Source organism: Brassica napus, chromosome A4 (assembly GCF_020379485.1).
Source record: "Brassica napus cultivar Da-Ae chromosome A4, Da-Ae, whole genome shotgun sequence".
NCBI lineage: Eukaryota > Viridiplantae > Streptophyta > Magnoliopsida > Brassicales > Brassicaceae > Brassica > Brassica napus.
In genome coordinates this window covers 12,659,641-12,731,320 of record NC_063437.1, presented here as the reverse complement: position 1 = coordinate 12,731,320, position 71,680 = coordinate 12,659,641, and the positions used below count along the sequence as shown (strand labels likewise).

General features: G+C 31.8%; 6 protein-coding genes and 2 long non-coding RNA genes across 22 annotated transcripts; 2 read left to right on the top strand and 6 right to left on the bottom strand.

Moving 5' to 3' along the window:
* The first annotated feature begins 9,867 nt into the window (after positions 1-9,867).
* On the top strand, positions 9,868-12,395 carry LOC106446450 (dentin sialophosphoprotein-like). Of its 3 annotated transcripts, none has more exons than XM_048777649.1 (3): positions 9,868-10,159; positions 10,351-11,713; positions 11,891-12,395. In XM_048777649.1, exons 2-3 carry the CDS (start codon positions 10,382-10,384, stop codon positions 12,176-12,178), a joined length of 1,620 nt encoding a protein of 539 aa, XP_048633606.1. In that variant the 5' UTR covers positions 9,868-10,159; positions 10,351-10,381; the 3' UTR covers positions 12,179-12,395. The 3 variants fall into 3 exon arrangements, with proteins under 3 accessions (XP_048633606.1, XP_048633604.1, XP_048633605.1); XM_048777648.1 differs by having other exon boundaries at positions 9,908-10,159; positions 10,351-10,771; positions 10,844-12,395; XM_048777647.1 differs by having other exon boundaries at positions 10,351-12,395.
* Positions 12,396-13,215: 820 nt separating this feature from the next.
* Positions 13,216-19,363, bottom strand: LOC106392238. Its single transcript, XM_048777650.1, has 2 exons — positions 18,115-19,363; positions 13,216-13,248 (listed from the first exon to the last, which is right to left on the bottom strand). The coding sequence occupies exon 1, from the start codon at positions 19,165-19,167 to the stop codon at positions 18,193-18,195; it is 975 nt and encodes a 324-aa protein (XP_048633607.1). The 5' UTR covers positions 19,168-19,363; the 3' UTR covers positions 13,216-13,248; positions 18,115-18,192.
* A 12,051-nt stretch (positions 19,364-31,414) lies between these two features.
* On the top strand, positions 31,415-34,671 carry LOC106446447 (malate dehydrogenase 1, peroxisomal-like). Its single transcript, XM_013888180.3, has 9 exons — positions 31,415-31,776; positions 31,893-32,108; positions 33,244-33,558; positions 33,632-33,721; positions 33,803-33,886; positions 33,958-33,993; positions 34,074-34,163; positions 34,252-34,346; positions 34,430-34,671. The coding sequence occupies exons 1-9, from the start codon at positions 31,714-31,716 to the stop codon at positions 34,500-34,502; spliced, it is 1,062 nt and encodes a 353-aa protein (XP_013743634.2). The 5' UTR covers positions 31,415-31,713; the 3' UTR covers positions 34,503-34,671.
* Positions 34,672-35,669: 998 nt separating this feature from the next.
* On the bottom strand, positions 35,670-39,075 carry LOC106416037. Of its 13 annotated transcripts, XR_007339037.1 has the most exons (7): positions 38,699-39,017; positions 38,352-38,618; positions 38,161-38,246; positions 37,924-38,048; positions 36,632-36,715; positions 36,368-36,487; positions 35,670-36,281 (listed from the first exon to the last, which is right to left on the bottom strand). XR_007339037.1 is itself a non-coding variant. In XM_048777640.1 (6 exons), exons 2-6 carry the CDS (start codon positions 38,370-38,372, stop codon positions 36,144-36,146), a joined length of 471 nt encoding a protein of 156 aa, XP_048633597.1. In that variant the 5' UTR covers positions 38,373-38,618; positions 38,695-39,018; the 3' UTR covers positions 35,670-36,143. The 13 variants fall into 13 exon arrangements, 8 of the variants coding, with proteins under 8 accessions (XP_048633597.1, XP_048633599.1, XP_048633598.1 ...); XR_007339035.1 differs by having other exon boundaries at positions 38,335-39,032; XR_007339036.1 differs by having other exon boundaries at positions 38,352-39,010.
* A 1,125-nt stretch (positions 39,076-40,200) lies between these two features.
* Positions 40,201-42,288, bottom strand: LOC106449804 (transcription factor NAI1). The gene is made up of 4 exons (XM_013891500.3): positions 42,136-42,288; positions 41,483-41,981; positions 40,626-41,042; positions 40,201-40,531 (listed from the first exon to the last, which is right to left on the bottom strand). Exons 2-4 carry the CDS (start codon positions 41,975-41,977, stop codon positions 40,463-40,465), a joined length of 981 nt encoding a protein of 326 aa, XP_013746954.2. The 5' UTR covers positions 41,978-41,981; positions 42,136-42,288; the 3' UTR covers positions 40,201-40,462.
* Positions 42,289-57,650: 15,362 nt separating this feature from the next.
* Positions 57,651-59,577, bottom strand: LOC125607992. Its single transcript, XR_007339032.1, has 5 exons — positions 59,334-59,577; positions 59,114-59,230; positions 58,609-59,016; positions 58,394-58,508; positions 57,651-58,291 (listed from the first exon to the last, which is right to left on the bottom strand). It is a non-coding gene; the product is annotated as an uncharacterized LOC125607992 (long non-coding RNA).
* Positions 59,578-65,898: 6,321 nt separating this feature from the next.
* LOC106449803 (transcription factor bHLH19) lies at positions 65,899-67,389 on the bottom strand. The gene is made up of 3 exons (XM_013891499.3): positions 66,853-67,389; positions 66,319-66,708; positions 65,899-66,180 (listed from the first exon to the last, which is right to left on the bottom strand). The coding sequence occupies exons 1-3, from the start codon at positions 67,291-67,293 to the stop codon at positions 66,112-66,114; spliced, it is 900 nt and encodes a 299-aa protein (XP_013746953.2). The 5' UTR covers positions 67,294-67,389; the 3' UTR covers positions 65,899-66,111.
* Positions 67,390-68,198: 809 nt separating this feature from the next.
* Positions 68,199-70,521, bottom strand: LOC125607991. The gene is made up of 3 exons (XR_007339031.1): positions 70,059-70,521; positions 69,430-69,775; positions 68,199-68,524 (listed from the first exon to the last, which is right to left on the bottom strand). It is a non-coding gene; the product is annotated as an uncharacterized LOC125607991 (long non-coding RNA).
* Positions 70,522-71,680: the final 1,159 nt, after the last annotated feature.

The window sequence follows — 71,680 nt, the reverse complement described above, 5'->3', positions numbered from 1 at the left end:
TACTCAGAACAAAAACATATTTTAAGATAATTTAGATAGGAAGTTACCAGTAGAATGTTCATCAATAGAAGCATAAACCCTGAAAATATAATTTACTAACCCCAAATCATATAATTAATACAAAACAATTAAAAAATACTACACATATAACGGTATCTAAAAACACCAATTTTTAAAACAATATTTTTATTTTTATATGTTATTTTTAAATTTAAGCATCTTAACTTTAATTTTGTATATTTAACCGGATCAATAAAGAAGTTGGCTATGATATAAACCGTTAAAATCACAAAAGAGAAGTTAACTATAATACAAACCATTAAATCATAAAATAAGTCTAAGATAAAGATACTATGATATTATCGCTGCATTTTTCTATTTTAATTAACATTTTTTTTTCAATTAATAGACCTGTTCTTCTTTCAGGTGTGTACTTGAATGAATCCTTACTTTTACTTGTTTAATAAAGTTATAAATATTAAAATAGATTATTCAAACTAATGATTTAGCTAAAAGTAATTAAAAATATGACAAAGAAGAAAACTGTTAATTAAAATTGATGAAAAACTTGATTAAAAAATATTGAGAACATGAAAAATAATCAAATTATCTAAAATCATGGAGAACATGACAAATAATCAAAAGTAACTAAATTATGACAAATAAAAAAATTATTAATTAAAATTATTGACAACATGACAAAAAAAAATTAACCTAAAATCATGGAGAACATGCCAAATAAGAATAATTAATTTCAAATAATACTTTAGATCTGTGATTTTTTTAAACTAATGTTCAAGAAATCGTTATATAGTAATTAAGCGATTTATATGGACTAATCCATACGAAGATTTTTTTTGCTAAAATCCATATGCAGATTATAGGGCCCCAAGATTATATGGGTTAATGGAACCAGAATTTGAAAAGAGTTCAGTGATTTCAAAAGGTGGCATATTTTTAAAAGTTCAACAGATTAAACAAATATTTTCTAAATTTCTATCTATTATTTTGTATTGATTTCTATAGAATGGTATTGATTATTATGGATCTGCACAGTAGAACTTTTCAATAAAATTCTCCTTATAAGGTAATATACAAAAATCTTTCTAGAAATTTTCCAAAAAGAATCTCGATGAGACACAATTTTTATCGTCCATATATATATAACATCACCCTAATTGATACATTGAGAAACAATTCTTCTCGTCTAGCTACATACAAGTTCTCTACTTCTTCTTACAATTATTTTATAGTATTTTTGTACATTCAGTTGCATAAGATTGTTTTATCAGTCTTGTTTTCTTTAACTTTTTGTTTTTTTTAAACACCACCCACTATTTCAAAAATCGTAATGGATTTTTTGAATCAGGAGCTGAACCTTAAATGTCTCATCTTATTATGAAAAATCGCAAAGGATTTCACCATCCACTATTTCAAAGACCTTTATTGCCAAAGAAGCTAGAAATGGACATGTTATGGAGAAGCGGGATAGGGCCAGTCAAGTTGTATGAGAAATTGTAACCAAACAAACTGGAGAGATTAGCAAAAGAGATTGGTATTTCACCAGACAAATCGTTGCTGTTAAGGAGGAGAAACTCAAGCATAACAACATTACTGAGCTGAGAAGGTATCTCTCCGGTAAGCTTGTTGAAACTGAGGTTCAATGCTATCTGCAAATCGGTCAGACTTCCCAACTCTCTAGGAATACTACCATAGAACAAATTACGGCCCATTTGTAGCTCAGTTAAACGAGACAAATTCCCAAGAGCCAAAGGTATAGTACCCGAAAGTTGGTTATTGACAGCTTCAGAAGCGCAAATTGATAAAGAGACCTACATCGCTTGGTAAAGTTTCCAGAGGAATTAATGCAGCACATGTCAAGTCGTTGAAGCATCTTGCATTCAAAGATTTCAGAAGGGATCTCTCCAGTATGAGACATTCAAGGTTCCAAGCTATGAAAGTGTGACAATCACTCTATAATCCTATTGCGTGATTAAAAAATCTTACAGGATTTTTATCATGGGGTATGTGTATGTTTTTATTATTACACAAATTTCAAAAATCTTAAGAGTTAATTTTCAAAGTTTAGTTTTATGAGTAAAATGCAAAGAATTTACATTCTAATAATTATAGAATCTAACAGAATAGCAAAATCAAAAATAATTGGCTTAGTTACAAAAAAAATCAAAAATAACTACCCCTCCGTATTATAACGATTTAAATTTTAAACTGAATTATATTTCATAAATCCGATTAATAAATCATTTTATAATGACTAATTTACCATCTAGACGGGTGCTTAGAGAATAGAGTCTTTGACACAGTGAATAGATAGGTTTTGCAAACTTGGTTGGAGACCGAGACTTCTCCTTTTTCTCTCTTCGTTTCTTAACGGAGATGAGATGAGACGAAGCTTTCTCTGGTGCTCTACCAGGTTGTTTGATTCCGGGAGGCGGAGGCTATTTCAGCTTCGTCGTCGTCGGCTTTTGATCTCGGGGAGGTAGAGGCTTCCGAAGCTCTACGCAGCCGACAATAAAAATTTATTTTCCTTTGTGATGCGATCGATGGGTCTATAGCTTTGATTCTCTGGGAGTCGGAGGAGATCTCGACTGGGACGATGACGATCTCTGTTGGTGGAGCTTAGGCATCGTTGTGTATGCTTGAAGCTAGTGGGTTTCTTTGCTTGTGGTTCTGTTTCTCGAAAGCTCCGGTGGTTGATGATTAGGATCCGTCGACGTCTTTCAGTTTGGAGAGATTGGTCGCGGTGTTTCCTTTGAATGGGTGCTTGGTGAATGTTCTCTTGTCTTCACGTTTGATGGCTTGATAATCGGATGAGATCTCGATAGGCGATGAAACTCTCCGATGATGTGCTAAAGCGATGAAGGAGGAGATGTTGTAGTCTCTGGTTTTTCTTCATCCGTTCGGTGGTTCGATGGGTTCGGTGTGCGGTGGTTACGGTGTATTCCGGTGAAACACGTGTTCGTTTCGTTTTTCTCCGGGTGATGACTCGTAGTTTGAGTCAAGATGTGGTGACCTAGTGACGCGTGTCCCTTGATGGCGAGGGGCTCAACACGTGTACGTCCAAGTGAATTTCCCGATGCGTGGTAACGTATGGCGCCGATTGGGTTTTCTTTTTTGAGCTTAATTGCCCTTGTGTTTTGGGCTTTCTGTTTAATACGTTTGGGCTTTATGCTGGGCTTAGACCTTTATGGTGTTGTATCTTATTGTTGTGATACTTTTAAGATAAATGGAAATTTCAGATGGCAAAAAAAAAAAAAAAAAAAGAGTCTTTGACACAGTGACACCTAGACTAATTTTTAGAACATTGCTTAAAACAATAAAAAGTTTTTATTCTTTTCCTCTACATATGGGAATTCTTACTCCAGATGGGCTGGAGCATGATTGTCGACGATGAGTACTTTCCAGCTCTCAAATACTATAATATATAAATATTTCCACCAATAATATATGGGGTCCTCACTAATGATTTATAGATTTCGTTACGTGTGCACGCACGTAATTAGCTTATTAAGTACATCATAAAACATGTGCCACTTGCTGGTTAATTTGTCGGTTTGTCAACTTCTTGTTTCAAACTTCTTTAATGATTTTTTTTAACATTTCTTCTTTAATGATTACAAAAATATTTCTAATCACCAAACTCAGATTTGTTACGAGATCACGGCATACATAACATAACAAACAATTAGCCCATCCTTCTATATTTAGAAAATTTTATTAGTCGTATTTAATATGGATCTTACTAGCAATTATATTTAATTCAACTAAAATGTTCCATCAATTTCATTATATTAAATGTTAATTTTTTATTTGTTTCATTATATAAGTTAGTTAATAAAAGCCTATGCAAACTTTATCTATTTAGTATTTGTGATTATTTATGTTTTATAATATATACTAGTATTACTCATGTGCTATGCACGGGCCTTATTATATTTTTAATATTTTTAATTATATAATATAATTTACAATGAAAACGAATTTTATTTTAAAGTTATTAGTAGATTTTTTAAAAATTGATATTCATATCTCTGTTCCTTTTCCGGACTTCCTTGCTTTTATACTCACTTTCTTTTCTCTTGGCACTTTCACTTCAATTTAACTGTACTTTCTTTTCTCTTGGCACTTTCACTTCAATTTAACTGTTAGAAAAGTCAGGTTGCAAGTACAGAATAAAAGACTTCAAGGTTCAGTTTTACAAAGCTGGAAGGAAGATGATATCGGGAGAGTACAGGCCCGGCTCTATGCTAAAGCCCGTGAAGCATAGGCTTCGGGCACCAAATATTATAGCCGAATTTGGGGCGCCAATATTAATAATGTCTCATTGGTGTAGTGGCTAGAGAGCCTACATGTGTCTTTGAATTGGTGGGTTCGATACTATCTAGGGGCATCATTTTTGTAATTTTGCTTTAGGCACTTTTTTACTCTGGACCGGCACTGGGAGAGTATCATGAAGGGTTCTATTACCTTCAAGGCAAGGTCACTAAGGCTGAAGCGAAAGTGCCAAGAGAATAGAAGGTGAGTATAGAAGTAAGGAAGTCCGGGAAAAGAGCAAAAAAATCGGTTAAGGGAGCTGAAAAGAAGAAGTCAAGAAATGCGACTTTCAGTAAGGATCTGATTCAAGGACCAACTCCTTATGGCTATAAGTGGCAGGGGCCATTAGCTCAAGGTGGAGGCTCTTCTATGACAAGAATGTCAGGAAAGAATGAGTCTAAGGTGAGCATAGAGGAATCAGGAGCAGAACCGAAAGTAGCTCAAGTGGACAAAGAAAGGACCAAGAAAAAGTCTTCAAGAAGGAGGAATCAAAAGCTTCATGGATTCAAGAAGGATTCCGAGTGTTGCATTAGTAGTATCTCAGGCTCAGAGAATGCAACAGGCTTAGATGAGATTGAAGCAGCCATATGATTTATGTTCAAAGTAAGTGAAGCAGAATGTGAGTCTGTCATAAAAGAAGGAGAGTCTACCCAAGATCAGAAGCATGCTAGGAGTAAGCAAGGAGGCTTATTAGATAATAAGATACCGACTCAGGAATTGCAGCAAGGCTGTATACTTCTCAACGCTCACTAAAAAAGGAAACAACCCCATGTAACTATGCTGGCTTATGGTGGATCCTATAGGATCGAATTGACATGGTAGAGTTAATTTGTCTAAAGCTTGGAGATGGAAGGTTAAGTTGCAGTGTGGAGAGTTACATGGTGGAGTTTCTGGAACTTTGTAAGTAGATTCACAGGTTCCAGGTGAAGCAGTTGAGGGAAAGCTTCAGAAGAAGTTGAAGCAAGTGGTTCGACTCAGGTGGAGTAACTGAGAAAGGAGGAGACGAGGATGATTCCGTCTCAGGAAACAGAGGACCCCCAAGAAGCAGGGCAAGTGCCTACAAGGCATGGTAGGTTAGATGTAGGTTGGAAGCGCAAGGGAGCACAAACACAAGTGACCAAACGCTCAAGGTGGAGATTGTTGGTTATGAGCATTTGGTATGTGTTTCACCTACGGCTCTAAAGTGCCTACTTCAGAAACTTGTCTTCAGCACTTTGTTGCTATAGGAAAATCGGCGAAGTTATCTAGAGCACTGAAGTGACCACTTCAACCACTTCAGTAAGGCTGCATCTTGCACATTGATGCTCTAGGAAATATGTTATGTTTGGGCCTCAGTGTTTTCGAAGCCCATTAGAGCTAGGGTTTTGGGGACACAAGATACCATTATATATATATATATATATCTTGTGCCTCCTCTAAACCTAGAAGGTAAAGCTAAGCCAGAGACCAAGAAAAGAGAAGACAAGAGGAACTCCACAAGATCTAGAGACAGAGGCAAACAAAAGGCAGTCAAGAGGGATCTGCAGCTGAGCAAAGAGCAAGAAGGAGACAAGAGAGAAGTAGTTAGAGAGTGAGAAGATACCAAAGACAAGAGAAGAACCAAAGTTCGAGTCTTTGTGTTCTTAGAGTGTTTTAGTATTGTACTCTCCTTCTGTAACCTCCTTTGTCATTCTCAAAGAAGTGAGAAGTGACTGAAACTTGTAAGCTTTGTTTGTAGTGCAAGTTGTGGGAGAGAGATCTCACTCCAGAGGTACCGCAAGGGAACTGGATGAAAATTTTTATGTCTTTGAGTTTCTGCTGTTCATCACAAAGATCCAAAACTTTAACACTCAAAGGATAAGGAAGTTAGGTGTATGGGTAAATATAACAAGTAGTATCAAAACTAGTAAGTGATAGCTGTTTGGTTGATAGAAGGTTAAATCAAATTTCCCTGACACCACCACAACAAATAGTCATGTTTCAGCAAATTGAAAACTAATATTGTTCACTTTAAAAAAAAAATTGACCTAATTCATTAGGTTTACCTTTTACTACATAGAAGTACGTAGATTTTGCCAATATCTAAAACAACAAAAAAAGGAGAAAATTATGAATAGGTTAAAGAAAAAGGTTCAAATAAAACATAAAAGCAAGCTACGATTTGAGTCATTAAGAGTGGGGTGTTTTTCATCTCACTAACCATGATTTTCCACTTTGCAGGAAGTTTTGCCATAGAAAATTTGCGCTCATCTTTTTTTCTCTCAGATACTATTGTTGTACTTGTGCTTTGCAAATGTTTAGCAAGATATATAATTGACTTCTTCTTTTTTTTGAACTTTGAATTGACTTTCAGAAAGAGAGAGAATCACTGAAGCCATTGAACTTGAATTTATAGAACGTTGAGTCAAATCTTTTTAAGAAAAGATTTGCGGTTTCAAAAAATCGTCAAGAGATCGTGGTGTAGTATGAGAAATAATAGGATTTTAATTTATATTAAAGGTAAACAGAACAAATTAATAAACGAAACTCTTTCTTACAATTAAATTTTTAATTTTTTACATTTATTTTCTTCTTTAAATAATATAATAAATTTCACGTGTCAGGATCTGATTCGCCGGATGACTTACAATTTAGTATATAAAATATATATATAACATTGATTAAAAACATTTCATTAAACTTAAAATGATGTTTCAATTTTCAGAAAGTGTAATTTTTATTTTAATTTTTTTTCACTTTTGACAAAAACCTTATATATTAAAACAAAACAATGTTAATAATAAAATATATCTAAAAATTATACGTCAAATGATATTTAGAACAAAACCATGATACGTGCTCTATTTCCAAAACTTGTACATCATGTGTGCTTTATCATATTCATGAAGAAAAATATCAATTAAACGCGCATAATTTTCATCTCATAAAGAAAAATACTAATTAAATACAATTGAATTTTAGTATTAATTCGCCAGTTGTTTTAATAAAAAAATCTTTATATTAGAGAGCCTTTCTCTCAAACTTGATGACACACCGTCACCTTTTTCTCCTTGTCTCTCCGGCATCGGCTCTCCATATGTGTCGTCAGGGAGCCCTTCTTCTCCATTTTCTTTATCTTCTTCTTTTCCTTTTGAGTCCCATTTTATATAGTTTTTTCGGTCTTTGGTGTCAGATTTAGTAGTGACGGTGGAGTAGTGGTCATGCAGCAAATGAGTCCTCCGGAAAACCGCGTCAGCTAATCTAAACGAGCACACCGTTGGATACTATTAGAGATATATATCCCACATTAGAAATTCTAAGGGACATTAAGTAATATATAAAGAGTTAGGGTCAATGCACTAATTGCCAATTGGTTTTAAGTTGAAAGCCTATAATAAACCCGAATCTAATATGGTATCAGAGCTCAGATTCTAAATACCCTAAACCCCTAATTAATATAACCCTATCCCACCAGGTATAAAGGTCGTAATTGACTCGCTCGACCGAGTATAACTGTCTTAAAAAGTCTGAGATTTCTGGTAGATAAGAGCCATCATCTCGAGGATGGGTATTAGGGATATATATCCCCATTGAAAATTCTAAGGGACATTAAGTAATATATAAAGGGTTAGGGCCAATCCACTAATTGCCAATTGGTTTTAAGTTGGAAATCCATAATAAACCCGAATCTAACAGATACCAACAACACATATACCATGCAAGACGGTCACCCCCGCCGAGAAAGAAGAGACACGAAAATGAGGAAGGAGAAGAACCTACTTCCAATAGCTAGATCTGACACCATATGTGAGCTATCACCACCGCACTTGATCAAAGAAACTGCTGAACACTTCCTCACTGTTTAGCTTCGCTGCTACGGCGGTGGCGACGAGGCACAATGCAAAACACACTGAAAGGAAAAAAGGATAAAAGAGACAAGTAATAGAAAAAAGGAAAAAAATGGAAAAGTAACCGACGACAATGGCGGAAACGACAACGGCGGAGCAAACCATTGGTCACCTAACCGAAAAACTTGTTCTAGCTTTGTTTTGAGAGAAACTTATAGAAAAGAAAAACTTAGAGAGAGAAAGGAGGCTAGGCTCGCCCTTGCCTTGATTCCAAGTTATGATCTAATGACCAAACTCGTTCCGCCAAACCATCAATTTATCCTACACAGCTTTCTCTCACATTCACCGCCATATTTATTTTTTTTCTCAAGTTTTTTTTTTTTTTGATAATTTTTTTTTCTCAAGTTATATGGTTTATTATTCAATCTCTATGCTTTTTCTGTTTTCACAAGTTTAAAACTTGTTGACAAAAAAAAAAAAAACTTGATGTTTCCTTTACAAATTTCTAAAGTATATATTTCCAAGTTCCAAATGATTAATATCGTTATGATATTTGCTCACCTGATCATGTACGTCAAGAACAAATTAAAAAACTAGTAACCATAAATACATGTTAAGTTCAAACTCTTTTTTTACTGAATATTACGTTCAAACTTAAAATAGCATTTTGTACCAAAAATGATTAAACCCTAAAAGAAAAAAAAAAGAATTAACCACAAATACCACATTCATAATACCACTTTTCATTTTTACACTAACCACTTTTACTCTCACTTTTAATAAATGGTAAAAGACATTTAACTAATCTAAACTTAGATTTTAGAGGTGAGGGGTGAGGTATGGTTTTTGGAATATAAAATTTAAAATTCTAATAAATATATAAATAAATACTTTAAAAAGTCTATTTTTTTTTAAATAGTTTCAAACATAATTTTCGATTTTCAAAAAGAAATTAAAAAAAAAACAAATTATTCAAAAAAAAAATTAGAAAAGAATTGTAAAACAGTTCGAATTTAAAAAAGTATAATTCGAAGAAAACTAAAAAAAATATTTTTAATAATTTTTTTTTTTTATTTAAATAATTATTTATTATAAAAAACAAAAGTATAAAAGTCTTTTGCCACTTATTGAAGAAAATACTTTTAAAAATGTCTGTATGGTGATAAAAATGAATAATAGTACCATGAAAGTGATAAACACATAATTCTCCAAAAAAAACTACTTCTTATACTACCACTTAATTACAAACTTACAATGGTTTGTTTTTAAGGTTTTTAATTAGTCCAAATGTTGACGACGGAAAGTTGAAGCTCGTTTATTGAAAGCTTAGCTAACGAATCATGCAAACCAATGGCTTGTTGAGATCAAAGCTAAAAGGAATTAATTCAAACTAACCAGGAAAATATTGAATATCAATGAGGGTGGGTTCAATGATCTCTCTGGTCCACTGTTCTAAAATTCGGTCAATACATACATGTTGTCCATGCGCTAAACGGTCGACCACCGTACCGTTTTTACTTGTACGGTTAAATAATACGTTTGTTCACAAAGTGACTGAATCTCATTATTATTTCAAAATTATGAGATACATATTAAAAACCTAGCTAGAGATAGTTAACATCGTTGGAGTGCTTCATTTATTAAGCTCTTGTTAAGCTTTATTTTTTTACATAAAAAATAACTCACATCTAACAAACCCACCAACCATAGTGGCCGGAGAGAGGATACGACGTCGTTAGATACTGTCGGTGTGTCAGTGAAGAACTTGAAACGACGACGTTGAACCAGCTTCACATGCTCCCTCCCTCCCAATATTTTTTTTTGTTTCCTCCTCTGTAAATTGAAGAGTCGCACGATTTTAGTGGCAATCTAACAGAAACACTACCTCTCTCTCTCTCTCTCTCTCTCTCTAGATCCAAATTAAAAAAAACAAGAAATTTGTTCATCTTTCTTCTTGCCCAGAAAAAAGAAAATTAAAATTCACATTTAAAGTTTCAATCTTTGAGTTGCCTTTTCAGGTAAAGTTTCCTCTTTTATATAGATTCTGATTGTGATATGTTTCTTAGTTTAGTGTAACGGTTTGAGATTTGTACCAATCATTACACATTTACTTAGATCCGGTCAAGATCTTGATGTTGGTTTAGTTAATAGAAACGTATCGTTGAAACACATTTGTCAAGATCTGAGATTTTGTTTATTTCTTGAATAGGGTTCTGTGGGGGGGGGAGGAAGTGAAAAAGATGTTTAGAACCTCGCCACGGAGAGGACAGAGATCAAAGGGGTTCAAGGTGAAGCATTGTATACAGCTGACTCTGTTGCTTGGCGTTGGGATATGGTTGCTTTATCTAGTGAAGCATTCTCATGAGAAGAAGGCTTTGTTTGAAGAGAGTGCAAAGGCTGTTGTTGGAGAGAGAGTTGTGAAGCTTGGGAGGAAAGATCTTCACCCTGGTGTTGTCGTTGAGGAAGAAGCTGAGAGTTTTAATGAGAAAGAGGATGAGACAAGAAATGATGAGGTTGGGGAGGATAAGGAGAAGGAGAGTGAAGGAAGTGGGAATGATGATTCTTCGAATAGTGAAGAAAGCAGTGAGGTTGAGGTGAAGGATGAGAATGGAGGTGCAGAAGAAAGCGAGGAGAGTAAAGAGAAGAATGAGACTGAGGTTGAAGAGAACAAAGAAAATAGTGGAGGTACCAAAGAAAGCGAGGAGAGTAAGACTGAGGAGAAGAAAGACAATGATGGTACAGAAGAGAGTGAGGAGAGTAAAGAGAAGAGTGATAAAGAGGAGAATATAGAGGAAGTGACTGATGAGAGTGAAGGGAAGGAGAAGAAGGATGGTGAAGGTGAAGAAGCAAGAGAGAATAATTACAAGGGAGATGATGCTTCTAGTGAGGTGGTTCATGATGAGAAGACTAGTGAGAAGTTGCAAGTGGAGGAAGACAAGTCTGGAGAACCGGAAGACACTGTTATTAAGAGTGTTTTGTCGACTGATAATGAGGGAAGCAGCAGTGATGAGAAGAACACTGGTAATGATTCGTCGAGTGAAATAAAATCTGAGGGTGAATCTATGGAGAAGAATGAGATGGGGGAGAAGGAAGGGTTCAATGATTCTAATGGTGACTTGCCTGAGTCTAATCATTCACCATCTAATGCAACAGAGACTACAGAATCTTCTGGGAATGATGAGTCTGAGTCTACCATAAAGACAGGTGAAGATGAGACCGGAAAGTCAACAGGATCTGAAGATGGAACTTCTCAAGAAAGGAAGAAAGAAGAAGAAGATGGGAAAGAGAAAGTAGAATCTTCTGAAGTCTCGTCTCAAGAAGAAAGTAAAGACAAGGAAACAGAGACAAAGGAGAAAGATGAGTCTTCGTCCCAAGAGGAGTCTAAAGGAGAAACTGGGACAAATGAGAAGGAAGAGTCTTCATCTCAAGAAGAATCTAAAGACAAAGAAACCGAGACAAAGGAGAAGGGTGAGTCTTCATCTCAAGAGGAAACTAAAGACAATGAAACTGAGACAAAGGAGAAAGAAGAGTCTTTGTCTCAAGAGAAGAATGAAGACAAGGAAACCGAGAAAGTTGTGAAAGAGGAAGAGTCTTCGTCTCAAGAGGAAGCAAAAGACAAAGAAACAGAGACAAAGGAGAAAGAAGAGTCTACTTCCCAAGAGAAACCAGAAGACAAGGAAACAGAGAAAATTGAGAAAGAGGAGTCTACTTCTAATGATTCACAAGGAAATGAAAGTAATGAGAGTGAGAAGAAGACTGAGGAAGACACAAGTGAATCTAGCAAAGAAAATGGCAATACTGATACTGAACAAAAGCAACCAGAGGATACTTCAGAAACTACGCAAGCAGAGTCAGAGAAAGAGGAAAGCAACAAGGATGGTGAGACAGAAGAGGTGGTAACTCAGAACGATCAAGAACAGTCTGACGCTTCTTCAGACAATAATCTTCCTCAAGAAGTGAAAGATGTCCGTACTGATCTTGAAACTCTGCCAGAATCTGGCAATGGAGGAAGCAGTGATAACGTTGCAGCTGAGTAGTAGATGTCCTCAGCTTGATCACATATCCTCTTGTTAATGTTGTTTAGTAGAGAGAGTTTTACGAGATTCAGTTTGTTGTCATGTAATTTGTTGTAATCTTTCTTTTACATATTGGCTCTTTATTTTTTACAATCAAGTTCTTGAAAATTTACTATATGTTGAACTAAAGATTTTCTTCTTGATGATTGTGTTATTATGACTAGCAATTCACACCCAACTATCTCATTTTTATATTATTTATATTTTTATTCTTTTGTTTTTCAACTAAAAACCAGAGGAATTCCATACAAAATCCAAACTAATACTCCAAGACCCCATAAATATTAGTGATTGCAGTCGCAATTAGGTACTGAACCATCACTACCTTTAGGAACAGAGGGAGCATAATTTATATCCAAGAAGATAATGTATATTCATGGTCACAGATTCGAACAAAAGTTAGCTTATTGCCCCTATATAATTAAATACGACTAGACACATACGTTTGTAGTAAAAAAAGCATCATATGACCAAAGTGTTTCTGCAACCAGAAAGACAATGTGCATTTTGGGTCAGAACGTCAAACAAAAATTATCATATTACCAAAATAATTATATCACTGTTTATGAGTAAATAACGGGAACTATCGTATGTTTAATGGACTCGGAAAGTTGGTTCAAACACTGGAGGAATAAGCCGACTTCAAATAAATGGACACAAGACTAGAAAGAGAGAAAGTACGGGAAGAAATAAACTTGTCTTCTTCATTGAATACGTTTTTTATGTGTGTTTTCTGGGAGTTGACATGCCTGCTTCTTTTCCATAAGCTATCGCTATGATTCATTGTAGTTATGGGAATTGGCATGGCTGCATCTAAAATTGTATGAAAATGAAGAAGACAATCTTCTCTATGTAAAGGGGGATACAAGAGAAGCTAGAATGTCGACTTCACTATATGTTATATATCAAACACATTAACTTAGAAACGCAATGTTGAGCAAATTCTTTGGTGAAACAAAGTCTCACGTCATGGTGTTTGAAATTCTTTTACACGACCAGTAACCACCTAATGTTCATCTAAAGTTCTAAACCTATTGGGATAACTACAAGTTATATGGAGATAACTCCTACTTCTAGATAGATAATGATGTTTAGTTTCCTAGTCCTTATCCTAATAGGAATCGTCTATGTATAAATACAGAACTTTAGTTGTGATAATACACAAGCTGTTTTATTCTATTCAATAATAAGTTATTTCATGGTATCAGAGCAAAAAGAACCCGAAACCTAATTTTTTTTTCTACTACTAAAACGTGTTTCTTGATACTCAAGAAACATGGGAGACACGACTTTAGCTCTGTCCTCTACGCCTATGGCAACCTTACCTTCTCCCAATGATGCTTCTAGCATATACTATCTACACCCTTCCGACAACCCTGGAGCACTGATTACCTCTGTTTTGCTTCGCGGTGATAATTATACGGAATGGGCTACAGAGTTATCAAACTCTATCCAAGCCAAGCGAAAGCTAGGTTTCATCCAGGGAACAATCCCAAAACCTGCGACAGAACCAGATCTCTCACGATGGTTAGCTACAAACTCGATGCTTGTTGGATGGATCAGAACGTCCATAGACCCTAAAATCAGATCAACCGTAACCTTTGTACCTGACGCGCATAAGCTTTGGGACAACCTCCAGCGTCGGTTCTCTGTTCGGAATGGGGTCCGAATTCATCAACTTCGTGATGAAATTAATACATGTCAACAAGATGGTCAGACTGTGATCGAGTACTATGGCCGGCTCACGAAACTATGGGAGGAACTTGATAATCTCAAGACACCTCGATCTTGCTCTTGTGATGCTTCCGCAGATATAGAAAAAGAGCGAGCGGAGATACGAGTTCACAAGTTCTTATTTGGACTGGATGAGTCTCGGTTTCGTAACATCAGATCTCAGATAATTGATGAGGACCCTCTTCCCGACATCAACAATGTGTACTCCCGCGTCATCCGTGAAGAACAACACAACAATACATCACGATCAAAGGAACACAAAACAGAGGCAGTCGGCTTCACTGCTCAAGCTGCTCAAACTGATCTTGTCAAAACCACTACGCAACAACCTATAGCAGTCTTCACACGAAGTCGGGATCCAAATCGATCATGTACTCATTGCTCTCGCAAAGGACATGATCAGAGTGAATGTTTTCTCTTGCACGGCTATCCAGAATGGTGGTATGAACAGAAGAATACCACGAATGCAGGAAATAATTCTCGTGGACGTGGTGGACGTTCTCAGAACTCAGGACGGGGTCGTGGCAGGTCTAACTCTTCGAGAGCACTAACAAACAATGTCTTTGCGGCTCCCTCTCCAACACTTAACAACGATCAGATCACTCAACTACTTCAACTTCTTCAGACCACTCAACAATCAATGTCTTCTGAAAAACTTTCGGGTAAACCTACACTTAAAGATGTTATCATAGATACAGGCGCATCACATCATATGACAGGAGACCTTTCTATCCTGAGTGATGTCGTTGATATACATTCTTCCTCGGTCAGATTTCCAAATGGCCGCTTCTCTAAAGCAACAAAGAAGGGCAAACTTGTTCTCAGCCGAGACTACTACCTAACTGATGTTTTATATGTTGAAGATTTTAACTGCACATTGATATCGGTGTCTTGTCTTCTTAAACAAACTGGCTGTATTGCTATCTTCACTGACACCTTATGTGTTTTGCAGGACCGTTTTACGAAGACCCTGATTGGAACGGGTGAAGAACGTGAGGGGGTTTATTACTTCACAGGGGTCACGGCTGCACGTGTTCATCGGACTGAGTACAAGAATTCATCTACTTCAGAACTTTGGCATAGGAGACTTGGACACCCTTCTTTTCGAGTTTTGTCATCTTTACATGTTTTAGATAAACTGGTTTTCGATTCTGAGCAAGCCTCGAGTTGTGAGATTTGTTTTCGTGCTAAACAAACGCGCCAAGTTTTTAATAATAGTTCACATAAAGCTTTTGAACCATTCTCTCTGATTCATTGTGATGTGTGGGGACCCTACAGAACAACTTCTTCGTGTGGTGCTAGATACTTCTTAACTATTGTTGACGATTACTCGCGGGCAGTTTGGACATATCTGATGTTAGAGAAGTCAGAGGTCTCGAAATTGCTCAAAGAATTCATGGCTCTGTCTGAGCGCCAGTTTGGCAAGAAAGTAAGGACAGTTCGCACAGATAATGGTTCTGAATTTCTCACCCTCTCGTCCTACTTCAAACAGAAAGGTATTGTCCATCAAACCTCATGTGTAGACACACCACAGCAGAACGCTCGAGTTGAACGGAAGCATCGCCACATCCTAAACGTAGCTCGGGCGTGTCTATTTCAAGCACATCTCCCAGTCACATTCTGGGGTGAGAGCATACTAACAGCTGCTCACTTAATAAATCGCACGCCATCTCAAGTTCTTCAAGGAAAAACACCTTATGAACTTTTATTTGGAACAAAACCAGATTATGATAAGCTCCGTGTCTTTGGGTGTTTGTGTTACTCTCATCGGAAGGCGCGTGACAAAGACAAATTTGGCGATCGCAGCAGAAAGTGTATCTTTGTTGGCTATCCTTATGGTAAGAAAGCATGGAAATTATATGATCTTGACACTCACGAGTTCTTCAGTAGCAGAGATGTTGCCTTCTCTGAATCAAAGTTCCCTGGTGTACATACTGATGCATATGTTACACCACCTATGAATCATTATGACCCTACTATAGATGATTGGTTACTACCGGACTTGGACTCAAGGGGGAGTTCGCTGCCTCTGCCACCTTCTCCTCCTACCAGTTCAGATCACACAGTCCCACCACCGGTTAGTACTAGTCTTCCGCCTACGTCTGAAACAAATCCTGTAATGCCTACAGCAGCTATTCATACTTCTCCAGCATCACCGCACCAGTCTGTAACTCCTGTGCCTCCTACTACAGATGAATTTACTACATCCCCAGACATACCAGAGATTCTTGGTCGAGGTCAAAGGCATAAAACTACATCAATTCTACTCAAAGACTATGTGACTAATTCAGCTCAACATGATAATAAACCCTCTCACGTACTCTACTCGTCTGATCTTGGTCCTCCAGAAACGGTCTCAGGTATGACCCCATACCCTATATCTAGCTATCTCACTGACAAGATATTTTCAGTTACGCATCAAGCGTTTATGGCTGCTCTTATTCATGATGATGTTCCTAAGAGCTATCGCGAGGCATCTAAACTCAAGATATGGGGCGATGCAATGCACAAGGAGGTCACGGCCTTTGAAGCCACTGATACATGGGAGGTCACTAATCTACCTCCGGGCAAAAAAGCCCTTGGCAACCAGTGGCTTTACTCTAACAAGTATAATGCGGATGGCACGTTAGAAAGACCTAAAGCACGTCTCGTTGTGCTTGGTAATCATCAAACCGAAGGTGAAGACTTCACTGACACATTTGCGCCTGTTGCTAAACTCGCCTCGGTCCGCTTCATACTCAAACTAGCTGCAGTCAAGAATTGGTTTGTCCACCAGATGGATGTTACAAACGCATTTTTACATGGTGACCTCGAAGAAGAGATATATATGAAACTCCCGCAGGGTTTTAAATGCTCCGATCCGACCAAGGTCTGTCGTCTCAAAAAGTCTCTGTACGGGCTGAGCCAAGCACCACGCTGTTGGTACTCTAAGCTTACTAAGGCGCTCCAGGACTTTGGTTTCTCTCATGACTATGCTGACCAGTCTCTTTTCTCTAAAGTACGGGGTTCCACATGTTTGCATATCTTGGTATACGTGGATGACTTCGTGATTGCCTCTAATGATGCTAAAGTTCTACAAGAATTCAAAGACTATCTTCACCGGTGCTTTAAGATGAAGGATCTTGGCACATTAAAATACTTCTTGGGTCTCGAAGTTGCTAGGAATCAGACAGGGTTTTATGTTTCTCAACGGAAGTATGCTCTTGATATTATTGCAGAGACTGGTCTTCTTGGTGCTAAACCAGCTCCTGCACCTATGGAACTCAACCACAAGCTTGCTTTGGCTACAGGACCTCTCGCTAACATACAACAATACAGACGTTTGGTAGGTCGTTTAATCTACCTCACTAATACGCGTCCTGACCTTGGATATGCTATCCATACTCTGTCCCAATTCCTACACAAGCCGCTATTACCTCACTGGGAAGCTGCGTTACGGGTAGTTCGATACCTCAAAGGAAGTCCAGGCCAGGGAATATTTCTTAAAGCCGATGATAACCTGCAACTAAGTGTCTACTGTGACTCTGATTGGTCATCTTGCCCTCTGTCTAGGCGTTCTCTGAGTGCATATATTACCTTCTTAGGTGAGTCTCCGGTTGCTTGGCAGACCAAGAAGCAAGATACAGTCTCTCTTTCGTCGGCTGAAGCTGAATATCGTGCAATGTCTGTTGCTCTCAAAGACCTAAAATGGATGAAGGGCCTTCTCGAGTCCTTTGGCATTGCGCATCCAACGCCAATGAAGCTCTACTGTGACAGTAAATCCGCTCTGTATATTGCTGCAAACCCGGTGTTTCATGAGCGTACCAAGCATATCGAGCGCGACTGTCACCATGTCCGCGATGCACTCAAGTCTAAACTCATTACTACTGAACATGTCACGTCAAAGAATCAACTCGCTGACATTCTTACAAAGTCATTACCAGGACCGGCATTTGAAAGATTTGTGTCCAAGTTGGGTGTTCGCAATCTCACACTGCCAACTTGAGGGGGAGTATTGGGATAACTACAAGTTATATGGAGATAACTCTTACTTCTAGATAGATAATGATGTTTAGTTTCCTAGTCCTTATCCTAATAGAAATCGTCTATGTATAAATACAGAACTTTAGTTGTGATAATACACAAGCTGTTTTATTCTATTCAATAATAAGTTATTTCAAAACCATATACAGTTTAGTAACTACATAATAAAAATATATATTTCTACAGATCATTTTATCTGATCCAATGGTTATCTAAACTCACGGATCGTGAGTATTAAGCAGGTGCCTCAACGTCGTTACCTCTCCGCCTTCCCGATGATTTTCATCCTCCCTACACGTGTCTCCATCTGCACCAAACGCGCACGCCACGTCACGCTTGACCGTTTCATGCACCGTCGAAGAAAACGCTTGCGTACACGTGTCCATATCTAATCCGTCCATCATCATCATCATCTCGCGAACCTCGTCCTCCTTCCACCCTGCTTCTCTCAGCTTCCAATACGCGTCGTCCAGACACGCCCTTAACCTCTCATCACAACTCAACGCGCTCCACCATCCGCACGTTGGACCACGCGCCACCCTCCCTCTCTCCGCCACGTCAGTCCAAAACTCCACTCTTCGCCGTCGTCGTAATGCACCGGACCCCCGATGATCGTCTGGTCGATTGAATCCTTGGAGAAACCCAGCGACGTCGCAATTCAGAACCCTAACTCCGTCGCCGTCTATTTGAAACACAGGATTTCCCGCCAAATTCGGCGTCGTCGAAGGGACGTAGAAGTTTTCGTAAACCGGGACGAGAACCGGAGCAAACTCCATCAATTTCTTAACCAGCGATAAAGCCTCCGCGTCGGATCCGGGTCGGGTCCCCCAAGAATCAACCCAGAATCCGTTTCTGACGACGAGTTTGGATATATGAAGAAGGGGGAGGTTGACGATAAGGAGGAGATTATTCCGGGTCGACCCGGATCGCCAATTGGGGAAATGGGTACCCACGGGAAGACCCGTCTGAAGAATCGAACGGAGGTCAATGGGGAAGGGGAAACCAAGTGAAGATTCAACGGCTGAGATCTCTTGATTGGTGAGGCCAGGTGCAACATCGAGACCGGTCAGAGATTTTAAATGGTTAATTGTGGTTTTGCAGTAAACCGGTAACGGAGGCTTGACGGAGGATCGAATAGGATCAGTGATGATGTGATCAAGTGGGCTGATTATTCCGGGAAGACGATGATTCATGTCTTTGTGAATTGTAATAGCTAAAACCAGTCAAGAGATGTTTATTTATAAGGTAGAGAGAACCAAAAGTAACTGTATGAATGATTATGGAAAGTTACGTCAATTGGGAACATTGCTATTTTTCTCTATTGCATAAAAAGGAAACTAAATCTATTTATATGTAGTAAAGGTATAAAATCTACGTCTGAATCTTACAGCAAATATTAGCTAAGAACATCTCTAAAAGACACTCTATAACTTCAAATATGAAGTTTTTTGCTTTTCAAAAAAGAATTTCAAAACTTCAAATTTGAAATTTTGAGAAGTGAAACTCTATATTTAAAGTTTCACTACTCAAAACTTCAAATTTGAAGTTTCATATTTTTATTTGTATTTTGATCCTTATAATTACACATCATATTTATGATTCATAAATATTTTCTTGTTTATTGTTTTAATCCTTATAAAAATGATATCTCATAAATATTTAAGTTTTGTTTACAAAATTTAAGTTTATACATAAAATTAAATAAAACTTTAAAATAAGATTTAAAATATTTAAAACTAGATTTAGATAACAAAAATATACAAAAGAAACTTAACAAAAATTTTTAAAAAATAATTACATGAAAACATAACTATTACACAAATTTAAATATTACAACAACACTAATAATCATGTAAGTTTGAACCGGAACCTTCAAAATTTCTAAATATTGTCCAATTTTTTGTGTGTAACTGAAGATGGTTGTTGTTGGTGATGATGTTTTTTCGTATAATTGTTTCTTGTTTATATTGAATATATTCACGAGTAATAATATTATCGATAAAAGTAAGTGTTTTAGCAATATTTTCTATTTTTCTTTTACATTCTGGTTCTTATCTAATGTATTTACAAGTATTAATATCACATGATTTCAATAATTTTTTTTATCTCTAATCTACAAATTAAAAATGAGGATAGTCATTTTTACTTCAAAATGCAGTAGTAGATCATATATGCATTACGAAAATCACTTTATTGAATAATATGGTATTTTGATTGAGTTTAATATTAATTAAATTATTTTGATTAAAATTTATATATTATATATATGCTAGTTATTTACAAAAGTTTTATGAATTCAAATTAGTTATGATAAATATAAGGACCATATTATAAAATACAAATAGTTTTAAAGTTGAGTTTGAAGTTTTGCTTTTGGAGAAAAACACATTTATACTTCAAATATAGAGTTTTATAAACTTCAAAATAGAGTTCCTTTTTGGAGATGCTCTAAATAATTTACTATTAAAATATCAAAAAAACTTTTCTTTCAAAAAATAAATAATCACATTGTTCCAAAAAATGTGTAGATATGTAAGGATTATGGAAAGTGATCAATTCAGAAAGGGCAGTCAAGAGACTTTAATTTTTGTGAGGCTTATTTAAAAAGCAATCTTTGTGAGCCTTGCGCCAAATCAATACACTAATTTTATCTTTAAACTTAACGCTAAAGATGCATTAAAATAAACGTGAAATGAGTGGATAATCACGCATATTGGATTCACTTTATTTGGTGTTTTCTCTTTTTGATCAATTGAATAAAATCTCACAAAAGTTCAAGGAGTATTAAAATTAATTTCACATTGGTAATTTGATGTCTACATTTATATTCTTTGGAAGGCAATATGATGAATCTACTGGTACATTTCTTGTTCTACTTGCCTTTACTAGATGTTGTTTCTCTTCTTGATCAACACCAATGGCGGAAAAGGAGAAATTTTTGTAATATTCTTTTCGAGAACAAGTTTTGTAACATTCTTAAGTAGTGTTTTATGAAAGAATATTGAATGATGTCATTTCAGATGGTGTCTTTCTCCTACAGCCCTCATCAAGTGACCTAGTGACCGATGATATCGAGGAATGGGCCCTTCCTCATACTTCCTTTTATCATATATGCATCTTCGGTTTTAAATCGGGAAAGTTAATCAATTGAAGTTTATTTAAGTTCGAGACGGGACTAGTTATGGTAGTGTAGTCCTCTAAAGAATTAATTAAAATTCAGCCTAAACATCCTCCTGATTAACAAAAGAATATGTTAATCAATGGAAATTTGTTTTAACCAGAGTAGGTAGGATTTTGAGACAGATGATCAAAAGTTAATCTTCCTTTTTGGATTTTATTAGGTTATTTTATATGGGAGATTCGATCTGTTTAGCTTTTGGTATCCAATTTTTTTGTTATTGAAGACAGAATGTGTCGGCTTTTGAGTCTCATAGGCTGGTTTTTGTCTTATGTTTATGCCACACCCTGATCTGTTTTTTTTTTTTTTGATAAATCTTATCGTTAATTCACTTAATGCTATAGAATGGACTAGCACGAAAATATACTATACTGCTTGACTCGAATTTGGAATACATTTCAACTATTTTAGGGGTGAACCGATCATTTGTTACGGTCCACCATGTAAACCACTTGGACCGAAGTTCAAGCTTCTAGACATCCTTGATTTGTTATAAGTAAAACGTGTATGTTGACAAAAAGAAAAAAAAAAGGTAAAACGTGTATATTTGATTGATGAGATCTTTTGAAGAAAAATAATTGTTTCAACCAAGTCAACATAGCTCGAAATACCGATGTCATGTCTTCATAATATTTTTCATTCAAAATAGTAACAATGACACCATTTATATCTAAACTCGAGAGAGAATTGGGCTCCAATTATTGACAAAAGATGAGGGTTTTGGTCAAGGTATTCTGAGGCCCATATGAAACAAAAGAGGTAGCTCTTTTGTGACCTCTTTTGTGAAGAGAGAGAGAGAGAAAGAGTGAAGGAAACAAGAAAACTCAAACTTACAATTTTAACAAAATACAAATTTTATAATTCTGATGAAAAATAAAATTATAATTTCTATAAAAATTGTTACTGTATAGTTTTCCTGTTATTTGCGATTTTTACGAAAGTATATATATATATATATATAATAATACTACTTAATAATACATTTTAGATTCTTTATATAATTTTAAATATATTACTAGATGTTTTCCTGCACCATGCACAACAATAAAAATTTTAAATTTAAATTATATATAAAAATAAAAATTAATTATTATTTTAAATTTTATTATTTTCTAACCAATATTTTAAGATAAATTTTGATTTAGTCGAACATAAAATTAAGATAAATTAAAAAATTGTTTCTTTTAAATTTTATTTAAAATAGATACGTATATATTTTTAAATTTTAATATTAGATAGATTTTTATATATTTCTTATGGATAAAATATATTAAATCAACCTGTATAAGTTTACTAAATAATTGATATAATTATAAAAATAAAACTGAACAGTATTTCTAAAATTTGTTGAAACATAAAAGAAAAAAAATGATATTACAATTAAAATTATAATTTTTAAAAATCGTAGAAAACTTTGAAAATATTTATTGGTAGTAAAATTATATAATTATTAAAAAATAGAAATAAATAATATTTAAAATTTTGTAAACTATTATTATATTATTTATTATCATATTTGAATAGATTTATTTTAATGATGATGTATATTTTACTACAATATTGTAAAAAAGATACCAAAAATATAAATTAGAATTAAATGTAATCATCCATGTCACATATAGCTATACACCATGTCATCTTTCTAGCGTGTCATCTCATATTTATTTAGTGAAAGGGATTGTAAAGATGACATGTGTCAAAATCACATTGCAAATAATGTCTAGAGAAAATTAGGGATAATTTGATGTACATACTCTTTTATCAAAATCGTCTAAATTATTTAATTATTTTGAATAAATTCTATTTTGTATTTTTAAATTTTTTTACAAACGAATAACAACTGATAACTGCATGTTATGAAACAAATAGCTTGTTATGCATTGGCTTTAATCTCTTTTAGATATGACTAGATCCTTTCACCGCGCTACGCGCGGATAATATATTTAAATTTGTTACATTTATCATTTTTATTTGTATGTAAATTTTTCTATATTAAATTATATATAACTAATTTTTAAATTTGAGTTTTTTTATATTTTTAGTTTGAAGTAAATATTTCTATTATATGTAACACAATTTACTAATAAAATATGAAGAATCAAGTCTGAGATTTTAAAGTTATGTAAAAAATATATAATTATGTATAGAACACAAATTATCTTAGTTTAAAAGATCGGAATCTCATCTCGAATAAATTTACGAAAAAAAAAGTACTCCAATAACCTACTTAAAATATAAAAACTCCTTTTAAAAAAAAAGCGTACTTAATAATATTTTTTTACATGTAATAGTTGAAAACTAACAATTGAATATCGATCTAGAATATTATTTTAATATATCTAATGTAAAATATTAATTGTAATAAACAAATTTTGAATTTTGTAATATTACATGAATTAGAAGTCTTTAAAATCTAAAATCTATTTTATTAACATACTATATTTTTTATTCATTTATTATTTTGACGTTACAAAATATTGCTTTAGTTTTATTTGTATATTATTTTTTTAATAATTTAGTTTCTTTTTAAGTAATTTTAAAATTATCAAGAATGTAATATATTTAAAATTATTTATTTAAATATATCCAAATATAATGTCTCATTTTTATGTGTGTTTGCGTTGAGCATATTTAATTTGTAATTTGTATATTTAATAACACCTTATTGCGTGTCGTTCTATGGTTTTAATAAATGTGTTGTCATCTCATTTTTATTACTACTAACATGATTTTTTAGTGATCAATGATAATGTATTTTAAACGTTATGTATTATATTTTATTGTATATTTTTTAACTCTTCGTGCTGGCACTTTTTTTAGAATCATTTTAATTAGATAATAGGTTTTAAGATGTAAATAAAACTGTGTATGTTGTAAATTTAGACTTCTTAGTGTAGCTGAGCACTATCAATTATGGAAATTATATTATAATTTTATTTTACAAAATCTTTTTTTCTGTGTATTTTTTTTGTTTTATTTTGTATTTTTACAATTTTATTGCATTATTCTTTAACTGCAGAGAATTGATATTTCTAATTTTTGTTTCATATACCTTAAAAGTCTTCGGTTGATTTTTGTTTGTTTTCTTTCTCCAATTATAATATATAGTTCGACCGTTTCTTCTTTTTTTTTTGATCAAACTACTAATATCATCAGATAGAAAAGCTTAAACTCTAAGAATTGAGTGAATATTTGTGCTAGAGAAAACTGATTTAACCAATAATATAGTGAGATATTATAATATTAGAAGGTATGGAAACTCTTCTATGTTGTCCTACGCTGGACATAATTAAGTTGTTGTCAATTGATTTTATATTTGTGATAACTGGAAATGCATCTTTATGTCTTCCTTACATCATCCTTAATTGGTTTGCGGTTCGACTATTTCTAATATACTGAGAGTAACATAAAATTAGATGTTGATTATCTCCTCCCAATTAGGAATGCACAGAATGAGAGAAATTCAAGATGAGACCAGTTTACAATTTTGTCCTCATATCTATATAGAGTTAGTTTATAGATTACTCTATTTGTTTCAAAATGTAATCAATTTTAATTAAAATATGTAATATTTAAAAATTATTACTTTAGAAATCTGTCATTTAATATATAAATTTAATCAATTACACAGTAATTTACATAATTTAATTGGCTACACAATATCCAATAAATATAAAGTTACATTGAAATATAAAAATAATTTATATAGTGAAACAAAAAATACTTTTAAACTATTATTATATTATAAAACAAAGAGAATATTTAAATTATATTGAACATTAGAATAGTAAAAATCAGAAAAGCTGAAATCTCAACGTCGATCATTTACGTTGGCTATGTTATTAACTTTGAAGATAACGTGAATGATCAAGAACAAAAAAGTTAATTTTAGCTTCAGTCATTTTTTTATAATCATTTTACCAAAAAGAAAAAAATAACAGGAAGATGACTAATAAAAAAAGATACAAACAGAGTACTGTAAAAAGGTGTTGATCATAATAGCAAACATTATAGTTTCAAAAATAGTCAACTTTATATTAAATATTAGTCAAAAATAATAAAATATATAATATTAATAAATTTTATTTTAAATATAATTTAACTTTTAAAATTTTTATCATTGCACATGGTGCAGAAAAGCACCTAGTATTATTTGAATTTCAAAAACTATCTGATGCACTAACGTTTTGTGACAAATCAAATTTAAGGAACTGGGCAAAAGATTGAGAAGAGGGATGTGGAGAGGTACAAAGAGTCTTCAATTGATGAGTTATAATGGAGCATTGAAGTGCCATTGTTGTAGTCGTAGGAGTTACACCGGTGAAGTTGGGTAGACGAACAGATTTGAAGTCGCTGGAGACGTCTGAGGCAAGTAGGTGTTGATCATAATAGCAAACATTATAGTCTCAAAAATAGTCAACTTTATATTAAATATTAGTCAAAAATAATAAAATATATAATATTAATAAATTTTATTTTAAATATAATTTAACTTTTAAAAATTTTATCATTGCACATGGTGCAGAAAAGCACCTAGTATTATTTGAATTTCAAAAACTATCTGATGCACTAACTTTTTGTGACAAATCAAATTTAAGGAACTGGGCAAAAGATTGAGAAGAGAGATGTGGAGAGGTACAAAGAGTCTTCACTTGATGAGTTATAATGGAGCATTGAAGTGCCATTGTTGTAGTCGTAGGAGTTACACCGGTGAAGTTGGGTAGACGAACAGATTTGGAGTCGCTGGAGACGTCTGAGGCAAGTAGGCTAAAGAAAAGGAAGCTATAAGTTATACAATGGGCTGGCTATTTTGATGGTTTTAGATGGTTCAAGACCCATCATCTAAACATTCGCGATGACGTGGCAGTTTGATTGGTAGAGAATATTTTATCCTATGTGGTATTCCTAAGAAGCTTCAAAATTAGTAGCTTTTATATAGTAGGACTAGATCCTTTCACCGCGCTACGCGCGGATAATATATTTAAATTTGTTACATTTATCATTTTTATTTGTATGCAAATTTTTCTATATTAAATTATATATAACTAATTTTTAAATTTGATTTTTTTTTTATATTTTTAGTTTGAAGTAAATATTTCTATTATATGTAACATAATTAACTAAGAAAATATGAAAAATCAAGTCCGAGATTTTAGAGTTATGTAAAAAAAATATAATTATGTATAGAACACAAATTATCTTAGTTTAAAAGATCGGAATCTCATCTCGAATAAATTTACGAAAAGAAAAAGTACTCCAATAACCTACTTAAAATATAAAACCTCCTTTTAAAAAAAAGCGTACTTAATAATATTTTTTACGTGTAATAGTTGAAAACTGACAATTGAATATCGATCTAGAATATTATTTTAATATATCTAATGTAAAATATTAATTGTAATAAACAAATTTTGAATTTTGTAATATTACATGAATTAGAAGTCTTTAAAATCTAAAATCTATTTTATTAACATACTATATATTTTATTCATTTATTATTTTTACGTTACAAAATATTGCTTTAGTTTTATTTGTATATTATTTTTTTAATAATTTAGATTCTTTTTAAGTAATTTTAAAATTATCAAGAATATAATATATTTAAAATTATTTATTTAAATATATCCAAATATGATGTCTCATTTTTATGTGTGTTTGCGTTGAGCATATTTAATTTGTAATTTGTATATTTAATAACACCTTATTGCGTGTCGTTCTATGGTTTTAATAAATATGTTGTCATCTCATTTTTATTACTACTAACATGATTTTTTTAGTGATCAGTGATAATGTATTTTTAACGTTATGTATTATATTTTATTGTATATTTTTTAACTCTTCGTGCTGGCACTTTTTTTAGAATCATTTTAATTATATAATAGGTTTCAAGATGTAAATAAAACTGTGTATGTTGTAAATTTAGATTTTTTAGTGTAGCTGAGCACTATAAATTATAGAAATTATATTATGATTTTATTTTACTAAATCTTTCAATCTGTGTATTTTTTTTGTTTTATTTTGTATTTTTACAATTTTATTGCATTATTCTTTAAATACAGAGAATTGATATTTCCAATTTTTGTTTCATATACCTTAAAAGTCTTCGGTTGATTTTTGCTTGTTTTCTTTCTCTAATTATAATGTACAGTTCGACCGTTTCTTCTTTTTTTTGGATCAAACTACTAATATCATCAGGTAGAAAAGCTTAAACTCTAAGAATTGAGTGAGTATTTGTGCTAGAGAAAACTGATTTAACCAATAATATAGTGAGATATTATAATATTAGAAGGTATGGAAAGTCTTCTATGTTGTCCTACGCTGGACATAATTAAGTTATTGCCAATTGATTCTATATTTGTGATAACTGGAAATACATCTTTATGTCTTCCTTACATCATCCTTAATTGATTTATGGTTCGACTATTTCTAATATACTGAGAGTAACATAAAATTAGATGTTGATTATCTCCTCCCAATTAAGAATGTACAGAATGAGAGAAATTCAAGATGAGATCAGTTTACAATTTTGTCTTCATATCTATATAGAGTTAGTTTATAGATTACTCTATATGTTTCAAAATGTAATCAATTTTAATTAAAATATGTAATATTTAAAAGTTATTACTTTAGAAATTTGTTATTTAATATATAAATTTAATCAATTACACAGTAATTTACATAATTTAATTGGCTACACAATATCTAATAAATATAAAGTTACATTGAAATATAAAAACAATTTATATAGTGAAAAAAAAATATTTTTAAACCATTATGTTATAAAACAAAGAGAATATTCAAATTATATTGAACATTAGAATAGTAAAAATCAGAAAAGCTGAAATCTCAACGTCGATCATTTACGTTGGCTATGTTATTAACTTTGAAGATAACGTGAATGATCAAGAACAAAAATATTAATTTTAGCTTCAGTCTTTTTTTTAATCAGATTAATTTTAGCTTGAGTCTTTTTTTTAATCATTTTACCAAAAAGAAAAAAAATAACAGAAAGATGACTAATAAAAAAAGATACAAACAGAGTACTGCAAAAAGGTGTTGATCACAATAGCAAACATTATAGTCTCAAAAATAGTCAACTTTATATTAAATATTAGTCAAAAATAATAAAATATATAATATTAATAAATTTCATTTTAAATATAATTTAACTTTAAAAAATTTATCATTGTACATGGTGCAGAAAAACACCTAGTATTATTTGAATTTCAAAAACTATATGATGCACTAACTTTTTGTGACAAATCAAATTTAAGGAACTGGGCAAGAGATTGAGAAGAGGGATGTGGAGAGGTACAAAGAGTCTTCACTTGATGAGTTATAATGGAGCATTGAAGTGTCATTGTTGTAGTCGTAGAAGTTATACCAGTGAAGTTGGGTAGACGAACAGATTTGGAGTCGCTGGAGATGTCTGAGGCAAGTTGGCTAAAGAAAAGGAAGCTATAAGTTATACAATGGGCTGGCTATTTTGACGGGTTTGGATGGTTCGAGACCCATCATCTAAACATTCGCGATGACGTGGCAGTTTGATTGGTAGAGAATATTTTATCCTATGTGGCACTCCTAAGAAGCCTCAAAATTAGTAGCTTTTATATAGTAGGATTATATATCCCCGTTTTCATTACTTAGGTAGCTCAAAATCTGAATAGATAGTTTTGTTTTCTATAAAAAAATTAAAAAGACTGCTGAGTTATTTTCACATATTTAGATTCTTTTGCTATCTAAGAACACTTTATCATTGTTTTCTGGATAGAAATTGTGATGCAATAAAAATGAATATAGCAATACTTGAAATGCAAGATCTCTCTTCGATAGCAAAGTATTAGTCTATACTATTAAAACATAAGTCAAAATTCTTTTTACGTGTGATATTTTAAAATGGATCATCCTCTAGAATGTTTATCAAATTTTATATAATTTAATCATTATATCTTTTAATATCTTCTTTTATTTAAAATACTATTGTTTAAGAAAAATCTAAGAAATTCTTTTCAAAATCATTTTAAATTTTGTTTCCGAAATTAATTAATTTAAATTTTAACTATCATAAAATATAATTATAGTTTCAAATTAATTTTTATGAAAGAAATTTAAAATCATATAGAATATTTTGATTATATTTCAATGATAATAAAAAATTAAATTAATTAATTTTCGGAAATACATTTTATAAAGATCTTAAAAAGATTTTGTTAGAAACAAATATCCATTTATATTTCAAATAAAATAAAATAAAATAATCTTATCCAATTTCGTGTATTTCAAGCAATTTTTCAAATAAGATTTTTACTACAAAATTATTTTTCATGTACAATATATTATAGTTTGCTTTTTTTAATATGTTTTTGTTGTTTTTAACATCTCAATATATTTCTTCTCTGTCATGTAGGCCCGATTTAATTTGACTTCCATATACATTTCAAACTTAGAAATAAAATTAAAAATTATGTAAAATAGTATTGTTAGATAATAATTTTCTAAAAGTAATTTTTTTACAAAATTTATAGTAATAACAATATAAGCCACTTAAATATAGGCATTATAGAGTGTTATAATAAATATAAATGATATTAATTTAATGATAATTTTTTTTATATAAAATAAAATGTTTTAGTATAAGAAGAAAAAACCCTCACGGATGTGCCAGTCATGATCTAGTTTAAAGTTAAACTAAGTCTATAACATTAGTTTCACTTCCAAGGTATTGAAATTTAACCCAATGTATGGTAAATTTTTATTGAGAAATTTTCTAAGATAGTGTTTTTAGTTTATTTTCACAAAATAGCTTTCAAGAAAAAAAATAACTAAAAAATATTTTATTGAAAAGTAAATATACATCTATTAATATATTGTATTTTTAGCACTTTCTACTTCTTTTCGAGTCATTACAGGTCTGGAATTGTATTCGATAGGAGATGAACCAGCTTGAACAAAAGAGTCAGAAAGAATCCGAATTGGAGATTTTCACGAGCAGAACAACTTTGCAGGCTGTTCTCGAGCGTACGGAGCAACCCGAGTGCATGTTCCAGCGGCAAATATTTTTAAGGAAACTACAAGTTATTTCAGGATTTGCCATAATCTCCCTATTTTCTCCTCAGCCGCCTGTGGCCTCCATATATCTTCTTTTTCTCTTTCTCTATATTTTCTACGCTGTTTTTGAGACAAGAAACAAGACTTGAGCTTTTGGTGATTTGTGATTTGATATTTTGTAAATGGAGAAGGCTCCATCTCTCTAATAATAGAAAATATTAACGTGAACCTTTTTTTTATTTCGTTTTTATAAACATGCAGTATTATTCAGAATTGGTTTCTGTGTTTTTTTCTTGTTTAGTCGACTTTGTTAGCCTAGGGTGTTAGGATGCTGGATCGCGAGCTGAACGTAAATAAGCATCCATTGATTGTCTTCATTCATGTATGATCTTAATGTTTGCATTGAATTGATCACTTAGTGTTTGATCGTAGGCTGAATCTATTCATTAACCGTGTAATAAGTTGCTAGACTTGTCATGAATGAGTATTACATCCCTAATCAGCGAAAGTAAATATTAGGGTGTTTTGTGAACAGATCGGGTCAGTTCTTAATGTTTATCATCGTATCTCAGTCCAAACGAGAGTTTAGGTATTGAGATCGATGGATAAAAAAAGAAGCACCATAACAGTGGACTGATCTTCCCTTGTTATCAGAGTTCTAGACTCGAACTGAAAGAACTTGAATAGTTGTTTGACTTGCATCCTTGTAACCCATTCAATCACTCTAGGCTAGCTCGCTTATCATCTTTGAAAAACCTTTTTGTTTAATTGTTACTTGCTTTCTAAGCTTCAATCAACTTTAAAGCCCATTCATTGTTTTAGCTTAATATTAATCCCAAATAAATAGTATAACTATTGGTCTTTGTGGAATCGATCATAAAGTGCTAAATCAACGTACTATTCGATTGTGATAGCGTGCACATTAGGTTAATTGGTATGTGTATACACGTAATATCATTTACACTCTAGGATTAACTAATGTAGATTTACGATTTAGAGTTAAAGAGTGAGATCTCAAAATTTAAAAAATAAAAAAGAAATATCAAAATTTTGATAATAAAAACCTATTTTCAGTATTTATTTTTTCTAAGATTATTTTGGTGACAAATACTTAAAAATAGTCATTCGAGAAAACTGTCCATTTTTATGTAGTTGTTATAGTTCCTGGAGCCGGTCCGTCTCTAACCATCGTATAGAAGCTGAAATAGCCTACAAAAATACGTTGCCATTTCTGTATTATCCAAATTTGGAACTGGCTGAGAAGTAAAATTGCAGAGCATAAAAATATTTAATTAAATAGAACGATTATTTGTAGTATTATGGATCGAGAAGAAGGCGCCGTGAAGGAAGAGAAGAAGATAAGCTCTGAAGACGCCACGCTTCCCAATACATATAACCATTTCTGACGTCATCTCCTATCTCTAATCAATATATAAACTTGCCGATTCCTCTTCATCACATTCTCAAACTTTTAATCGAAGCAAGAAAAAAAAAAAAAAGAAGAAGCAGAGCTATGGATGCAAACCAGCGTATCGCGAGAATCTCTGCTCATCTCAACCCTCCCAATCTCGATCAGGTATTCTCTCTTGATCCGTCTCGTCGTAGGCAATTTAGGCGATCACGATCGGATCGATCATATGACTTTTTTTAATTTTGATCCGATTTAATTCGATTTGTTTTTTTTTTATACAGATTGGTTCCGGGTCGGGTCTTGAAGGGGTGGGTTGCCGGGCGAAAGGCGGGTCTCCAGGATTCAAAGTGGCGATACTGGGAGCAGCGGGAGGGATAGGGCAGCCTCTGGCGATGTTAATGAAGATGAATCCGTTGGTGTCGCTTCTTCATCTCTACGACGTTGCTAATGCTCCTGGTGTCACCGCCGATATTAGTCACATGGACACTAGTGCCATCGTAAGTTCTATTTCATTTCTAAACGCTTTGGTTGATGATAACATTGAATTTGAGCTCAAGATCATCGATACTAGCTACCTTAGACCATCTCCAATGGCTTACTCTATTTTTTTACTCTAAAATAGAGTTTGAGTTTGTTCCACTCAAACTCTATTTTAGAGTAGAAAATAGAGTGATAAACAAAAAAACAAATTACTCTATATTTAGAGTAAACCTATTTTTCACTCTATTATAGAGTGAAAAATAGAGTACCATTGGAGCATTTTTACTCTAAACTCTACTTTAGAGTGAAAAATAGAGTAGGGTTGGAGATGCTCTTAGAGGAAAAATGAGCTTCAAGTTAAAATCTTCTAGCTTTGATTCCAAAATTGTTACTGTTTTAAAAGCCTTGTCGTTGATTTAAACCATTTAATTTTGTATATTTTTAAAATAAAAACATCATTATTTATATACATAACCATATTTCAACCAATAGAAAAATACAAAGTCATATAACAATGTAAAATTAATAAATTTGACATTAAAATTCTAAAACACGGTTATTTTGTAACAAAAATTGTACTCTACAATGACACTGAGGGGAGTATATGATAGTTTAATAGAGAAGTTGATGAGCTGAGAATATTGAGCTCAAGATCATGGAGACTAGTTATAGATTCTAGTGGCTATGATCGAAAATTGCTACTTAGATGATGGTTTCATAGAGAAAATTGAGCTTATGACTCTAAAAAGTTTTTTTTTTTCATGGATGTAGTTTAAGCTTTGATTCAAAAATTGGTATTGTTATATGGTTTAGTAGAGAAACTGCTGATAGAAATGAAGCTAAGAACATTAAACTCAAGATCATGGACCATACACTAGTGCTGTTCTAAGTCAATTTTAGGCGATGATCGTGAGCTGTAATACTTATACGGTAGTTTAATAGAGGAAATTGCTTGTTACAACTAGTTAACGAGCTGAGAAGACTGAGCTCAAGCTCATGGACACTAGCTCTGTCTTTAGTTTTAAATTCTATTGCCTGCCTCTTCCTCATTGGTACTTATATAATGGTTTGAAAGATATGTTGTTAGAAATACAAATAGTTGATTTTAAATTCTTGAGATTCGTGTCGATGTTCTGGGAAATTTTGTTTCAGGTTCGTGGATTTCTCGGTCAGTCGCAATTAGAGGAAGCACTTACGGGTATGGATCTAGTGATCATACCAGCTGGTGTTCCGAGGAAGCCAGGGATGACGAGGGATGATCTTTTCAAAATCAACGCTGGCATTGTGAGGACACTCTCTGAAGCTATAGCCAAGTGCTGTCCCAAAGCGATTGTGAATATCATCAGTAATCCTGTGAACTCTACCGTGCCAATCGCAGCTGAGGTTTTCAAGAAAGCTGGCACTTTTGATCCAAAGAAACTCATGGGAGTCACCATGCTTGATGTTGTTAGAGCTAATACTTTTGTGGTATGCACTCATAAACACACATTCTTTGTTATCTAAATTGGTTAACGCGATAGCCTTTTATGGTTTGAAACAGGCGGAAGTAATGAGTCTTGATCCTCGAGAAGTTGATGTTCCAGTCGTTGGAGGACACGCAGGAGTTACAATCTTGCCTCTGCTTTCTCAGGTTTAACATGATTCACCATCTTTTCTGATTGTTCAAAAACTCTTGTGTATGTGTATGTTCTCATCATTATGTATGTCACAGGTGAAACCTCCTTGCTCTTTCACTCAAAATGAGATTGAATATCTCACAGACCGTATCCAAAATGGTGGCACTGAAGTTGTCGAGGTACATACAAGCCCTTCTCTCAGCTTCCGTTGCTGTGAACTTTGAATTGACTGTTTTTAATCACTATGCAGGCAAAAGCTGGTGCAGGTTCTGCAACACTATCCATGGTAGGTCTTTATTGTAACATGTGGAGTTTCAAATTTTACCTTCTGAATCTATGTGTCATCACGTTGAATGCCAATTACAGGCTTACGCAGCAGTGAAGTTTGCAGATGCTTGCCTCAAGGGTCTACGTGGCGATGCAAACATCGTCGAGTGTGCATTTGTGGCATCTCATGTACTGTCCTTCTGAAAATATCATTTTGTATAATCTTTTTTCTTTAGTTTCTTTGGTTACAATAAACTTTGTCTTATTCGTCACACAGGTGACTGAGCTTCCCTTCTTCGCATCAAAGGTGCGTCTAGGAAGATGTGGGGTCGATGAAGTGTACGGTCTCGGACCATTGAATGAATACGAGAGGTAATATTTAAAATCTTATGTTTAGTTCACTTTGGTTTCGAACTTGTTCTGTGTTCATATCGGTTTGGTTCCCTATTGGTCAGGATGGGACTGGAGAAGGCAAAGAAAGAGCTTGAAGGGAGTATTGCGAAAGGTGTTACCTTTGTGAAGAAGTAAAGACCGTTGACAAACACTTAGTTTTATCTTTCGAATAGTGATTTGTTTGGAATAAGAACAATGCCTCGCAATAAAAGCTCATGCGAGTAGTCTGATTTTGAAGATTCAATAAACTGCAGTCACTCTGTTCTTAGATACAAGAATGTTTATGAGTTCATATTCTTATCTTCTTGGTATGTTTCTTCAAATATGTGTTTTTTTTACTTAGTATTATTGCACGTAAGAGCCACTCCATATTATCAACCAGTGGCTTATTCCTCTTGTTTGAGCCGCGACTTGCCTTATCGGCTGTAAGTGTAAGTAAACTTCAAAACTCTGATACACAGTCCCGATATACATGTAAATATTTCAAACACGGCTATGCACTGAAGAAAGTAACGAGAGCTATCCCGATAAACCATAATAATTACAAGCAAAACAAAACTTAGATGGGTAAGCTGGATTTTTCTGCCTTTTGGATCCTACTCAATTTATTATTCGACCCCTGTTTTATTTAACAACTTCAACAAGACATTACAATTATAAGACAAATTCTTAAAAGAAAAAACAAAACTTAAACAAGACATTGTCAACAAGACATTGTCGTTATTACTAGCTAACTAGGATTTGACCCGCCCTACGGGCGGGTTAGTAACTAAAAAAAGTACATAATGTATCATATTTTTTAAAAATATTTTAAAATGTATAGTTTATTTAAATTGTAAGTTATCTTTAAATTGTAATACCAAAAATTACAATTATACGTATTTCAAATTTTTAATATTGCAATTATACATTTGTATCTATTATCTATTTTGATAATTTATTTTTCTGCATTTCGTGTGGAACATTTGTTAATTTTATAATATTTTTTAGTTATAATTTAACACTTATCTTGATCTAACAAAACAATATTTAGGTATTTCAATTCTTATCGTTTTCGTTTGTTTAAAGGGGAGAGTTGTTATTGGATAAGTGTTAATGTCCTTCAAAAACTTATCCCTAAATTTTGGAGGCTTTGAAAGTTGTAAACTTTTTATAAAGAATTTAATAGTTTGGGAGTTTGAATAATTTTTTTTTTACAAATTTGGGTTTATATCGATAATATTTTTTTGATAATTTGGATTTGTATTGTGTCGTCAATATTGTTAATTTTTTTACAAAAGCAAATTTCAAGCAACTCTTGTATATCGAGACAGCGATATCTATTATTTGAAAACAAACATATAATTAGAGTGTTAAGGAAAAATAAACATATAATCAAAGTGGATCTCTAACAAAGTTTGCTCCACTTGTTGCTAAAGTTTTCTTATCATTCAGTTCCTATCATCAGAAATAGATTACTTTGCATTATAAAAAGGTTTTTTAAGAGATGTCAACAAGATTCATAACGTTTCAAGACTTTACTTTTGTTGGCTTTGATCTTTCGTAGAAATCATCAATGACGCCAGCATTAGCGGAAGCAGATCCATAAGTAGAGGAGAAAAGTGTAGCAGCTAAGATAACCATGGCGGATCTTCTTCCATTAACCACATCACCACCAACTCTTAGGACAGCTTTGATACCGGGAACTGTATGTTCTTCTAACCAAACCCAACTGATGAATTCACTAAACACATTTTCTGGTTCAGCTCTTCTGAGCCAGTGCCAGAGATTACGTAGCTACAGGTGAGAACACTCGAGTTCATGGCTGCCATTAAAGGACCATGTTGTTTCTCGGGTCTTGATTGGTTGGGTGTTGAACCTTTTTTCAAGGAAGAAAAATTTGAGGCATTTTCCTTCTTTTTTTTTAATCTTCTCCTGCAACGTAAAGATAAACAATCAAACTTTTGCAAAATCATCTGTACACAAACTGTTTTTTTGCCTCTATCCTAGGTGTGATTTACCCGTGTGAATGGTTTCTTCTTCCACCAACGTGTGCGCGCACACATACTTCATCTATTCCTCTACCATGTTACAACTATGAGAAAAGAAATACATTGCTGGTTCGCCAAGCATCTAAGCTACTGCTTATGACAGAGAAAACAAAAGATAGACATTGTTGGTTTCTTGATCCAACCATGTTTAAAAAAAAATAAGAGAAGACAAAATTTACCAACAATGGATCATGCGGAAAGTTGAATTCAACAGACATAAAAAAAAAGGATTACCTCTTCGGTTAAGCTTGGATGGAATTGTTTTGTTAGGTTTTGGATGGTCTGTGGACCACCTTTGGAGCAAGGGAAACCAAAGTCCTAACCAAGTTGAATATTTTAGAATATTACCTATTTGTATGTGTTTTGAGTGGCTAAATATAGCACTTAACTATAAGTTTAAACCAAAAAAATAAACATAAGATGATCAATAGAGACTTTCCCTTAAACAAACAATGTAAGAGCATATGAAAACTAGAGCTGTCAAATGGTCCGTCCATGGCCCAATTGGGCATGACCATTTGGACCATTTCAGTTTTGGGCAGTAATGGGTGGTCCATATTGGACAATGGTCCAACAAATGTCCAAGACCAATAGAGACCATGTCCAAATGGGCATGTCCATGGACACCCAATAATATTTATAATTATTTTTTAATTATTAGTTTAGATTTTATTTTTAAAATTTTAAAATTATGTTTACTTTCCAAAATTATAAAAGTAATTTTTTTCTTATCAAAACTGTAAAACTATGTTTTCCTCTCAAAATCGAAAAGTTTCATTTTCCGCAAAAACCGAGAAATCGCGTTTTTCTGCCAAAACCGATATTTTTTTATTTTTCCGTCAAAACCAAGAAATTACGTTTTTCTGCCAAAATCAAAAAAATTACGTTTTCCTGCCAAAACCGAGAAATTGCGTTTTCCCGCCAAAACCGAGAAATTGTGTTTTCCCGCCAAAACTGAGAAATTGTATTTTCCCGCCAAAATCTGAGAAATTACATTTTTCCGCCAAAACCGAAAAATTGTATTTTCCCGTCAAAATCCAAGAAATTGTGTTTTCCGCCAAAATCGAAAAATTGTGTTTTCTCGCTAAAACCGTAAATTTGCATTTTCCCGCTAAAACCGAGAAATTATGTTTTTCCGCCAAAATCTGAGAAATTGCGTTTTTCCGCCAAAACCGAGAAATTGTGTGTGTTTCCGCCAAAACCGAAAAATTAAATTTTCCCGCCAAAACTGTGAATTACGTTTTCCGTCAAAATCATTAATTTTTTATTTTAACGATAAAACTGTTTTTTTTTTGGTTAAATTGTAAAGTTATGTTTTTTTTATTAAACTCATGAAATTATATTTTAAGAAGCCCATGGACACCCATTGTCCATTTGGTCTTCGCCCAATTGGACCGTGTACCAATTGGTCTTTTGTCCAGTTGGACCATTTATTAATTGGGCATGTCCATAGCCCGCCCAAAATGAATTGGACTGGGCTAGCCCATGGTCAGCCCGCCCAGTTGACACCTCTAATGAAAACATACCGTAAGGAGACGTGGAGACACTGTTCTGCAGTCCACTTCCAGGACTAAGAAAATCAGCTCATCCATGCACTGGACGTCCCTAACCCGCAAAGACCAGTCTCTTACTTTGAACCACAAAGCTTTTCCTGCGTAAGTGCAAACGGTAAAGATCACTCTCAAACTACGCAACAACTGAGTTTATTATGCAATAAAAATTTATTCAAGATTCCGAAAGAGAATGCAAGTGAACATATATACCTATTGCGAACCGTTGTGCTAAGAAGAAACTTAAGAAATCTTGCTGAAACAAAAGCTCCCATAGCCAAAGGAGTATCCATTGTGCTCTGAAATAATAGAGAGGATATCACTTACAACTACTTTGAGCATGACATTTAGATTTACGATAGCATAGAAATTAAAAAAGAAATGCACTTTGACTTGGAAAATACATGTGGCAGCATAGCATGCATCACCCATTTCACTAATTGGGAAACAATAGCATCCACACCCCATCTTTCGAAACAACTTCACCGTCCAAAATCCCAAAGCTTCTTTTGTAATGGCTATTCCTGCAAACAATCATTATGTGACAATTATTTTAAAAGAGTATTGTTACCTGAATGGGAAATCGAGTGGCAATTACTATCATTATGCTCAATGATAAATTGCTTGCAAAAATGTTCTCTTTACAAATATCAAAAGAGCGCCTGCAAGAACTGAAAAGAGGGAAGAACTATTTAAAAAAAAACAAATGAAAGCAGGGGACTAAGACTTATTAGAGGGCAATCACACAGACTAAGTTTTTCTCAGACTTATTGGTGCTCTAGGCTCCAATTGTTGTCGCTGAGGTCCTTGGTTCTTCCGCCGCGGTTCTCTGGCTCTCAGACGGAGGTTGAGCCGGCGACGGCAAGTTTTTCTGCGGCAAGCCTCCATCGCCATAAAGATTTCGTGTAACGTAGTAAACAGAGAAGAGGAAGAGAAAGGGGATCGAAGATCCATTTTGATAAATTAGGGTTGGTTCTTCGTGGAAAGGGGAAAGGGGACTTCAGAGAGCCACGGGCTTCTCGATTCCGAACATTATCGGGCCTGTAGAATGCGAGGCCCAAATGACATGCGCGGAGCTTCTGACGTGGCGAATATCTGATCCCCTATTGGTTGATTTTTTATGCTGACGTGGACAGGCTCAATGGATCTCATATATCCCTTTTAATATAATATATATATATATATATATATATATATATAGATATAGATATGCTTCATAAAAAAAATATTGAATCTTTTAGAATTGATATGATCGAGTGACGCGTGAAATGATGCTAATATTGTATGATTCAGTTTTGGATCTGAAGGAATTGTAAACTTTTATCATGAATCTTTTAAATAATGAATCGGATTTTTTTATTTTATTATTCGATATAGAAAAACTGTCTAAAAGTAAATTTGAGTGGCAAAATCGATTTATCGATTGTTCAAAAACGCGGAACAAAGTTCTTTCTTTATCAATATATTGACAAAATCCAACATAAATTCGGTGTGAGCTTCACCATTGATTTTTCTTAAAGTCTTATATGTCCGATCATATTTCTATTGGTTTAGATGTGTTTTTCAAGAGTTTGTTTTAATTTTTTTTATGCGATGTATCCAATTAATAAAAAAAAGTGTATCCAATCAATTTTTATGTTATTGTTTTACTATATTGAATTAAAAAAGTTCTAGATGAAAAAAAAATCCTATACATTCACTTAATAACCTTGTATGTAAAAATTAAGATAATAAATTTTAACCACAGGGTGGTGGGCTAGTGGTCTTGAGGTAGTTAACACACCAATACGGACCCGGGTTCGAATACCCCCTGTGGCCACGGAATGCTTTACGCCCTCCCCAAATTTAAAGTTATCGCAGCGTTGGTGCTGGGTCCTTGGTTAATGGGTATTAGTGCCGGCTGGTTCTGGACCAGGGGGATTAGATGGTTGACAATCGGAAACCATGTGCGGATTACGGGCCTTTGGGCAAACGGAAACCACGTGCGGATTACGGGTCACCTTTGAACCTCCTGTTAAAAAAAAAAAAATATTTAGTTTTACCTTAAATATCTAAACCAATTTAAAAATCTATAGCCTACGTTGAACCATGGGGCATGGACCACCAACCAACTTTCTTTTCTATCTTTTTTTTTTGTCAAACGTGGACCGATGTATCTAGTTACGTCATTAATGACAAGTCTTCAATTATTTAACTTAACAGCTTAGTTGTGAAATCATAATCAAGCGAGATTTCTTGTTCCTCTAAAACCAATTAAAAACTCACGGATCTTCATTATTAATTCAAACCATTGATATTGGAAAAAAATCAAACCAATGATACAGCCATCATTACACACACACACACCCACTAAATCCAGCTATTACACTCAAACACATCCCATATCACATGCATTCCTCTGCTTTTATTATCCAACTACTGATTAAAAAAAGGAAAACAAGTATTCTGATTGACTTTGGAGATCAAATCACACGTTTTAGTCGCTGCGAAATTCACATAATGGTTATGAAAAATACTATTCCGCTAACGCAAGTCTTATGTTCTTCACAACATCTTCAATAGGCCGAGAAAATTTGTTGTCCATCTGCAAAAATATTAGGGGAAAAAGAAAGAACAATTACATTTATGTATGGAACAAATCAATATGCTAATCTCAAAATATTATAAGATATTATTACCTTAGAGAGAATGGTGATTACGAGAGTTGAGTTTCCAAAGGGTAAAGTAAAACTATTGACTACTTCTAGACGAAACTTCTCCAATGAACTCAAGATCTTAACCAAACACCCTTTGTTCTTCTCACAACGAATTCGAATCAGCAAATCTCGGTCTGAAACTCGTGCTTCGATCATAGGCATGGTCTGTTTCAGAATAGAAACTTCGTCTAAAGAAGAAGACAGAGGAGAAGCAGCAGCAGAGCAAGTAGAAGAATAAGATGAAGAATCATCGTCCATATACACTTGAGATCTCTTCACCAATATAACCGATTGATCCATTTTCTTGGTTCCCACTCGCTCTTCCTCCAGCTTCTTGACACGTTCTTGAAGTTGTTTCAAATGTTTGATCGCGTCTTCAAGAACACTTGCCTTGTCAGCCTATACACATAACCCAATAGTTTATAAAAATCTTGTTTAGTATCACGGCTTAAGGGACATCGTGCAGTTTACAAGTCCAGTGCAATTTTCTGAAACTAAATTTTGAAAGGAAATAGATGTCAATTTTTTTATTTGAACTTAAATAGAATGCAATTTTTACCAACTATAAAATGCATTATTTTCACAAGTTTTTACAATCACAAGATCATCCAACTCTTTTCTATATATATTTTTTTTCAAATAGAGAAACTCTATTATATAGGTAAGTTTTTATAATATAGTTCTTTTTATTTTCGAGAAAAAAATAGAAACGGAAGCAGAAAAAGATATTTTTAATAATTATAAATCAACTTTTTGTATAATAAATTAACTTTGCTTAAAGTTAATATTTAAAAAATAATATTAAATGGAACAAAGAAATGGTTGCTAGATTCTCTGACCTTTTTGAGGCCAGGAAGAAGAGCAGAGAGAGCAATCAAACGTTCGTTGAGCTTTTGTCTGCGTTTACGTTCAGCCAAAACATGTTCTTTCAGTAGATGTGGCTCTCTTTTTCCTCCATTATTACCACACTCTTTTCTTTTGGACCTCACGTTCGGTTCAATGTTTGCTTGGTTAGAGAAGTTAAACGATGCCTCGACCACGTTCATGTTCGGGTCTTGAGAACCGAACGAGATCACTTGTGCTGCTGTGAGAGAATCACAAGAAGAAGAAGATGATGATGGAGAAGAGGAAGAAGTTGAGTTGACTTTCATTTGCTTTGTTGGTCTGTTCTCGGAAATCAAACTGAACCCGGATCCGGATTCGGATCCAGAACCCGGTTTTGTGCTCTGATGATCAGTAGTGTCTCCGGGTATCACCGGGAAATCTTGTTCCCAATCATCAACGAAATACTCATCAGTGTCGATCATCAAATCCGTGAAGCTTGAATCTTCCATTTGCCTGTGGAAATCACAAAAACGTTTACTTATTAATTAGTGTTTTCAAGAACACTCGGACCATTAAAATTTATTGTTCTTGATATGAAAAAAACAAGAAAGCGAAGTAGTTTTGAAAGAATATAAATTGGATAAGAAACAAAAGCCCAGAACAGTACCTTAGCAGAGAATTACGTGGAGACAACTTTAGAACTTTACTTTTATTTTCTGGAGTAGGTATATGCTTTTGTTTTGTTATGTGAATGTGGCTGAGTGAACTCTTTATAGTGGTTTCTTGACTCGACGCGGCTTCACAACGTTCGTGCAGAGTATTGGTTTAGGACCTAGGTAATAATATTTTTGGATATTTAAATTTTTATTTTGTACTACAATATGATATCCGCCTGAAAAGAGCAAATGGGTTGTTTTTTTTTTTAAATAATTGATTGTTTTTTCTTTGACTTTATATGAATTTGGGCGACGAAACGCATATCCACAATATCGAGCAACAGGTTACCTGATCTGGTAATTTGCTTTTTGTATTTTAATACACTATCAAGAAATCTCGAAAAAGAATTAAAAATGTATTCAATGTGTTAAGAAGTTGAGTGGTATTTAGAAATAAAGATAAAACAAATATTAGTTGGACAATTTTAGATGATTTTGGAAAATTTCACATCTAATTTATACAGATTATTATAGTTTAGGACTTCACGTTTATAATTTGGGTTTTTGGAACTCGATTTCATAAATTAGATCGATGTTTTATCATGTAAATAAATTAAATTAACATCTTATATGAAAAATTCACCCGTTCTATAAAATTTCATTGACAAAAAAAATATTATATAAAAAAAATAACAAATAGTGACTTTAGTTTATGTAGTTAATTAATCTCTAATTAGAAATCCATGAATTGATATTTACGTAATTTATTTTCACCTTTTTCTATGTGTGTATTGTTTTGGATGAACTTAAAATTAATGCGTGGACATTTGAGTACCTAAATATGCGATGAGATCTGACATTGGAAAACTAACATGATTTTAAACTATTGATATAATTTTTTTTGTAGATTCATACAATAAATGTATCCAACTTGAGATAAAAACAAAGTATTGATAGTTAGTGACTTTACAATAGAACGGCCAATCAAGCATGGCCGAAGAATCAGATGATGTAGATACTGAATCATCTGAAATATGGTTGAATGTTAAAATATAATAAAAATGTACAGTATTTTAGCTGTTAAAAATTTCCAAAATAGTTTGTTTGTAATCGCATACTTTAGTAAATAGTTACTCGTGCTATTCATTTTAGAATCCTTTTTTAAAATATTATATATATGTCCAATATATATAAATATATAATCATGATGATCTTATTCAAAAAGTACAATTAGATTTTTTGAAATTTGCAATTAATCATTATTAGTTGATAAAATATGTATTGAAAATACAACATATATCTTTTTGAAACATAATTTTTTTTAAACATGTAACTTTATGAAACGGATGGAGTATTTTTTTAATTAGGATATCTAAGCCTAAAGTATATTAACAATTAGTCTAACTTTATATTTTCTAATGAAGCCTAAAGTATGATCTCATCTTTATAACTATTGTTTACAATGTATCATTGCAAATTCTAATATCTTCGTAGTTTAATGGTTGAATATACTCGTGTTTCAAAGGTTTCACAGTTCAAGTTCGATGTATATATGGTCAGCCTTTAAAAAAAAATCGATGTATTCCATATAGATGATAAAGCAAAAATTGACTGATAAATTTTGTTCGTTAACACAATATGCTTAAATTTTGTTGCCAAATTCAATTAAAAATACAGTATGATCAACAACGTATTATGGTTTTTAGTGGTTGAAGTCTTTCCATTGAGTTGTTACATAAAAAAGGTCTTCCCATTGAGATTTCAATAGCTATTATAAATGTCTTAAATTTCCAGTCGTATAAGCCTATAAGGCAGTCTGCTTGCTCTACAAATTAATTTAAATTTTGATTATAAATCTTCTAATAGTAAACATAGAATAAAAAATAACGCAATCATATAATCAATGATGTTAATTCAACATGTTTTTTTTGGGTGCAAGACATCAACAAAATAGAGTTATAGTAAATTGTTTCAAACCTATTATATTTTTCACTTTATAATATAATAAAAAGTGAATTTACTATATAAATAGAATAATTTATTTATTTATTTTTTGTTCATTGTTTTATTTTTTACTTTACCATTAGAGTAAAAATTAACTCTATTATAAAATTAGTCTATTAAAAAAAATAGAATGAACCACCTGGAAATGATCTTAATCATAAAAAAAAAATTTGTGCCCCAAGGTAGGATGTTTAGCCTCTGGTACACCATGTTTGTTATTCAGTTTCAAATCAAGTCGATTTTGTTTTTTTATTTCTTATATTATCAATGGTTATAGAACTTTTTACCAAAAAAAATTTGCTGGTCAACATTCTAACTTTTTATATAGGTCTATCAACGTTATTTTATTGACTATCATTTGTTCCTGTTTTCGAATCTCAACTGAAGTGCATTTTTGAGTTTCTTCGTCCCTTGTACATATCCATCTCTATTTTCATTGTAATAGTTTTCATATATCATTTGCCATTCAGTTTACTTCTTATTGTATTTTTTTAACCTTTCTCGATGTTTAGGCTCCGAATGGTAACTGCGATTTGAGCGGTGCAGAACAAGCGGTTCAACTGCGATGCGATTTTAACAGTTATAAAAACGTATAAATATATAGTATATGTAGAAATTTTTGTTACTGTTAACTGCGGTGCAGGGCGGGACGGTTGTAAACATTAGATTAATATAATCGTGTGTTGTTCAAAAAGAAATTTGCACATTGCAAGCCTCACATATATTAAATTGCCTATCACTGTCCAAAGGGTCAATACCATTACTTTGGCGTAAGAAGGATTATATCCATTTAAAAGAAAACTAAAATCAAATCCTCCATTACGTGGATTTAGATTTTATGTTACATATTATGAAAGTAATTGAATTTAGGGTGAAAATGAAGACTATACAACTCCCTACTTGTCTGTGCAATAATATGAGGCTCCCGTTCAATATATCTGGACAGATTAATTTAATAATAACATTAGTTTTTTAAATTGGTGACATTATAGCAATCACACCATTTTTTAATATTTGTGTGGGACCGAGCAGGATCTATTGTTGAGTTTGTGTATAATAGTACAAAAATTTTAATCTGTTTTATTTTCGTCTATATTACACTCAAATCACGGTTCATGGATATAATATGAATAGTGATGACACTATATATTTGGTCCAGAAGACAAACCAGCTAAGTGAAGGATTTAGGCCACCAATTTTCTTTTTATTTCAAGCAAACTTATTATTTTGAAGTAATGATTATATCTTTTGAACCACCAAATCTGTTGTATTTTACCTAAACGTTGCTTTGTTTATAATTTCTTAAAACCCTTATAAGATTACAAATCCAATCTTTTAAAACCGATTTATGGGGAATATAATGGAGTAGTAAAAATAATTAAGACAGATGAATGGTTTGAATAATTAAGTCTTACAATTCCGACTGTAAAATGTTTTTTTCCAGAAAATACATCAGTCATATACTTTACATATTTTAATATCAATTTAGATCATATGTTTTACCATATTTTCATTTTAGTATAATCAAAATTATTTTATATGTAATTCATCAGAACTAAATGTTGAAATAAAAATATTGAAATTACAAATTACCCTTTATTTATATGTCAATCTTTTCGATGCGTTGCTCTGGGTGAAAGGCAGAAAGCTCTATATATAACAGAAGGAAGATACAATTTATTAGGTGGAAAAGTTGTGTATTTCGAAATCCCATCGTGGATTTACTGTAGAGAGTTGGCTATATGAAAAACTTGTGGTTCAATAAGGTTGTTTTTGCTGCTGAGGCTAGCTAAAGATGTTATTAAAGCAGTGATGCGACCGCCAATTGTGCCATTTTCTTAAGGTTTTCTCGGCTTTGCTCTTTTGCAGGACTGGTGCTTAATTTATATATTTACCTTTTTTTTTCATCAATATTTTTAAAACTATCGTAGAACTTAAAATGTCACATCTCTGCAGTGGGTTTTTGGGTAAAAATTATCTACGCAAAATGGTCTCTTACATTAAAGGTGTGATTAGTTAAATAATAGAGTAAAAAAGGTGGAAAAAAATAAAATAGGATGAAAAAAAACAATATCAATAGCGTTAACTTTTCCACTTCATTTAAAATGAGATAAATTTTACTTTACTTTATTCTTATTTTTAGAATAAAGTGGCATACAAACATTTACTCATTTATTATACTGACCAGATGAAATGAGAGTAAACTAGCTGAAAAGGCTTTTTTACCTTTTTCACTTTATTCTAATTACTAAGGTAAGATCCGCGCCTTACGCCGAATGAACATTATATATATAATTTTTCTTATATATTATATGTTTCTAACATATTATGAAATAATATATATATATTGAATAATTAAAACGACAATAACTATTACTTATATAATTAAATTGGTGAGAACATATAAATAAATTTGATTAATCCAAAAAATATTTTTTCTATTTATATGGTATATAATTAAATTTAAATGATAGTAACATATATACAGTATATTTTAATATTAATATTTATTAAATGTTAATTTTTGCTCATATATTTTTTATCATTTGTATGTGTTATAGCAAAAAATTTAAATTACTGATAACAAATTTTTACTGTGAAATTAATAGTTTAAGTGATTTATAATATTTTTAAAATTAAGTTGTCAATATTTTTCAAATTATTTATCAAAAAAAATTGTTCACAGTAAATTTCAAAATTAAGATATTTATATATTTTTTATATGGTCATATAATTTAATTTAAAATAATATATATATATATATTTAATTTTAATTTTAATACTTATTAAATGAGACTTTCAACTTATATGATTTTTTAATTATTTATACATTATAAAGCACATTAATAATGTATTTATGGTTAGTTTAATAAAAAGTTTATTATATATTTAGATGGACCAACCTATTTTTTTAAGGATTCTAAAAATCATTTTAATGATGACACATGTCTACAAAAAAATGTTGTAATGCTTCTCAAATAATATATAGGGGATACTATATAGTCAGACTCTAAATACTAACCCAACATTTAGTATAGGGTTTTTTCTTTAAATACGATAAATTAATAAAAAATCATGATTCGGTGATAAAAACAAACGAATGAATCTGATTTTCTTTTTACATTTCTGCGGGACAAATTTTCCTTACACTCGTGGATCATGTTTTTCCTTGGACACTATCCTCGTGGATCATGTGACAAGACAAGTTCTGGCATCTTCATTTTATTTAAATAAAGTCAGATTTTTATTTTACAAACTGATCACGTATAAAAGTCAAAATTAGTTCAGCTTTACTCTCCTTATTATCACTCTTCTGTCGGGGGTTCGCTCAAGCTTCTAATCAGTGCTTGTTTTAAGGTTATTTCTAACCCAACAACACGTTATTTTGTGTAATTTTTACACCAACAATTTCTAATCAAACTCTAAAAATCACACTAAAACCTATAGTACCGTTACAAATTTAGTGTAATGGTATTTACGATGTTAAATACTATGCACTTAGTTTACAAATAAAATATTAGTTAGATAAAAATAAGTGACAAAATAATTACATATAAAATTAATTTTATTTAGAAATTTTTACTGAATATTTTTTTAAGTATTATAACTAAATTTCTAAAAAAGTATTTTGAAAAGTATATTCATATAAAATATCAAACTCTTTAGCTATTAAAATACGGAAAAACGCGAGATTGTACATACAATTTACAGTGTTTGTCCTCTCATTAGAACATTTTCAACCTATAATACTATTTTGTAAAAGATATACATAATTTTTTTAACATATGTCCATAAAATTATTGAACCAACTCAACTTCAAATATACTCGGTTTTCCATCAAAATGCTTTATTCCGGGTGTGATTGATGACAGTTGTAGATGCTGTCCACAGTTCTATTTATTTCTACGCACTAAATTTATAGCAATCAAATTTTATTAACTTTTTAAAATCCACAGATTTTAAATTAGTTCACGTCTCTACAAGTGCTTTCTACAGCCAAATATCTAGAACATATTTTTATGAGCTTTCCACAATAAATATACATTCACTTAAGTTTCATTCAACTAGCATTTTATAAACAATAAAACCATATATTCAAACTTATATGATTACTTTTTAAATAATGAAACCCTTGTGTACTACTAATATTCTTTAAAAAATTATTATAGCTTATCATTTGGAACTATTTGGAATTATATTTTTATTTCTTCAATAAAATAAATATATTTTTATACGTTTTTATTTTTTAAAATCACATCTAATATATGTATACTATACTAATCTACAATCAAATTAATTATTATTTTGTTTTTTTTTTACTTTTAAATTGCAGTCAAAATTTTATAGTCAAAAATTTGCATCGATAAAATCTACAGTCGGAAGCAGAAAATCTACAATACAAATCAAACCCGAATGTTCTAATCTTTCTATTTTCTTACCTTTGTATTTCATCTTCTCTAAGTTTGTAACTTCTATGAGGTGGAAAAAGTAAAGCCGGTTTAGTTGGCAGAACAAATAGTTCAGTATCCTATGATCCATTAAAAAAAGGAAAATTCTGAACAACCATTTTTATAAATACTTTAAAATTGTGATAAAAATGTTATCCATTTATGAATGTTTAAGAATTATTTATAAATACATGTTCACTCTCTAAATACCAAATCTTAAACAATAATCACTAAATTCAAAACTCAGATGTAATAATATTTTGATTGAGTGTATTTTGAAGATTGGTATCCAATTTTTGATATTTAAAACAATTTCTCTGAAAAGGAGTCTATTTTCTTTTCAATTTAGATTGTTTTAAGAAACAGATTTAAATAAATTTTTATAACAAAACTGTTTATACATGCATAATTATTTAACTGAAACTGATAATATATTTTATAAATAAATCTTTTACAGATTCTCACATAAAATAGGTTAACAAATATATTAATTTTTTGAAAAGGAAAACAAAACTCTCACTAAAAAAGTTTTTCTAAAAAGTTTAGCCCAAAGGCCCGAAAACTTTCGAACCAACGTTGAAAAAAAGATGATAAATAAAAAAGAATTTTTCTTTTTTTTCTTTTAAGTGAAAATTAGTTTAGAACTAATCGGATGTAAACATGCATAAATCATAATGTATTAACGAATTAACCTAAGTTTGCACATATTCAGGTAATAAAAATATCCACACCTTTAGATGATAGTACTCCTCTTATAAAACTATTTTAGATTTTATTTTCAAAAAACTATTTAGATTTTATTTCATTTATTAAACTCTCATATGCTCAGTCTGCACTCCTCATGTTACCACACGTGACACATGTTAGTATTATTATTGTCTAGATTAAATGCTAAGATTCATGATATCAAATAAATGAACGGACAATATGTCAATATCGAATGAATGAATAATTGAATTAGCAAAAGATATCATTATCTTCGGAATCCAATTCATTTTTGAATTTCATCAGGTCCACGTATCGTACGTGTCCACTATGACTCTTTAGTTTATTGTTCTTGTTTTACCATGTGTTAATGCATAAAGTAACTGTACGTGAAAATCGAAACAGTTTAAAATTGTGGAGTGATACACATTAGGCACGTACATATACGCCTGGAAGCAATATAATTAAAGTTTATTATTAAAAAAAAAAGATATTATTGAGCCATCGCCAATCTGTACATGACGCATTAATTTAGTTCCGAAATCATAGCCACATTCCACACTAATTAATTAATTTAGTTGTATTCATATTTTTAGCGAGAACAGATAATTCAAAGGGAGAGTTAGCAAAGTACCCCTATTTGAAGTCCATATTAAATACTTACCAAAAAGTTGATACAAAGACAATTTACTTTACCATTTTACTTTCAATTATTTGACCATAATAATCTTCTAATGTTTTTTTCCTTCCTCGCATTTTCTTTCTCTCTTATCTGACACTCTTTTTCCTTCCTAACACTCTTTTTTCTTTCTCTGCAATTTTGTCTCTACTGTTGACATTTTTTTTTTCTTGTCTCCATTTTTTCTATTTCTTATCATTTCTTTTTTTTTCTATATTCTTCTATTTTATGCTATTTTTATCCGTAAAAATATTTCATTTTCTCTTCTTTGTCACAATATAACTGATTTTTAAATTTAATCAATTTGATAAATAATTGAAACTTTTATAATATTATTTATTAAATGCTAACACTTCTGTTAACATCTACAAATATTTGTTAACAGCTAACACCTCTGTTAACATCTCTGGTATATGTATTGTTAACGGCTAACACCTATGTTCGCATCTACAATATTTTTCAATTGATACATCAAATATTAACAATCGACAAATAATGATTATTGACTGCTGCCCATAATGCCTTACTTGTTAATTTAAATTTTAGTAGCTAACATATGTGTTACATGATAACAAATATATTAGATTTATAGCTAATATTGCATTATAAAAACTGTTATTACATTATTGATTTGTTTAACGCATTACAAATAATATTTATATTAATAATCAAATAAGAACCAATAAAATTAAAGATTCAAAGCCACATATGAAATAAATAATGAACATTAAAATTAACTTGGATGTAGAATGATAGAGTTTTGTATAATAATTAGAGAACGGAGTTAGAAACATCACATATGTTTTGAGGGATAAAAAAAAATCAAAAGATAAGATGGCGAAAAGTAGGAGAAAATATGAAAGAAAGAAAACTAGTAGAGAATAGGTAGGAGAAAGGAGAGATGACTGACACATCCACATACATGTCTTTTTTTTTTTTTTGACGTCACACATCCACATACATGTCTAGAGAGCTAAAATGGTCATAAAAATATTTATATCAAATCAAGGATAAATGGTTAATTAAGGCCTCCCATATAGGCACTTATGCCAATTATCTCTAATTCCAATTATCTCTAATTCAAAACTAAAATCTTGACTCGCTTCTAAAATAATCCATAGAGTTAGTTGAAAGAATCAAATATTTTTGACATTTTAGAATATCTTGGCGGAATTCAATTTTACCACAAGTTTAATAGAAATTTTCAAAACAAATTTAAACAACAATTTTCATAAATTTAGTTTTCTAAATTATTTATAAAATTTTTAGTATAATATATAAAATATTTATAGAAATTTATAAGACCAACTCAATCCATAAATACTATTCCTTCCGTTTCAGTTTAAGTGTCGTTGTAGAGTAAAAATTTAGTTTAAAATAAAAGTCGTTTTATAATTTTAATACATATTTATTGATCTTTTATTTCAATTTTTTTATTAGTTGAAATGTGGTTAGGTGTATTGGTAGTGATGTTTTTATTTTGAAAATATGCAAAATTAAATGTTTTATTAATCTGTGTGTCCAAGTCTAAAACGAAAATTAAAATGAAACGAAGAAGTAAACCCTAAAAGCTAATCATAAAATATAAATGTAAAAGTATTTCTAATTAATGTATTTTTGAAAAATGATAACAAACTTAGGATATTTTAAGCAATTTTTCATTTTTGGGAAATTTTAATTTTAATACATGTTTGATATCACTTTCAAATTTACTCTTAAATAAATTCCATTTTCAAAAATATTTTAAATTTGTGATAAAAAAATTAAATTAAATTTTCTAAATCACTTAAAAATTTAACAATAATTTATAAAATATTTATAAAAAATTATAAACTCAGTTTTGCTCTCTAAATACTAGACCCCATACAATGATCAATTAACCCTAAGCGGCTAAACCCAAGTGACAAAATATTTTTATTAAATGTATTTTGAAAAATGATAGACAACTTAGGATATTTTAAGCAATTTCCATAAAACAATACACACTTATGTTTTACAAATAAATTAATCTTATAGGGATTTCTTTCAAAATTGATCTACAATTTGCAGTCAAGACACAAAACTAAAATCTTCTTATTGTTTGCCATATATATCCCATGATTTAAAATAATTTACAAAATATAATTACTTGTACTCACATTCCATTTTCATCACTTATATATAATTTACAAAATATAATTACTTGTACAAAATAGGCATTTCAACTGATTTAAAAAATAAAAATAAACAGTTTAAATAGCTAAAATAATAAATGTTAAAGATAAAAAAATATCTAGCCAATAAACTTATATATATATATATTAGAATTTGTTTTTGTATTTCATCTAGTTGTGTGCTTGGTGTGAGTTCGTTCAACTCTATGGACGTTTCAACGAATTATTAAAACGTTTACACGACCAAAATTAACTATTTCCAGATGAGGTGAAAGCAAAACATATTGAAATTTCTTATGGTGATTGTAAACCAGTAAACAAAACTAATAAACTTTTGGTAGTATAGTGGTAATTTCTTGGATTTTATTGTGTATCTATATCAATTCTAAGTTTGATTTTTCATGGGAATTAAATTACTACTATTTGGTCATTCTGAGCTTGAGTTTCAGTCCAGTGGTTAACATGGTATACTGTAACAGACGATTAGTCCATTTTCTGACATTAGTCGGAAAATATTCTAAACTTGGATCATACATTGTGATACATTTTTGGGATAGTCTACTCTATAACATTAAGTTGTTTTTCATGGGGCTGACTGGATCAACCGATAGAACTTATCAAAAATATTGTTTTAAAAAATTGAAACATTGTTTGCTACATGTGATAAAATCTACATATTAGGTGTGAAGCTCGTTAGCCGTAGAAAACACATTAGCCTTGAACGTTCGGTGACGTCACAAAAATATGTTTATTAGAATATTATTAAAGGATTAAGACTACTTACAATTTTTACAAAAAGGAGTACGTACACAATTGCTCTAATAAATGGTCAGAAATGCATTTTTGCTTAAATAATTTAATGTCCTTGGCAAACAACGATTGATTGTTTTAAAAGTTATCAGTGACGATGACAATAGAAGGTGACTGTGACCACGTGATAGAGTAAACACGTGATATATGTGAGGTTTAATTGATAACTTGGTTTTAGATTGAGTTGTCGTGAGTAGGATTGAGTATTTTATTCGGTAATTTTGATTCAATTTATTATTCGATCTAAAAAAATCTAGATGTCCGTATGAATTCAGAATAAAGAAAATGTTGAAAAATTATTATCCATTAAAAACAAAATAAATCACAAATACTAAAAATTTAAAATTGGATATCGGTTCCACTCCGGCTTTTATACAAATAAATGTATATCTACAATTAAATATATAATATAAAATGTATAATATTATGTAATTATTATTTAACATATAATGCTTTTTTGACCTAAAATTAGGTATAAAAAGTATTTATAGAAATCTATAAACCAGTTGGGTTAATCCAACAAACCTGAATTAATCTATAAAAAGTTAGATTTCTTCGTCTGTAACGATTTGCTAAAGTCGCTACAGCTTGGTCGCTAAAACACTTAAATTTTTCAAAGAGTATTCACGTAGCGACGTGCTTTAGTCGCTACGTACGTCTCTACAGCCATACTGCAAACTCCCTAACGACCAGCTGAAGTCGCTATGACTTGGTCGCTAGGACACTTAGTCTAGAAAATTATCTACACTTCAATCTTTGATATCTTTTTCGCGGCAGAATTGATATACCTCCCATAAATCGATCATAACTCTTCCAATAATGTTTCAAATGAATTGAAACCACCTCCATTGGAAAGCCAACTTGATTTTCCATGTCGTCCCAAAAGATAAGTTAAAAAAGATATCGCTAAGACCTCTATCCATGTTTATCTTTCAATCTTTTGACTCATAACCCCTTAAATGCCTTCAAATTCACCAACAAGTATTTTCAACACCTGATATAAACATATGCAATACAACGCAACCTAAATATACCTAAATGATGATATATATGATCAATATGTACATAAATATGATCGTTAGAATCATGCAAATTCATAAGATATTAGTGACTTTTAACAGTAAATGAGCTAAGTGCCTATTTACCAGTTACATTAGCTAAAAGTTAAAGCTAATACAATTCAGTAAAAATATTGTAGACAGTAGATTACTTAATAGTTGTGTTTTGAATATTAACATATGAGTATGCTGAACCTAGGTTTTGTACTCGTTAACAATTAAAAACCGGTTGAAAATTCAATCAATATATAAATATATTTGTAAAATAACTGAGACGATTGTATATCCAATTTGATAAGCTGAAACTTTATATTTTTTGACAAAGGGTTTGATTAGCTGAAACTTTCATAGATAGATTCCAGTTCCACCGTCTATATTTTATATCATCATTCAAACGTAAAATAAAATTGAAGACCTTAGTTTTCGATACTAAAATAACACTTCTAAATGCTTGATTTTTTCAATTGGCCGAAGAATAAACTAAATAGTCTCCTCTCTTTTTTCTTCTATATTTCACCAGATCTTAAATAAAGTGGCAGACAGAAGGAGGTCAAGTTGGTTTTGACTTTTGATAACTCGAAAATAATTTCTAACTCTACTTCGTTTTTAATTTTTGTTTTACATTGAACTAAATTTTATTCCAATCTTCTTTTATTTTCTACTTCAAAATAAAACAATGAACAATATTACTTCAAATTTAGAGATATATTTATAAACTTTTTAAACTGTAAATTATTTCTCAATTTTTACTTATTTTTATTTTTTCTAAAATAAATTATATACATTAATATTAACCGATTAATTTTCAAATTTTAATTATTATTTTTATTCAATCAAAATTGTATATCTAAGAGCATATGAACATTTATTTTTAAGAACTTTTAACTCATTTAAAAAGAATCCAAAATAAATAAGCTCATTTTCTACTTCTAAACATTTTTATTAATCACTCATATAAAAACTATATATATATGGTGTTTTTCTACAAATTACGATGTTTTGTGTTTGTTATTTCATGTTATGTAATAAATTTATTATATGATAATATTTAATTATATTAAATAATAATTTTGTTGGATTATTGTAAAAACAAAATAACTATGTAAAATTACTAAAAATCGGGTGCCTAGCCGCCTAGTCAGTAGGCGTCACTCATCCGCCTCGATTTATACCAAATCAGTCTAAAAAATCGGTTGTCCGATTTGTTTCCGCCTAGACCGTCTAGATTACCGCCTAACCGCCTAGACGACCGCCTAATCTATTTTTTTATTGTTATTTATGTTCATTTTATTTTTTTATAATATTTTTATCTGTTTACATAATTTTAAATTGGATAAATATAATTTATATTCATAATTTTTATGAAATTACCCTATATTAAATTTATATATTCTATCTGTGTGTTTATACATTCCTAAACATGAAAATGTATTAATGTTATATACAATTAAAGATTAACATGTTTGATAACATATTAAACAATCTAAAAATTCTGCCGCGTATAATTTCCGTTTAGTCTCCGATTTTCTTTATAGGCGCTAGATCAAACCCGGCCGTCCGACTAGCGCCTAGTGCGTTCCCGAACAGGGAAAATTAGTAAACATGAAAAAATATAAAATGTTATAAATAATTAATAATTAATGATGAAGTGGGATGAAATATATTTAGAATATTTTTTGAAAAAAATAAAGTAAAATATTAAAGTAAATGTTTTAATTATTTATATATTTTGAAAAAAAAATTAAATTTTGAAATAAAAATAAAGCCAGCCATTGGAGATGCTCTTGTAAACAAAGTTACAACTAGTTTTTTTATCATCCGTAGAACTAGTCTTCGACTCTTGGGTGTTTGGGTATCGTTCCAGTTGAAACTCTTTCTTTTTATGATTGTCTGATGCATTAAAAGTTTAAGTTATTTCCATTGGGTTCAGATCGGTTATAGTATTCATTATTCAATATAAAATCAGATGATTATTAAAAAATTGGATTTGGATCGGTACGATATTTTACCCGAATAATCAAACATGCATAATAAAGTATATAAAAATCAGAAACCCTGTATGATAAACACATTTATACAAACAAAAAAAACTAACGGAAAACATCCAAAATAAATTTTAAACATCTAGAGTAAATTTTAAAATTTGATTGAAAAGTGAAAAATTAAGGAAAAAGTACAAAACGTAACTCCAAATCATCTCCGCGATGTTTCTGTACCATCAAAACAAAAATATTATTAAAACCAACCAAACTATTAAAAAATGTGAAAACTAATGAAGAAAATCTAATGCAAAGAAAATCTAATATAGAAAATATAAGAAACAAAGCAACAAAGAGATATTGCTTAAAAGTCGAGTTCTAAAGTGATTAAGAATATGTCTATTAATAAAAGTTCATAAAAATATATGAGATTCGCTGATTCAGTCATCTCTTTGAATATAGTCTCAGACATTTTGGAATTCTTCATACTCCAACTCTCATTTATTCTAACATAATTCCTATCCTGCCATAATTCACTTCCCATGCCTTCAAATATTTGAAGGATGTTAGATGATTCTGATTGAGATCTTCTATGCTGTTGGAAATAAAAAAAAATCTTGTGACATTCATGAGACTTGAAATTATGAATTTATAATTTTCTTTTTGAGACTTTGTGCCTAATCTTTTCTCTTTTAGTTATTCATCTAGGGTCTACTGTTCACAGAAGGGGGGCAAGTTCTCACGGTGGTTTTTGAAAACTTCAATATATTTGTTACTAGGGGTTGGCCCGCCCTACGGGCGGGTGAATTTACACTAAAATTATTTTATGTTAAAATATATTTTAATTTTATAAAACATAAATTTATTTTATACTCAAAATAATTAATATAATATGTTTTATTGTAAGATCAAATTGTAATACTAACTTTTGGTGGTTTGAGTTGAAAAAAACACTAACACTGATATTTATTAGGAACTCAAAATTTTCTAATTAAATCTGTATGAACATATAGTTACAAATATAATTATAAAGAATTTGAAAGGGAAATTAAATCTTTCATATAGTTACAAATATAATCATAACAACTCACCTGCTAGTACGTGTGATTGTTTCTTCCTTCTTCTTTTTTTCTTGCAAGTGTTTCCTGGTTTGTCGAGCTAGATTAAACAGAGATACTACAGCAGGCCAGTTGAAAGAACATAGTAGCTACTGACCCTGCCTTTTGGATAATCGATTTAGATGCTCAGACAGTGTTTTTAAGGGAGCCGGTCAAGGATTTATGAAATTCTATTACCACTGAATATATTTCAGTCCTATGATCGTTAATATTAGCTACATTTCCTTAGATAATTTGTCATGTAAGGTTCCTTATGTTTGTGTTCAAAAAAAAAAGGTTCCTTATGTTTTTTTATCCAACATGTTTTTAATTTAAAACCTCCTTGTTATCGGGTGGATCATCAGTAAACCTCATTACTGACTCTTTCTTACAATTAACCTTAGTGGGCTGATGATTGTTTTGTAAATGAAAAGTAGTGTCAACCTCGTAAGAAAAGGGGAGAGGTTTTCAAAAAGAAAGATTTTAGCTCTTATCATATTCAAAAATTGATGCTGAGAAACATGAGAAGTGGAATTTTATTAAAAAGGAGTGGGGCCCAATAAGTCACGTAGTATGAAAGCTAAGAAATGAGAAGATAAAAAACAGAGATGTCATGATTCAAGATATCACCGAAATCCTAAACAAATTTATTGTAGCGCAAAAGTAAACTAAAATCCTATGGATGTGAGCTTCTGTGAGCATTTGGGTTTCCCAACTCCCTGAGCTAGAAAGCTAAGCATTGCGTGGCTTCTTGCCGTTGCCCCCTTCCTCCGAAAGATCAGCAGAGTCGATAGTTGTGAATGGCACCACTCACAGATTCATCAGGCATGACAGTTTTTTGAGGATGTTGCTCCTTCTATATCTCCACAAGAACCTATCCCAGCTGAGGTACCATACCAGGGGCAACTTTGGACACATATGGACGTCTTAGATGAAACAGCCCTAGCTCCATGATCTCCCGGATTGTTCTTATCACCCCCTCGGCATGAACCATACAACACCAGAACAATCTATATAACCATAAGGAGAGAACATATTTAGCTTGGTTAGACTTGCATTTTCTGCAAAGTTTGGTAGTAGTGAACGCTGGTTGCGGTAACAAATCCGTGATATGGTTAAGGACTGATGCTTGGAGGCGAGTTAAACGGTGAAAGCTTCTCCTGAAAACTGAAAGTGATGCCAACCAAGTCTTTGACTAACTGTGGGATGGTTATTAGCTCTGGCTTCCCAACACCTGGATCATGCAGGAAGATGACTTCACGTATTCAATGGAGTTTGTCTACTAAAAGAATTTTGCCATGATTTCATTGTGGTTGTCGTTGGTGTTACAACTTACAATTAGTTGGCCAATGTCTACCGCACGTGCATTGGTTAGCTTTGTCATCTCTCTATCAAATGCCACAAAGACAGTTGTTTCAGCTCCATCAGAGACTGAGAACTGGATAAGGTACCTGCAAAAGGAACGACATGGTCAATGCGTAACGTGGTTAGTAAATACTGCTTCACATAGACAACCAAAATATCTTATAAATGTGTTGTCGGATCGATCACCTAAGGACCCCAACTGCTTCCTGATGGCAAGTTTTTTTTTTTTTTTTTGAAACACGGAAAGTTTAACATGTGAACGATGTGAATCCACGTTGAAGCATTCTTGTCTTCTTGAGCACTTCGAGCAAGAAGTGAAGCACCAACCATTTGTAGTATCAATAAGCAGGAAGTGAAGCATCAACCAGTGCAAAGGAAATCCACAGTCTGTTACCATAATATATTTAAAAGGATTCAAGTTTACAGAGGAGGAGATATGCATTAATCATAATCCTTTGAATTGTCTGCGGTTTCATCGTTGATTCGTTGTATGTGGTTTTGATGCCCAAAACTTCACCAACAATTGTACCAAACGGCATTGCGTTTGTTTGTCTAAGAAATGTATCCAATCCAACCAATATTTTTGTTACGGACCTGGTAAAAGAGGGTTGGTATTAGCAAGTAGCATCAGTTGCTCATAGTTACGAAACATGAAGACCTCTGATGGGATATGGTTAATGGTTTCAGTAACCTGGACGAAGATGGTTTGAGGCGTGAAGCGGATAGAGACAGGTGATATGGTCAGTTTTAAGTAATGATTACTTCTGGTGACTTCTCGGAGATGGTGTTTGAAAGTGGTGGAGATTGACTGCGCCAGAAAAAGGAAAAAGTTAATAAAGCTTAAGGAAACAAACATTTCACAATTAACTCAAGAAATCACAGATGCAATAAAGAAGTAATTCCTTCTCCACCTTTCTTGTTTCCTATAAACCGAGGACACAGGTCATGAAGTAATCCTTACATCTCCCAGACCTCAACTCAGACATACCTATTTGGGGGATTGGCTAGGTTAGTCTACGCTCTAAAGTATAGTATGCTATGAAAGAGAAATAGCGAGACATAAAGCTGTCCGGAGACTTCTTCTGCAGGCTTATATATATAGTGTTTGAAATGGTGAAGAAGAAGGGAAGCTAGAAAGATGGGAAGTTGATTCAGAGCTTAGTATTAGGAGTCATGTTAAGATAATGACATATTTCCATTATTCCTTTAGGATAATTACCATATGTTTTCCTATGTTGATGCGTATATATACGATGTAACGTTTAACCTAAGTCAATAAGAAAGTTGAGTTTACATTATTCTACATGGTATCAGAGCAGAAAATTTTCTGAGCCCTAAGTTGAGTTTTGTGAAGAAAGTGTCGGGTTTCAAGACCGGAGCCCTTGTTTGTGTGTTGGTCCTTGTGTGAGAACCAGCAGTTATGGTAGAAGGAGATGACTCTGAAAGAGGAGAGATCTCCGAGGTCAAAGGTGTTGAGGCCGCAACACCTTACTCTTTGTACGCCTCGGACAATCCGGGAGCGATGATAACGTCAGTGACGTTAACTGGAGAAAATTACAGTGAATGGTCTAGTGAGATGACCAATGCTTTGCGAGCAAAGCGCAAGATAGGTTTCATCGATGGTTCTATTCTCAAGCCGTCACCAAACGATTCCAAGCTAGAGCTTTGGCTCTCTGTCAACTCCATGATCGTGGGTTGGATCAGAACGTCTATAGAACCTCGTGTGAGGTCCACGGTAACGTTTGTGCAGGACTCGCACAAACTTTGGGAGAGTTTACGCAAGCGGTTCTCGGTTGGTAACAAAGTTCGTGTGCACCATCTGAAGGAACAGCTTGCTTCATGTCGTCAAGAAGGAAAGTCTGTGATAGATTTTTTTGGCCGGTTGTCCAAATTGTGGGAAGAGCTCGACATGTACCAACCACTTCCCAACTGTACTTGTTCCGCAGCTACAGACATCGAGAAGACCAGAGAAGCAGAGAAGATGCATCAGTTTGTAATGGGACTAGATGAAAGCAGGTTTGGAGCTATCTGTCAAACAATCATCTCGTCTGATCTCGACATGGATATAGGAGAAATCTATGCGAAAGTAGTTCGAGAAGAGCAGCGCTTGAACTCAGCTAAAGATCGTGAGACACAACAAACTGCTGTGGGCTTTGTGGCTAAAACAGAGACTGATCAAACAAGCTTGCGACCAGTTAACGGGAGAAAAGTTCCTCAGTGCACACACTGCGGCCGTAGAGGTCATGAGAAATCAGGTTGCTGGCAACTAATTGGATTCCCTGATTGGTGGGAAGAACGTCCACCGAACAGAGGAAGTGAAGGAGGAAACAGAGGAGGATCTTCAATGTAATCATTAACAGCTAACAATAAATCTGGGGATAGTGGAGGCAAAACGTTAAGTCTTCCGTTACATACAGGCGATGGTCGAAGGTAACAGGAGACGACAAATGAGCAGTTGACTGTTGCCCTAACTTTAATGAATCAGAAAAAATAACTTATGTCACGGGCTTCAAAACCACAATCTGGGCCTGCACGTTTTATAAATGTCCAATAGAGGGCTTCCGATAAATAATGACTGGTGGGCTCAATTTATAAAAATATAGACGAAACCCAAGTTGAGTCCATAGCACTTCACGCAACAAAACGCAACGCGCGTGAGCGTAAGAAATCTATAATAAAAAGAAACGCGTGACAAACACACATACCACAGCGAATTGACACGTGTCAAGAAAAGCATCCCTCTCCTTGAGGACGTGGCTGCTTGAGGTGGGAGAAAACTCCAAATTATTATTATAGATTAGGTTCTAAATGGTGACTATTAAAATGGAAATAGAAATGAATAAGAAAAAAAAAAGTAGGAACAAAGTAAAAAGAATGAAAAGATATATTTATTATTTTTGTTCCGTATCAATTTTGATAAAAAATATTTTTGTTCTATAGTTTTTTAAAATTTGGGGAATGACAAGAAATTATACGCAGCAAATATTTTTTATAAATAGTGTAATTAATTCTAAAGAATGAGTAGGAATTGATTATTCCCCTTAGTTCTTTATGTTACCATTTAGATCTTTCAATTTTGTTTCCTTTCTCCTCACTAAGAATTGTAATTATGCCCCATTGTTTTTCTTGTTGGTGTAGACTAAAATTTTTGATTTTTTCCTGTTATGGGTCTATGTAAGACGAAGGCTAAAGCCCAAATTATTACAATTTCGAATTTTGTTTCAAGACTATCTTTAATGGTTCAGTATATTTTTCATTTTAAAAATAAAATAATTATATAATAGAGTTGAGTTGAGTTATATTCTAATGGTACTCTATTTTAAATTGAAAAATAGAATGATGAACAAAAATCTATTTTAAATTGAAAAATAGAATGATGAACAAAAAAAGTAACTTATTTTATATATAGAATAAACTTATTTTTTACTCTATTATAGATTGTAAAATATATATCATTGGTGCAATTTTACTCTAAACTCTATTTTAGAGTAGAAAATAAAGTAGAGTTGAAGATGCCATAACTCAATCAATCAGTTTAAAAACCAAAAACAAAGCTTTAACCAGTAATTCCATATATTATTATTTTTATTAGATCAGTAAATTATTACGATTTCAGTAAGAGGCTAATATGGTTAAGCATTAATTGGGTCCAGCAACGTAAGAACAATGAGTATAATTACATTTCTGTTATTTTTATTATTTTATAAAATGATTTTTAATCTCTACAACCCAAAAAATTAACTTAAACAAAATTAAATATTTTATATCCAAATATAAAATCAAACCGGTTTACAAATATAAGAAATAACTAAAACTAAGTATTTTAATTGTTACATACCTAACTTATATAGAAAAGATAATTTCACGATTTAAATAATGCACGGATGATAATCTAGTAGATCATTATAATGCATGTTCATATAATCGTAGTGTTGGACCATAAGATGTAAATAATGTAAAAAATTGTTGTAGTCAGTGTTAAGATATTCAATTAAACTGAAAGATAAATAATATTTTTGCAAAAGCATTTAATCTATTCTATTAAAATAGAAATATTACATGAGACTAAACTTTATCCTAAATTTTATTTACGACTTTGTGCCATTAAAAAAATTATAGAAAAAGAGGATATTGTCAAATTATTTCTATTTCATCAAGTAATTAAATTTAACTAATTCATAATATCTCTACATAATTTTAATTAAATTTTAATATATACCTTGTTTGATTTTGTGATAAAATATTATAAAATATATTCATTTTATATCGTCAAATAATTAAACACACTTGTAAAAATGCTGAAATATAATTTTAATATAATTTTCCATATCATTAAATTCTAAAAATAATAAATATTATATTATTAAACTAAATTATAAACATACACTAATTATTTTTATAGATTCTCATGTTAAAATTAAGAAATTAGGCACATAAAATGGGAAATTTCAATTTTGCCACAACTTTGATAACACTTTTTCAAATTTACCTTTAAAGAATAACCATTTTCATAAATATCTTAAATTTATGATTAAAACTAAATTTAATTCTCCTAAGTCATTTATAAATGTTTCAGAATAATTTATAAAATATTTATACAAGTTTATAAATCCAATCCTACCCCATAAATACAAAACCTAAACAATCATACTATTAATTGAGAATACGTTTAAGTGAAAATATTATAATTTTATTGGATGCTTAACTTCATTATGTGACTAAGGATGACACACGATGTCCAATTCATATGTGACTTATCAACACACCTAGGATTAGCTTCTATAAATTTGTTGGCATGGCTAATGCGAGATTAGCTTCCCTAAATCCTTTTTAATTGCCTCTTTCTCAATCTCAGTTTGTGTTAATCTTGGTTATCCTAATCAAAACTCGCTAAGTTGTTATCCTATGATTTCAAATCGTAATTTCAAATCATAGTATTGAAAAGTTTGCGGTATAAATCTAAGTTACATTGTTGGTTTAAGTTACATATATACATGGTTTAGATATACAAAATTGTATTGGTGCTATTAATTTATGATTTCATGTTCTCATATGCTATTCGTTTATATACATACAATAATATATATTTTATGATGTTTAGGACTTAGAGTTTAAATATTCGTATTCCATACTGACAGGGTGTAATATTTAGGGTATGTAGTTTATGTTTCATGTGAAATGTATGAAACACGATATATTTTGTTGTTTAGATTTTTATAATATTATGGTATTTGGTTGATTAATAATCACTTATAATTTAATATTCAGTTTTGATATTGTTTCTAAAAACCACACTTACAGTATATTCAAACTACGAATTTGGTTTTGTAAAAGAAAATATTTCAATGTATATAACATAAATCGTTAGACATTCATTTAAATAACACATATTATGGTAGTTAAGATAATATTTTTACTGTCAACCTTTTAAACATGAAAATTACGATACACTTGAGAATATTCTTCGGTTAAAAAGTAGTAATGATCTTTTATACTAAATTTCAATTTTTTGCTCCTACAATATTTGTTTTATTTTAAACGGCTTAGATAATCAAATTGATGGTACAAAGTCGATTTAAATCATTGTTGAAAAATTACAACCACTGTGCATTTTAACTTATTTGACTTATGAAGGTATATAGAAAGTTCGAAAGTCTTCCGAAAGACATACGTATTCAAGAGCGCATTCACGCATAACGCCTAGAAGTTTTCTGCAGCTTAGCTTTACCAAACTTAGCAGTGCTTTACTTTTAGTTAGCACTTAGGAAGATTTATACTTTAGCGAACTTAATTAGCTTTAGACGCTTCTTCGACTTACTTTTTCTTTCCTCTACTTTACTTCGCTTTTAGACGAATTTTTATGAAACAATTTCCATCTCTTGTACCCAAAACTGCAAACAAACTAAAAATGATTTGTTCTCTTCCCGATTGATAAGTAAGCAGCCTTTCATAAGGCCTAGCTCTAATCACTAAAACTAGATGTGGTGTTTGTTATAAATTGTTAGGAACATATGTGGTGCCTGCATATGTCCGTCTTTTTCAATATGTTGTGTGTTTTGTGTGATTAAAACAAGAAACGTTGGTTCCTTACAAAATTACGTAAACAAATTTGATTGTGCATATTTCGACTCTAACACCATCTTCATAAATTCCTAAAAATTTATAAAATATCACATCTAGCTATTGAAGAATATTCATATATTATATAACTTAGATCAGAGTTTTGCATTATACATGCAACGATGAGATGTTCCGTTATATATTTTTTTACTCTCATCACTGATTCTTCTTCTCATTTTATGTAAACCATCTTGTCCAAAAAGTGTGTATTATCCAAGTTTCATGACATGACGCCAGCAGATTATTGTTTGGTAGTTTACTTGTTTGAGATCAATCAAATAACTTTTTTTTATCATTTTGAAATTGTGTTTCTTCCTACACTAAATTTCAAGTTTCAATGTATACAAATCAATGTATGGCCATTTATTTATTACTTCCTTTGTTTCATAATATAGACTGGATAACATAACTAAGGCAGTGAGTTAAGACTTCAGGGATTGAGGTAAACTGGAACAACACAGTTGAGAGTTAAGTGTCCTTGCCAAAGTGTGTGTTCGACAACCAAAAGACTGCTCAGAAATAAGAATTATTATGCTTAGTCAATTGCCGAACTGAACCGAGTCTGTGAGACTGAACAAATGGTAAAGAGACCGGATTGAGGAAATCAATAGCTGAGATCGAATCCATGTGTGATTACAATCACGTGTTCTGAATTCAATATCGAGGGAGCTTGAAAAACGGCAAGGTGATATTTTTTACTTTGTTTACTTTGTTAAGGCAATGAATTATAAAATTATATAGACTTATTTATGATCGGTTCAACTATATTTAGTCTATATATTAAATGATACTTCCTCCGTTTCATATTATTTGTCGTTTTAGAGTTAATTTTTTTTTTCATTTTAAGTGTCTGTTTTCAATGAAAAAATTAAGTTGATACTAAAATTAGTGTTAAGTTGATAACAATCACAACTTAAAATTACTCTTTATTTATCCCTCTTTGTTGATTAAGAAGTTTTAGATAAATTTCTTATTACATTTATTATAAAATAACTCTTTATTTATCCCTCTTTGTTGGTTTAATCAGTATGGTGATTAGTTGCAATGTAGTTTGATATTTAGTTGCAATGTAGTTTCATTAGTTGCAATGTAGTTTGATACAAAATATCCAAAAATAATGTGGAATAATTTTGTACAGCAAGTAAGCTGAACCTGAAACGTGTTGACGTCCCATATCCATTTATTTCCTTACCACTCAAACACCAAATCCTAGACAAAATTTTCTAACTTTGAGTTGACAACAAATGTCATGCAATTACTATTTAATACCTTCGAAGTAGTTTTGTTTTCTACTACTTTTGATTAACTTTATTTAATTAACAGACGGGTAAGAAAAATTCAACAACAAATCAACGGTAGTTGTCGAAAATAACCCCTTTAGTTTCACGCACTGAGGAAGACATAACTTCACCTACAACATACACCAAACACACGTGAACTGTACGTGTGAAATAAACTTTATAGTGAAAACATTATAGTATAAAACGGTATCAAATAGAGATAAAAGTATCGTTCTACAGCTGAACCATTGGTATAATGAACAGTCGGTTGATAAAACTTCAAAGGGGACTAAACCATTGAGAGTCTCAGGTTCCTTATAAGATCTTTAAGTGCACTCGCTGAAAAATCTTTCTCCATCTGAAATCAAATTAAGAATTATCAATATTTATTAGTATTTTATGCAAAAACCAATACAAATTATAAATGCAACAAAATATCCACTATGATACTCAATATATATCATTTACAAATGATAATTGTTATTTAATGGATCACCTGTGCAAGGACTGTGATATCAAGGGTAGAGTCTCCGAATGGCAATACAATACTATTTTCAATGCGCAACTGAAGATTCTCAATCGTGTTTAGTATGTTAAGCATGCACCCTTTGCTCTTCTCGCAGTGGATTCGGATTAGAACGTCCTTTTGAACTACTTTAGCCTCGATTTCTGGTAATAGTTGATCAAATTTCGCATGACATGAAGAAGAAGAAGAAGAAGAAGATGCTACGTAAGGTTCCTCATCGAAAAACACTTTAGATTTCTTCACAAGAATCATGGATTCCATTTCTCTTCTTGCTTCTTTCTCGTCCTTGAGCTTTCTTATTTGTTCTTGGAGTTGTTTCACACGTGAAATCGCGTCATCAAGAACTGTAATCTTGTCTGCCTGCAAAAAACAAGATGTTGAGTATTCTCAAAATCAATTGACAAAACATAATTCAAAAAATTTCACAGTTAAAAATTTAGTATACACGAAGTACAATATTTATCAATTATATTAACACTTAAAATATGCCACTAGATATAGTACCTTCTTAAGACCAGGAAGAAGTGCTGAGAGGGCAATGAATTTTTCGGAAAGCTTCTCACGACGCTTTCTCTCGGCCATAACATGTTCTTTTGCGAGAACCGGAGATCTTGTGGCAGAAGAACATGCTTTTCTTTTGCTTCCACAGCTAACCAATCGATCCATAATAATGTCTTCCTCAGCTGGAGAAGAAGAAACATTACTAGAGAAATCGAAAGAAATAACTCGTGATTTGTTGTTGATGTTCATCATCTCCTTCACCGCAGGCTTTGGCTTTTCTTTGAGGAAATCAAGATTCATTTGATGATCAAAACTAGATGAATAATGAGCTCTTTGTGTATGCATGCTTGCTTCAACCGGTGTTACATTCATTTCTTCGTGAATATTAAAGTCGAAATCGATGTTTTCGAGTGAGAAGTCAGTTGAGAAGAAGTCTGCATCCATGTCGGAATTGAGCAAGAACCGAAGTCAAGACAAGATTGTAAAGACAAATCGAGAGATGTGTTTGTTGTTTTTGTCCTAAAGGGTTTGTGAAAAGAAAGTGTTTTCAGGTGCTACTTTATATATTGACAACTAGACGCGGCATGGCTTTTCATTTTTCCACTACGTTACTACGTTGACCAGACAGATAATGCATAACACGTGATGTAACTGATCGAAATAAATTATACGCTATGATCGAATTTATAAGTAGTCATATTATTGCTCGCATAATTTGTTGGTTTCTAGAGGTCTGAGATATTTGCCGCGTCAACAAGTAAAGAAAAAACGGCGCCATAATTTTTTTTAAAAAATTATTGAATAAAAAACTATTAGAATTTAATAATAGATTTGATTTTTATCTTATTTTCATAAATACGAACACATGCATAACGCACGTATAGTGGATGATATTTTTTTGGTAATCCAGATACTGGACGTGTTAAATATAAGGGGAGCTAGAATGCATCTATCTTATTAAAACTGAAGTACAAAATGGGATTGTTTGGAAACTTGATTAGTAGTTTAAAAATTAAATCTGTTTGGAAACAGGGTTTGTTTAAATTGTTGTGTCTGCAGGTTTTCCTAAAGCCCATCGAAATCCATGTTTACTATAACCCATCGATTTGAATTTTGAAAAAAAAGTTATTACCTTAAATATCTCATTCTTATCTTATAAGATCTTATTCACTGTAACTGATCGATGAATACCTTCTCCCCACGTAAAAGCATCAATAGGAACAAAATAGTATATACCCTAACTATTTATGATGAAGATATTTAGGAAATATCTAAGATTGAATAGCAATATATTCTAAAAAGTATTAACCAATTAAATAGAACTTCCATAATTGAACAAACATTTCGCGTGAACAAGATCAATAGTATCTAAGTTTGAATAACATATATTACAATATATATGATTTCGTCAAAAACAGAAAGGAAAAAATATCGATGATACATATATCCTCGCCATAAATACAGCTTAACCTATATTTCATCACCCATCTATATATACTGAGACTACATTCAAAGACTTTAGCATCGAGGTCTCACAGCAAACATGTCAAACGAAAGAAAAATATGTCTTATTAAGGATCTCAAACTGTTCCGAGATGAATGGCGTCTCACTCTGAAACTGCTTCATTCCTGGAAACAAACCACCAGCTATGGAAGAGATATTCTTGAGTGCGTCCTGGTTGACCAAACTGTAAGATACATTTTTCTTTGACAGAATATATATACATATGTATATCGATTCCCATCTAATAGTTACTCATATTCTACTATGTTTTCTTAAAAGGGTGCTAAATCCAAACATCATGCAAGAGATCTCAAATAACTCGTGTTCAACGTTACCTACGTGTTGGTGAATGGAAGGTCATTGACACCGTGAAAATAACTGGGGTAGGAGTGGGTCAATATCGACCTAAGACGCAGCAGTACAAGATGACAATCATAGGAGACACATCAATAACCCCTTCTGATTATCGGAATGATAATCACTTCCTTAATCTGGCTAACTACGAGGAGATTGGTAATGGAAAGCTGAAACCCCATTTTCTAATTGGTATGTGTACATAACGATTTTTACTTTTTGTATATATATAGTTGTTAACTATTATAATAAAGTAAATCTTTATTTGTTATTAAAACAAATATCATGGGACATGTTACTGATCTTGGACCAGTAGCTATGGTCCAAGCTAAGGGAAATGACACAAAAATAGTTCTTTTCCGTTTGCGTGATACAAGGTAGTTTTAGTAATAGCTTTTAATAATTATTTTAACATTTTGTATCCTAAGTTTCAATAAATTTTGGTATCTCTCTCAGTGGTCATGAAGTGGCATGTTGCTTATTGGGAAAATATGCTGAGCAATTTGAATCGGTGGAAGAAGCTAATGATGAAAGTATTATATGCTTGATAAGGTTTTCAAAAATCAGCGAATACAGAGGTATACACTCCACATCATATATGTACTTTTTTCAATAGATACCCAAACCCGTTTCAAATAATTTAAATCAATACAATGAAACTAATAAACCAATAGATAATTCATTCACGTAATATCAAAAATTAAAAAGTAGAATTTACTAACCATTGTTTTGTTCCAGTTGGTCGACAAATGCGTATATGGAATTGGTCATCTCGAGTCTGGTCTTTGTTCTCTACGACAAATGCGTATAGGGAATTGTTAGAATTCAGGATTGAATCTTCGTTTTCCTCATAAATCAAATAAAACATATAAATTATTCTCAAACATTTTACAGAACAAACAAACACAATGAATTGAGAAAGAAGGATAATAAATGAGATTTTACAGAACAAACAAACATAAAAAATTTATACTTATCTGCTTATTGTCAGAATCAGTTACATGGCGGAGATGAAACATGGTGGAGATGATGTTTCAAAGAAAGCTCCATTTTATATGTTGCATCAACCTGTAAAAGTTTTCATGTTAAAGCTTTCGTTACAGTTCCATTACAATTCTAAATTGTAACCATCCGACCATAGAAACGAAGACTGTTCTACAGAAAACAAACAATTTTAAAAAGAAACTAATTTAACAATCTAAAACCTTTTGAGACCTCATTCCAAATACAATAGATCAAACAGATTAAAAACCACGAAACCCATAATACAATAGATCGATGGTATTTAACAATATAAAATCTGGCAAACCATTGCAATGAAATTAGAGCAAACAAATTTTAAAAGTCTAACCTGTAATACAATAGATCGATTGTATTTAATCTGGATTGAGAGTGAACATGAAATCAAAGTAGTTCAGATTCTGTATTTGAGTTAGGTGTTTGAAGGATTGAAGAACACGAAGAAGACAAAGAGTTAAGAAAGAGAGAGAGGCAGCGACAGATCGAGAAAAAAGAAGCAAAAAAAAAAATTGTTTTAGTTTTTTATTAGCATGTTAGATAACAAACCCTTTCCCGGAGTAATTAGTTGGGCTAATGGACATTGATTACAATTTTTATATGGGCCAGATTTAATGTAATGTGTAAATAATTTAGGAAGTTTATGGTATAGCCCAATTTTGTAAATAATTGACATTTACATTTTTTATATAAAGAAAGTTAATGAATACTATATTTTATATAGCATCTTATGGTTGTTGTTTTTTTGTGAAAAAATTAAAACTCCATAACTGAAATTTTAAATATTAAAAAAACACTATTTTATATATATATTATTATCTTAATTAGTTTAGTCCCATATAAATAGTTAGAGAATATAATTATCAGAAAAAAAATTTCTTATTAATAACATTTCATATAATTTTTTTTGAATTAAAATTTTCAATATGTTTTAAAATTTAGAAAAAAAATCATAACAAAACAAGTGGTACATATATTATTAGTCCAAATTCATCTAAAATAAAAAATTGCACAAGTTATACAATTTTGAAAACAAATTGCACAAGTTATAAAAAGTAATAAGAATAATCAATAATAATGTTTCATTTGTGCCAAAAAAAATAGATTTTGCTTACAAAATCAGATCGACAAGTACATCAGAGTACCCGTTACAATACGATCCGTTTTTTCGGATATTGTGTTTTTAGGGCTTTAGTACAATTAAGATATTATAAATTTCTAGAATGGGAAGGAGTCGGACTATCCTATGTCCGTCAAAGATTGTAACAACCTAAAAACATGTAAATAAATTGTACTTCAATATCCTTAAATAGTTTAAAAATATATTAAAAAAATAAAAACCCGCGCGGGCGCGCGGGTCAAAATCTAGTACTTTATTAAGATTTAAGATTCTAAATTTTAGTTAATTTAAGAGGGGGCGGTGTCCATATGAACGGAATTGTAGAAACCAAAACCAAGTAAAATTAAGCAAGTTTAACCAAACAAGACTTTGTAACAAAAAAAAAGTGGTTTTACCACTAGAGTACTAGACCAACAGTTCGGTGGACCAAACATAACTTATAGCAAATTCATTAACGTTAAAGGAAACTAAGCCTAATAACCCAAAAAACACAAATTTATTAACTACTCAAAATCACCCCTTTTCTCCTATTTTGTCTTCATATCTCTCTCTATTCTTTCTAAACAAATCTAATTTCCTTTTTTGGTTATTTGGCAGATCCGTTTGCATTAATTTATCATCGTTTATGTACGGGAACTAGAAGATGTAAACTAAAAACTAATATGTCCAGGTCTGGAGTTCAAATCCCAGACTATGTAATTTCTTGCAGATTAGGTTTCAATTTCTGGAGCAAGCGATTTATTCAACAATTATGCGATTACGGAAGAAAGGTTTACAAGGATTTCTCAACATGGTGCAAGTAAATCCAGTCAGGCGTGATCTTCATAGAACGGCTT

Excerpts from the sequence above, each read along its gene's own strand:
- LOC106449804 (XM_013891500.3), bottom strand. The coding sequence starts at position 41,977 with ATGGAAGATTCAAGCTTCACGGATTTGATGATCGACACTGATGAGTAT. Across the intron at positions 41,043-41,482 it reads TTCTTCCTGGCCTCAAAAAG|GCTGACAAGGCAAGTGTTCT; the intron begins GTCAGAGAATCT and ends TTATGTGTATAG. Across the intron at positions 40,532-40,625 it reads TAATCACCATTCTCTCTAAG|ATGGACAACAAATTTTCTCG; the intron begins GTAATAATATCT and ends ATATTTTTGCAG.
- LOC106416037 (XM_048777640.1), bottom strand. The coding sequence starts at position 38,372 with ATGCATGCTATGCTGCCACATGTATTTTCCAAGTCAAA. Across the intron at positions 38,247-38,334 it reads CATGTATTTTCCAAGTCAAA|AGCACAATGGATACTCCTTT; the intron begins GTGCATTTCTTT and ends CTATTATTTCAG. Across the intron at positions 36,282-36,631 it reads ATCCAAGCTTAACCGAAGAG|GAGAAGATTAAAAAAAAAGA; the intron begins GTAATCCTTTTT and ends TTTACGTTGCAG.
- LOC106446447 (XM_013888180.3), top strand. The coding sequence starts at position 31,714 with ATGGATGCAAACCAGCGTATCGCGAGAATCTCTGCTCATCTCAACCCT. Across the intron at positions 31,777-31,892 it reads ACCCTCCCAATCTCGATCAG|ATTGGTTCCGGGTCGGGTCT; the intron begins GTATTCTCTCTT and ends TTTTTTATACAG. Across the intron at positions 33,559-33,631 it reads TTAGAGCTAATACTTTTGTG|GCGGAAGTAATGAGTCTTGA; the intron begins GTATGCACTCAT and ends GGTTTGAAACAG.
- LOC106392238 (XM_048777650.1), bottom strand. The coding sequence starts at position 19,167 with ATGAATCATCGTCTTCCCGGAATAATCAGCCCACTTGATCACATCATC.
- LOC106446450 (XM_048777647.1), top strand. The coding sequence starts at position 10,382 with ATGTTTAGAACCTCGCCACGGAGAGGACAGAGATCAAAGGGGTTCAAG.
- LOC106449803 (XM_013891499.3), bottom strand. The coding sequence starts at position 67,293 with ATGGATGCAGACTTCTTCTCAACTGACTTCTCACTCGAAAACATCGAT. Across the intron at positions 66,709-66,852 it reads TTCTTCCTGGTCTTAAGAAG|GCAGACAAGATTACAGTTCT; the intron begins GTACTATATCTA and ends TGTTTTTTGCAG. Across the intron at positions 66,181-66,318 it reads ATATCACAGTCCTTGCACAG|ATGGAGAAAGATTTTTCAGC; the intron begins GTGATCCATTAA and ends ATTTGATTTCAG.